This window comes from Helianthus annuus, chromosome 14 (genome assembly GCF_002127325.2).
Source record: "Helianthus annuus cultivar XRQ/B chromosome 14, HanXRQr2.0-SUNRISE, whole genome shotgun sequence".
Taxonomy (NCBI): domain Eukaryota; kingdom Viridiplantae; phylum Streptophyta; class Magnoliopsida; order Asterales; family Asteraceae; genus Helianthus; species Helianthus annuus.
The window spans coordinates 81,929,888-82,001,976 of record NC_035446.2 but is presented as its reverse complement, the minus strand read 5'-3'; the positions used below and the strand labels follow the sequence as shown (position 1 = coordinate 82,001,976).

The 72,089-nt window shown below is 38.4% G+C and overlaps 1 protein-coding gene across 1 annotated transcript; it reads left to right on the top strand.

Annotated features, from left to right (window-relative positions):
* Positions 1-43,375: 43,375 nt before the first annotated feature.
* On the top strand, positions 43,376-45,759 carry LOC110908576 (transcription factor FAMA). The gene is made up of 4 exons (XM_022153519.2): positions 43,376-43,649; positions 43,731-44,423; positions 44,700-45,143; positions 45,428-45,759. Exons 1-4 carry the CDS (start codon positions 43,623-43,625, stop codon positions 45,515-45,517), a joined length of 1,254 nt encoding a protein of 417 aa, XP_022009211.1. The 5' UTR covers positions 43,376-43,622; the 3' UTR covers positions 45,518-45,759.
* The last annotated feature ends 26,330 nt before the right edge of the window (positions 45,760-72,089 follow it).

Below are 72,089 nucleotides of genomic sequence, written 5' to 3'. Positions count from 1 at the left end.
CTTTCCTGCTGGCAACTTGACAAGCTTCCATACTCCAAGTTTTTCAAACTGGTTCAGCTCTTCGTGCATAGCATCTACCCAGCCAGGTTCCTGCAAAGCTATATCAATGGTTTTAGGTTCGATTTGAGAAAGATAACTAGAATATAAGCAAGTGTTAATGGTTCCTGATTGACTCCTGGTCAAAATTCCTGCATTTACAGGACCAATCACATTTTCGATTGGGTGATTGCGTTGAATGCTCGTCGGTATGGCCAAATCTGGTACAGTCTCCTCTGCAGTGGTGGTGTTGCTACACTCCCCCTCATCAGGTGCACTTGTAGTGTGAACTACAGGAGAAGTGACGGTACAATCCTCAAGAATTGGATCAGGAAACATTGCAGAGTCACTGGTTGATGCACCTTCAGGGGATTGATTGACCATCGGTGTCGGTGTAGGATGTTGCGTGAACACCATTCCCGGTGGATCAACAGTATGATGCTTCACATTTTCTTGCATCTGTGCTTCGTCCTCAGTATCTTCAAACGACAATGGTTGTTGGGGAACTGACTCACCTGCAACTGAAACATCACTTGACAAAATGTTAAATGATTTAAACAGAGCAGAATAATCATATAACCAATCTGGACCGACTCTAGCGTCCGTAGCATTCTCTTCAAGCCATTCGATGTTGCACGACTCAACAACTTTTCTAGTTACTTTGTTGTATACTCTATAAGCAGAGCCTTTAGCATATCCAACAAAGTAACATTCGTCACCTTTGACTTCAAACTTTCCATTTGAGTCCATTAGTAATAATACACATGGACAACCAAAAATACGAAAGTGTGAAACCGAAGGTTTACGTCCTTCCAGAATCTCATAAGGGGTTTTCATGTGACGTTTATTTACTAAAGCATGATTCTGGATATAACAAGCCGTGCTAACAGCTTCGGCCCAAAAGAAGCTAGGAAGCTTTGAATCAGCCAGCATGGTACGTGCTGCCTCAATTAGAGTACGATTCCTTCTTTCAGCCACTCCATTCTGTTGTGGAGTGCGGGGCGCACTGAACTGTCGATCAATTCCCTTTTCAATGCAGAACGTATCCAGAGCAACATTCTTGAATTCTGTCCCATTGTCTGATCGAATAACCTTCACCTTAGTACTCGCTTGATTTTCAGCCAATGTAATGAATTGTTTCACCAGTCCAGCAGTTTCGTTTTTGTGACTGAGAAAATACACCCAAGTGTAGCGAGAGTAATCATCGACGATTACCAGACAATAAGCTTTCTTCCCGATACTCAGCACATTCACTGGACCAAAAAGGTCCATGTGAAGTAGTTCGAGTACAGCTTTTGTCGAGGGTACTGGTTTAGTCTTGTGAGGTTTTCGATGAGCCTTTCCTTTCGCACAAGCAACACACTTTTCCACCAACATGAAATCCTTAATCGGAAGATCTCGTACCAATTGACCTTTAGCTAGACGATTCAGATTTTTCATATTCACGTGCCCAAGTCGACGGTGCCACAAAAGACCATCATGCTCTGAAATCTTCGAAAATAAACAAGTGATCTCTTCACACGGTTTCTTGTTCATATCAAGGACGTAAGCATTTCCTTTTCTTTCAGCTGTCATCAAGAACCAGTCTTCTGGAATAACAATCCCAGGCTTAAGAACATGACACCCTTTCTTCGTAAAATGAACTGAATTCCCTCTATCATAAATCTGCGAAATACTTAACAGATTGTGCTTCAGTTCTGGAACATAATTGACATTTTCAAAGCTGAGAACACCGTTTTGAACAGTTCCTTTCAAAGTGATTCTGCCAGATTCACCTCCCGCAAATGAGACATATCCACCATTAAATTCTTTAACATTCACAAGTTGGGATAAGTCTCCTGTCATGTGCCTGGAACAGCCACTATCCATGTACCAGAGGCGCACGGTAGTCCTCCACAGCTGTTCCTGCACGAGTAGCGGGATTAGTTAGATTTAGGAACCCAGCCCATAGTGGATCTGGGTTTTCCTTGAGCATCGAAATACGTTACCCTCTGCCAAACTAAATTGTCTTTATTTAAAAATTTTGATGAATTCGCATTGGCAGAATTTTTATGAAGTGTATGAGGCAAGTTGGAATGCACGGCTTTAGGTTTAGGTTTCCAATATTGTTTAGACCAGTTGTTAGCATAATTACCAAACGCCTTAAATCTGTTTTCTGAAAAATGATTTTGCCGGTTTTTATGTCTACGTTTGGCTGCATTCCAATCTTGATCAGAAGGCCTGACCCTACGATGGTCGTTCTTCATTGTCTTAGACCTATCAGTCTTCATTGACTTAGAAGGACCAAATCGATTTGGTTTGACTTTCTGATGTTGTGCGTGTTGAGTCTTAGACTGCACAGAGGAAGACAAAGAAACACAGTTTCTGGCAATGTGCCCGGCTATCCCACAATTGAAACAAATCTGTCGTTTCACTGTGGAAGATTTTTGATGATTCACAGTGGCTGCGGGTCTTTTGGGTCTTGAAGATGGAGCTTGCTTGTTCTGTTTTGATTGACTTGCTTGTGCCTTCCCTGAGCTTGTAGATACCTGAGAGTCAGAACTAGCACTGGCACAAGCATGAGAATCTGAAAAAGTAGAGTTTTCATTTTTTACTGTTTCATGAAAATCATTTTGATTAGGTGTTTCAGATGTTGACTTATGATTTTCTTCACAAGTATTTTCTTTCAAACTCTCATTTAAGAAAACTTCTTTCTCGTTTTGCAAATCATTTTGATTTTCAGTCTCGATCGAGGCTGAGACGTCATCAACAAATAATGACTCCTTTCTATCGTTGCCATCCAAAGAAGTTCCATCAGCTTCATCAGTAGAAATGTCCACTGAATTTGATTCACACGAAAAATCAGTGTGTGATTGGTTTTCTTGTGAAGCATTTTCAGTGGTTTCACTGAAAGTGTCCTGAGGAACATCGTTGGTCACACTATTTTCACCTTGAGAATCAGAAACATTAGAATCACAATTTTCAGCAGTTTCAAAACATTCATCATCACATGCATTTTTAAAAGGTTCATCACAAGCATTCACTGTTTTGCCCAAAACATCAGGCCCAAAAGAAGACGAAACATAACTATGAAAAGAGTTCAAAAACGCTTGTCCAAACACACAACCAGAATTAGTATTATCAAAAGAAGTTTTAGAAGAATCAGATTCTAAAACTTGTTCACTTCCAAACACATCTCCCCATATCACTTCAAGTACTTTATCTGCACATGACGAAGAACTGTTAGGATCAAAAGTACCCTTTGACACAAAACACGTTTCTGGTTTTACCTGTTTTTCAGCAGGTTTACCATTAATTGAGGACTTACTATTTTTGGAACCTTCAACATTCACTGAGGGCTTATTATTTTTGGGTCCGTATGTCATTTTGCTTTCATTCAGCATCTCCTCCTCGGTCATAGGTAAATATGTGTAATTGTTATTGTACGGAGGAGGAGTCTGATTATAACCCAATCCCGACCCTTTCTTCTTAGAGTAAGCCAATTGTTGATCACAGAGATTTTTAACTAATTTACTGGAGGAATCGAATTTTTTAATGTTTAACTGATTAACTTGATATTTATCCCTAACATTCTCCAGTTCCTTAGTTACCTCACACAGTTTTTCTTTAACTATGATGAGTTGGGCCGTGGCTACACTAACATCGTCTTTGAGTTGGACGATATCCTTACGCTGAGCTTCGATTTTTTCTTTGAAAAGTTTTTCATTTTTCGTTAAAGTGAAATTTTTGCGTTTAATTTCATTATAGTCTTCGATTAGCTCAGCGTTATGGATTCTATAGGCCTCAACTCGTTCCCTACATTCAGAAGTGCAGAAAACAGAAATTACCTCTTCTTTAGTGAGACCTTTGACAGGTGCTGACAGGATTTGAGTCATGAAGGCGAAGTTTTCAGCTGACGACTCCTCCTCCTGTGCTACCTTCACATCATCATTCACCGAATCGTTGCTGGCCATGAAAGCGATATTGCTTGAGTTGGCTTGATTTTCAGGAGCTGAGATGTTTAATCTTTCTATCTCTGAACTCCAGTCAAAAGGCGAATCAGGCTGAACCACCAAAGCTTGGGCCAATCCCATAGGTTGTGGGCTTCCACTGTTGACATTATCAGCAGGCACACCAGTTGTAGTCACAAGAGCTCTTTCTCGATTGGGCGTAACAGGAGCAGCAGGCTGAGCTGGAGTTTGTTCACCATTCACCTTGGGTTTCGTGCAATTTCTAGCTAAATGACCCTGTTCATGACAATTATAGCAACGAAACTCAAATGGCATCTTTGCGGGGCCCGAGAACGTAAGATTCTGCCATTTGTTTTTCCCTGTTTTCCTCACAAAGTTTTTAGCTCTAAAAGCCGCCATAGCCATCTGCCACGTGATATCCATTTCTTCCACATCTTCTGGAAGAATTTGATCCAAATCATCCATGGAAAACTTAGGAGGACCAAGGTTTCCCGAAGTAAAGGCATTCAAGCAATTTATGACTGAGGCTGCAATTTCAAGATTTTCTTTTGACTGTTTCGAGAAGAAGGCAACCATTTCATTGCTCGCCACAGAGGCAGAAGGTGCAGCAGATGCCTTTCCAGCACTTGTAGGGGAAGCTTGAGTAGAGGACCCTGAGTTGTAGACGTTTGCTGAAGTGGGAGCAGGTTTAGCAGCTGTAGCATTGCGAAACATTTGGAATCCTCCTTGAGACAGAAGAGCTGTGTTACTGTCACTGGATGTGGTTGGAGCTATTGAGAAACCGGCAGCCAGCATGCTGTTCTTGTAGTTAGTCTCTCTCTGCTTGTCATCCAATTCACAAGCTTTGATATGCGAGATCATCTCAGACAGGGTGCATCTTGCAAGATCTTTGGTCTTCTTGATCATAGCAACATGATGATCCCAACTCTTGGGCAAAGCATTGAGAAGTTGTCTGTTGGTGGAGGCGTTTGTGGTATGAATTTCTTCCATTTGCATTTGAGTCACCAGCTTGACAAACCTTTGGATCTGATTATCTACTGTTTCACCATAAATATGGTTGAAATTGTTGAAATTTTGTTGCAGCAAGTTCCTTCGACTTTCTTTCATATCTTCGTTACCTTCATACACTTCTACCAGAGAGTCCCACAGTTCCTTGGCAGATTTGCAGGTGCGAAAGCCCATAGCAATATTAGGACCCAAACCCATGGTCAGATAGGAAAGAGCTCTATCATCTTCTTCAACAATGAGCAGATCATCTTCAGTATATTGATCTCGAGGCTTCTTTATTTTAACATCAGGTTCTGTAGGGCTTTCCATCATGATCTCCCTAGGTCCTCTCAAGATGCTGCGCCATAGCTTGTAATCTTTAACTTTCAGATGCTGTTCAAAGCGCCACTTCCACTCGGGAAAGTCATTGGCATCAGTTAATCTAGGAATACGTGTTGTGGTTCCTAGCTTTGAATCCAGCTCTTGTTGTTGAGTTAGGGCAGACAATTCAGTGTTGTTGGTTGACATGGTTAATTAATCAGTTAATTAATTAATTTTATTAAGTCCAAAATCAACAGTCCAAATGTCCGTCACACAATGTCGTTGCGAGTCGAAACGGGGTTGCGAGTCAAAATTTCTGTTGATTGCGAGTCGTAATGAAGATGGTTGCGAGTCAAGTCAAAACTGTGGATGCGAGTCGTAACCGAAGTGGTTGCGAGTCGTAACAAGACAGGATGAGCCGAAACCACGGTTGCGAGTGAAAATCAAACAGCTGGTTGCGAGTCGTAACTAAGGCAGAATGAACCGAAACCAGCAGAGGTTGCGAGTCGTAACTGAAACGTGATGAGCCGCAACTGGGTGATTGCGAGTCGTAACCTGCAAAACAATAAGTGATAAGAACTGTTTACTCGCAATCCCGACTTTTCAGCAATTTCCAAAATTCAAAGATATTGTAATCTTTGAATCTGTTGAACCGATATCCCGAAATTTCAGCAAACACCAATACTGAAATCAACAAACCAAAATCAGTGATTTTTCCAATGAATTTGTCAATAATAGTCGATAAAAATCTGCAAACACACTTAACAAACCGGATCAGTAATATATGCAATTTCTTGAATCTGATTGATACCAAAACCGAGCCCTTGAATGGCTTCAATGGCTCTGATACCAATTGTAAAACCCGTGAGGATCTCAATGATATCAATCTAAACCTTGTGAGAGCGCGGAAATCAAACACAAGGTGATTCAAGAACTAATATTAAGATCAAATAACAAACAATAAATAAGAATCAAACCGAAACTTGCATTCACGATGAACGATGACTGATACAAATCTCGGATGGAACTCGGTTCCAATACCTTGTGTCGCCTGCCTTCTACTCGCTATCAACAACCCCTAATCAAGTGATTAGGGGTGTTTATATACAAAACACATTAGGGCCGAAAACACCCTAAGGCCCATGCGACACCTATTCTAGCCCAACCCACAATGTTTAACCCAAAACATAGATAACTAATTACATAATCAATCCCTAATATTGTTAACCTACATGAATAAACCTTCAGGTTCCAAGAGTAGCCGATGCTTTGAGTCGCAAGGAACGTACTAAGCTTCATTGTGTTCGTGTCCAATCTGTTATTCAAGCTCAATCTGATATCCAAGCCCGTATTTCTCAAGCTCAACAATCTTGTGTTTCACAAGGTTTGATGGATAAGGAATTTCCTTATCACATAACTCCTGCTCTAGAACTGAAGGACAATGGATCGTATTACTTCATGGACCGCTTGTGGGTCCCAAGCCAAGATAATCTTCGTACCCTGCTTATGGATGAAGCCCATAAGTCTCGTTATTCTATTCATCCTGGCTCAGATAAGATGTATAAGGATCTTCGTATTCAGTATTGGTGGCCTCGTATGAAGAAAGACATTGCCTTATACGTATCCAAATGCCTTACTTGTCTTAAGGTTAAAGCTGAACATCAGCGTCCTTCTGGTTTATTGGAACAACCAGAGATCCCAGTTTGGAAATGGGAAAACATTACTATGGATCTCATTACCAAACTCCCGCGCACAAAGAAAGGTCACGATGCCATCTGGGTAGTCGTTGATCGTCTTACCAAGTCAGCGCATTTCTTGCCAATCCGTGAGGATTTTTCGGCTGACAAACTTGCTCAAATCTACGTGGATGAAATTGTAGCTCGACATGGTGTTCCTTTGAACATCATTTCTGACAGAGATGCTCGTTTCACTTCTCATTTTTGGAGAACCATGCAATCTGCCATGGGGTCCCAACTTAATCTGAGCACAGCTTATCATCCGCAAACGGATGGTCAATCTGAAAGAACAATCCAGACACTGGAGGATATGCTTAGAGCTTGTGTGATCGATTTTGGTGGTAGTTGGGATTCACATCTTCCGTTGATTGAATTCTCCTACAACAACAGTTATCACTCCAGCATCAACATGGCTCCTTTCGAGGCTCTCTATGGTCGAAAATGTCGTTCACCAGTCTGCTGGAATGAGATTGGCGAGGCTCAACTTACTGGACCTGTCCTCATTTTAGAGACAACAGATAAGGTAAAGAAAGTTCGTGATAACCTTCAGACAGCTAGAAGCCGTCAAAAGAGTTACGCGGACCTAAAACGCAAGCCCTTGGATTTTCAAGTCGGTGATCGTGTATTACTTAAGGTCTCACCTTGGAAAGGTGTGATCAGATTTGGAAAGAAAGGAAAACTTGCACCTAGATACGTTGGACCATTCAAGATCATCGAAAGAATTGGTAAGGTAGCCTACAGACTTGAGTTACCTCCTGAACTTGGAAATATTCATCCAACCTTTCACGTGTCCAATCTCAAGAGGTGTTTAGCTGATAAGAACCTCCACATACCGCTTGACGAAATTCGTGTTGATAAAACACTGAAATTTGTTGAGAAACCGGTAGAAATCATGGAACGTGAAGTCAAGTGGCTTAAACGCAAGCGCATTCCTTTGGTCAAGGTTCGATGGGAATCTAAACGTGGACCCGAGTTTACTTGGGAACGCGAAGATCAAATGAAGGCAAAATATCCGCATCTGTTTCCACGAGTATCCTCTAAATAAATTTCGGGACGAAATTTCCACCAGTAGGGGAGACTGTAACATTTGTGCTTGTAATCATTGTGAACAGTTCAGTTATCAATAAAACAATGTTATTTGATCCCAATGTTTGTTTGGTTGTGTTTTACATTTTTCATGTTTTGACTTTTGACCGATTTCAAACTCTACATCGCTTTCTGGAAAGTTATACGCAAACTGGTGCGTAAACGTACTCAGTTTAATGCGACAAATACTCCGGAACATCAAACTATACTCAACATACCTTAAATAACCTATACATAACTTAGAAATAAGTTTTGAAGGCTTTGGTATGGCAAAAACAAGTTAATTCGCTTACAGGGACTAAACTTGACAAACTGTAAAAGTATGCCAATTTGAACTGTAACGAACATTCCGGAACATGTCCATAAGTTAAACATATCATAAATATCCTTTACATAGCTTAGAAATAGGCTTTGAGGGGTTTGGTATGCTAAAACAAACTTTTGGATCATTCAGGGACTAAAAGTGTCAAGAAGTGCACAAGTTTGCACTTTCGCGCATAACTTACGTTCTGAATACATCCGGACATCCAAAAATTTATGTAAGCATCCTTATATTATGCCTTAGTGTATGGCATGAGAAAAATCCATTCGTCGCGTATTTGGATCATTTTTCGCGCTTATGCGCATTCCGTCGTAATTAACCAAACATCGCGATCGTACGGCCAAGCGAACCAACATCCGACATATTTCTGAGCATGTTTCATGACCACAATGTTTAGGCATCATTTTAGGGCCTTAAAGTTGGCTTTACGGGCCTTAGAAGTGTCGGAAATGGCTTAAACATGCAACAGGGACCTAAACTGTAAATTCTGAAACTTGTTGTCTGATCTGCACCCTCAGGCGGCCCGCATTAGTTTGGCCTGCACCTTCACGCGGGCCGCATCAGACATGCAGATCAGATAAGATCGATTAGTCAGCAAATCTCAGCTGATTAAACCACAACCACATGTTTTCACTTGCCCTTTCAGCTCACTAAGGGTCATTTTCAGTAACCACAACTTTTCGACAAGTGTACGCACGAGATTCGATCACGTTTTTCAAGAAACGATCCTAACGGTTCGGGAAATACTATAAATACCCCACCCCCATTCTTGTAAAAACCCACAAAAATCTGATCTAAGCTCTAAGTTGGAACCTTTGTTTCATACCTGAGCTATTTTGATCTAGATTAGCATTCGGGGACCCTCCGTAAGTATTCTTTCGTTCTTTTATTCGCTTTTCGAGTCCGAAAGTCAACGTTTTGTTGACTTTCAGCATTGACCAGCCTATGGTCAACCCGAAGTTCATTAGAACTTCATAACGTGAGCGTGATCACGATGGTTATAGTCCGTAGTGACTATACCTACTGATTACCACGTTATCTAGGCTCAGTGACGAGTCGTAGTTTCGGCCAAAATGCGCATTCTTGCGTATTTTGTAACCAAACTACTCGTGAGCATCAAAGCCAGTTGTTTTGATGCCAAACCTGCTTTCTAAACTTAGTTAAGCATGTTCTAACATGCTTAACTCGTCACTTTTAGTATAGTGCTTATATAGGGTCGTAGGGTAAGCGATCTAAACCATCGCTTATACTTTCGAACCCGACCCAGTTGGTCGATCATTAGGATCCGACCAAACATATTAGGTGACCATAGTTGTAACCTTCCGAGGTTATACCTTGTGGTCACGATGTTAGGCGTTCCAAACGCGTTCTACGCGAACGACGCGTTAAGGTAGCATAAGCTACCTAAACGGGTCGTAATGGGTCGCAAGCACTTAGGTTAGGTTTCATTTTAGTATGTACGCTTTGTTAAACCATATTTCACGAGTCTCCATACTCGTTGGTTTACGAACCCACATACTATCCGATCCTTCCGATTTTGGTCCGGCATATTAATATAGCTACCTATTAGGTGCCGTTTGATATCCCGTGATCTCTAGCATTGTGTGATTATTACACAAGGAATTCAAAGCAATCTCAGGTGAGTACATTGAACCCCTCTTTTGCTGTTTTCCAAACTGTTTTGGGGTGAAACACATGTGCCTACCTGTTACTTTCATGCCTTTCATGTTTTCATATCATATGCTTATTATGTTCATTAGTACATTATAGTACATGATTTCATTACATTTTATGCTATGTATGTCCATTGTGTGCATACTTAGTACATCGTTTTACAATATATTTCATGCTATGTATGTCCATTGGGTGCATACTTAGTACATCGTTTTACAATACATTTCATGCTATGTATATCCATTGTGTGCATACTTAGTACATTGTTTTATATTACATTTCACACTAGGTATGTTCAATTGATTACATACTTAGTGCATTGTTTTCACATGCTTACATTTTGGTATGACATTTGGTTTGTTTAACATGGAACAATACATTCATTAACATTGATCACGCCGTTCGTTAGTAGGTAGTGGTACCATAGGAATTGACAACTCCCGTTCCTGAAATCCTAGGTTTGTTTGGATTGGAAGGAACGACCAAATTCGATATACATAACTTAGATAAACCATTAATTTGTTTAAGGGTTTATCGCCACAGTCTCAAGGCTTGGATGTATGCATATTTCTCAATACTGTACAAATGTTTATATCAGTAGAGCATGCATTGTTCCACGAAACATAACGTTGATTTAAACCATGTTTTACTTCAACACCTTGTTTTGTGCACTTTACATATGGTTGAGTTGATACACCTCGCTTACCATACAAGATATATTTTGGGTAAACATTACATTATCTACATTGAACATGAACATGTTGACATTGATATACATACTTGGTGGTTTACATTGAACATAGACATTTCGACATGGTTTACACAATAACACTTGACAGTTGATTTATACATGAACAATCTTACATGGTGGTTGGTTTTGGGTAAATGATTGGAGTAACGTGGCGTATGTAATATGATACAAACATGGTGGATACGCCTCTGGTACTTCCTATATATAAATGTTTGCATAATATTATGTATCGTAGCGTTATCTAAGTCATTTCAGTTTAGACACATTACATTTTACACAAATAACATACTCTTCACAAGACATTATTTTTACGAACAATTTATCTTATTCAACTCATTTTACTTGGTTACTCGTTTAACCTTACACTTATCTATACATAACATCTGATATTATCGTTTTTCAAATGGTTTACAAAGCAAGACAAATTACAAGGTTCATGACTGACTGTTATTAAACATTTCTTTAAACTCAAGTCATGAATCCCATTTTCACAAAACCTATGTATCTCACAGGCATTTTTATGCTGACGTACCTACTTTCACATGTGTTTTCAGGAGCTGTTCCATAGGATGATGATCATGACACTAGGGCGGACCTGTGCCTTAGAGACTAAAACTGAAGATAGACTTAGTTAATTATGTTATAAACTCTTTGTTTTCTTGTTTAAGACAATGTACTACTCTTGTTAAATAAATATAATGTAACTTTGATTTCGATGGTTATGAAACAATTAATTCTGTCCACAACACTCCCCGGCGTTTCCGTCGTGGTTGCACGTTACACGCGGTCGGGGTGTGACACCTTAACTCCTTCATTTCGGTTGGTGCTAACCTGTAAGGTGCTCTAGCAACAGGTGCTGCTCCAGGGATGATATCAATCCTGAATTCCACTTGCCTATCTGGTGGCAAACCAGGTAGATCTTCTGGAAAAACTTCTGGGTATTCAGAAATGACGGGGATGTCTTCTATCTTCGGTTTAGGCTCATCAATGATCACTTGTGCCATGTAGATGACACAACCCTTCTTTAAACATTTTGAAGCCTTAAGCATAGTCACTTGCTCAGGCAATCCTTACTGGGTATCTCCCCGAATGGTAAGCGATTCACCAAACGGAGTCTTTATCACCACTTGCTTTCTGTTGCAGACGATTTGGGCCTGGTTGTGAGATAACCAGTCCATACCCAATACTATGTCAAAACCGGCCAATTTAAAGGGAAGTAGAGATAGAGGAAAAGAGTGGTTCTTAATGGATATCACACATCCATCTAACACAGTGGAGACGGTTTCTATGGTGCCATCTGCTAACTCTACCTCATAGTTTATACTCAAGGTTTTGACGGGCATATTCAGCAATTTGCAAAATTTATGATCTACGAAAGACTTATCAGCGCCTGAATCAAAAAGTACTCTTGCAAAGATATCATTTACAAGGAAAGTACATGTGATCACGTTATCGTCTAGCACTGCTTCTTTCGCATCCATCCTGAAGACTCTTGCATTGGTCTTCTTGGCCTCTTCAGGCTTCTTGGCGTATTTAGGGCAGTTGGTTTTAATGTGCCCTTTCTCATTGCAACTGTAGCAAGTTGCATCCTTCAGCTTTTTGCAATCCAAGGTCTTGTGGTCCTTGGACTTGCATATGCCGCAAGCAAATGACTTCGACTGAGTCTGCGAGTTCGATTCGAGTCTGCACTTTCCAAAGTGTTGTTTCTTGCAAATCTTGCACTTGGGCTTCTCACCAGACTGATGCCCACCCTTCCTTGACTCAGACCCTCTCTTGTTGTCACCGTTCCCACGGTGCTTCTTGCTCGACCTTCGTGAAGTATCATCTTCACGTTTCCTCTTCTCAGCCTCTTTGTTCCTCAGCGATCTTTGTCTGACCGCATCCAGAGTGAGGGACAAAGATATGTCGGCTACAGATCTAAAGGTCGCTGACCGAGAGGCCTTCACGCTTGCCTTTATTTCGGGGGCTAAACCACCAATAAAACGAGCTATTCTCTTTGGTTCCGGGGTTACCAGATACGGAACCAACCGGGACATTGTGTTGAAGCTCGTGAGGTAAGCTTGACAGTCAAGGTTCGTCATAACCAATGATAGGAAGTCGGACTCGATCTTTTCAACCTCATGTTGAGGGCAGTAATTTTCCTTGATGAGAGAAATGAATTCCTCCCACGTCATGCTGTACAAAACAGCCTTCCCCGAGGCCTGAACCAGAGATCTCCACCATGCAAGGGCTTCACCCTTGAATGACTGCGAAACAATCTTCACCACATCTTTCTCTGCACAACCACTGATGTCCACCACAGTGTCCATCTCGTCTAACCAAGTCATACAATCTACCGCGCCCTTTTCCCCAATGAAATCTCGTGGTTTGCAAGATACGAAATACTTGTAGGTGCAACCCCTGGCGCGAGATGCATCAGTAAACACTTTTTCCTTAGGACTGACACTGTTTTCATTGGATGAGTGTTTATCATCGTCCTTTTTAGGCTTAGACGGTGGTTTGCTGTGAGATTTTGAGTGGGTTTTCGGCTTTGAGTGTGGTTTAGATATGGTTCTGCTCCGGGACTCGGTGTACTCTTCGTATTGTCGATCCAAGGCTGCCTTAACAGCACCGTCGACAAGAGCTTTTAATTTCGCGCCCGTTAGATGAATCTGGGCGTTATCATTTTCATCTTCTTTTGAATGACTATTCTCTTCATTTGGATCAGCCATTGTAACTTGAATCTACTACAGAAGATAATGACAAAGTTTTATTTAGGAGTTTATTATGGAATTGTCTTTTATGGCAATTTATTAACCACGGTAACCATAGACCATATCTGGTTAATTTGTTACTCACTTTTATTTAGGATTTGAATGTAACTTATCCTAATTACAAACAATATTGTTAGTGGCACAAAAGCCTAGTCACAAGGACGTTTTTATAATATAAGTCGGGATTACAGAGAATCGAGGCATGAAGGTTTCAACCGTAGTCCTTTTACCTTTTCTGACAGGGAGTCATAGACTACAACTGTCTTTTGTATTATATGACAATAAGTATGGCCCGTAGGCACTACATCACTAACATATGTTTAATAATTTTGGCCCGTAGGCACTACATCGCTAATGGATGTTTAATAAGTGATCATCTTCATTGATGATTTAACCCATGATTTACAAATCATTGATTTGGGCTTTGGAATCCTTAGAAGGATTCTCATATAAGAATGACGTGTGCGATTTTAACGAATCACATCTGCCAAGAACGTTAACATGTTTACAGCGGTTAACTGGAAGTCTGAATCCTTTAATTAGGTCTTATCATCTTGGCCGGGTCTTATAATGACATCTGGCTAGGTTTCACCATTAAGATTCTTTATTTAGGCAGATTAATTTAAAAAAAGAATGATTTTTGATTTATTTCATATATAATAACAAAAATGAAATTTATAACATAGCATTCCATTAATTATAATAATGATTACACGCTGCCCTAAACGGGACTTTTAAATAAATAAATGCCTACGCAGAGGTTTACAGAAAACAAGTCCACGCAGGGACCAAATACATAGATAGATGTCCGCGCAGGGACTAAAAGATAAGTCCACGCAGGGACTGAAAGTAATTGTCCGCGTAGGGACTAAGCACGATAAATGTCCACGCAGGGACTAAAATACTCTAAACAAATGTCCTCGCAGGGATTTTGCTTGTAATAGTAAATACTGTAATACACAAAGAGACTAATGATCTTGTTTCTTCCTTCCTTTTAATAGGTTTGCTAGGCCTTTAAGGAATCCACGATTACTCTTACGTTCTTGTTCGAAGTCTCGTTCCACACAGTTTAGACGGTGGAGGATTTCTTCTTGCTCCGGTGGAGAAATACGTGGCTGCTGCGACGGTTGCTGAACCGGAGGTCTAGGAGGTATTGGATACCCATGAGCTGAGTAATCTGGTCTCCAAGAAGTTCCATGGAGGGCATTGTAATTAGCCTCTACCACGTATGGATCGGCATCATAGTTGTAGTTGTAGTGCGTGTGAGTCGGCTGCTCAAACGGGTTGTACGCGGTGGAACCGCCGTACGCTGGTATCGGATTGTCATAGCCGAAAGGTGGCGGAGGTGGTGCAACTGGTGCAGAATTCACCTCTGCAGGGTGACCCGAAGGTTCCCCTAATTGTGGTTCTTCAGGCACTGGCGGAAAGTGACTCGCACTCGAGTGGCGAGGGGTGCTGAAATGGAATTCCCCTCCTCGGGTGGACATTCGCGCTCCTGATCTCCTACGCCTTGGCGGATCTGGAAGTACTGGTTGAACTGGTGGCGGTGGAGGCGGTGGCGTAACTGCCACGAACCGCGAATCCTCAGAAGGATCCTGTTGCTGCTGCTGGTCATTAGGCGAGAAATGATGAGAAGGTGTGAAGTACCAATCACATTGGTCAAACCTCGCCTGATAACTGTCGGGACCTTGATAGGGTGTTCCGTAAAATGATGACCAATCAGAGATCTCGATTGGATGATTGGGAGTACCTCTTGCAGGTTCTATGGGATCCGTGTCCTCGTCCATATCTACCGCATTATCTTCGGAGATATGGTCTTCCGGTCCTAATGGGTTATAACCTATTGGTTCTTGGACATAATCAGCCGGGTTAAATCGGCCTTGAAAGAAAGGAGTAGGATCGCCATAGGAACGGTGCGAAGCAGATCGCTGGAGAGGTATAAACGAAGGTTGAGGGTTACTGGGATCGTTTTCCGAATTTGGTCCAAAAGAGTGATGGTAAGAAGGTGTTGAACTGTGCGAGGTAGAATGTCATGCAGGTTCAAAGAGGTTTCTTCTACATCTCTGAGGTTCTTCACTCCTTGTACTGGAAGGAGCTCGCATGTTCGAAGGTCCGGCCTCGTGATCATTGTGAGTAGTGATCGCCCCTTTGCCTCTTCCTCCTCTTCCTCTTTTAATTGTTGGTGGCATATTTCCTGCTTTCAAAACTTTAAATCACAATAAACAATAAAAGACAAACTGGAATAACAAGTTCGAATTTGTCCTATGTTCTTGTCTAGACTCAAGTCTGTGCAATTGTGTTATTGAGATTAAACACATAAGGATAGCGTTTAATTCACTCAATGTTGGCTCTGATACCAACCTGTCACACCCCGATTTTCACGTGTCTCACCGGTGGGCCCGGTGGGGGATTACCGTGACTAGTTGGCAACAATATAGTCAAACCACACAATTATATGAATGCACAACAGAAGCATAAAGACAAATATATTTCAACATTGAATGTAATATCAAAGTATCACCATCGTTGAAATAAAATCCACAGGGGATCAATAATAAGATAAAAATAATTGTTCAACAGACGTAGGCATCTTAAGCTTGCGAGACTCTTTATTGATGCTAAGGAGAAATATCCAGCCAATTACGCTTAGTACCTGCATTTAGTCTTTTTGGGAAAATACGTCAGTTTACACTGGTAAATACATTCAACCGACATTTTTGTAAAATGTTTAATAAAATTGATTTGAATGCACAAGGCACAAACTCTTTATAACTTGGGATAATTTATAATTAAATCTTGTAAAGAATTACATGTTTACTATGCGTTCGGTCGCCCGGGTCGTGCCGGGTTAAAGATTAATAGACACACCACATAGCATAAAACCGTGGCGGGAAAACCAACGGCTATACCTTTATAATCATGGACATAATGCCGGGTGTACGCCTACACCCGGATGTCAAGGTCGTGGCCATTTCGTAAAATGATGCCAAGGATATCCGGGACATGGTCATTAAACTCCCAAAGGCGTAAAGCCAACAAAACAAACTTTTAAACGGGTTACATTGATAATACCCAACTACTAATGAGTTGGGGTCAATTGCCCAACCAAGCGGTATTTTAAATACCGTAACCCAAGCCCGTATAACGGAAAACAAGTTAAAAGTATTTACCTTTGCAAGTATAAATCCTTAATCAAATAAATTGCAGATAGCTTTTACTGGTCTCCTATTCTGGAATGAAGGTTTAAAATAACCTATTAGAATCCTAACGGGTCTTTAATTTAGCCTTAGCTTAGACCGGTCAGTTTCAAATGATAATTTACGGTTTAATCGCTCGAAAGGCGAAAACCGGGGATGGAACGTGATTTGGACCCAACAAGTTTGAAGACTTGTTTTATATGGGTATAATAACCACACTCTGGATTTTGGGTTCAAAACAATAAGGTTTGACCCGTTTCGGCTAGTGTATGTAAACTAGTTACATAAACCGAACCGTGCGCGCAAAAGGCGTAACGGGTAACCGTAAGAGTCCTACACTGGTTTCCTAAGTCAATATGCTTTAAATAGGTTGTGGTATCAGTAGGATACCTTCCATAATGCCCGTGACGAGTTTAAGTTCATATTATGCCCCGTAGGGGTATTTCGGTCTTTTTAAAGATTATAAAAGAGGTTTCTGAGTTCTACAGGAAATCTGAGTTTTCCGAACAGTTCATAAAGTTCAAAATACTCTACTTATTATTTAAAATCAGTAGCAACTGGAATCGGGTCAAAAGACCTTGTAGAACTCAAGTTATGTCCGAAAAGGGTATATTCGGTAATTACCGAACCGATGCCATAACCGAAGGTTATGAGCAGGCTAAAAATACTTAAAAATCTTTAAAAATCTCAAAATATTATTTTACATCAGTGTGTAAAGGGTTTGGTGTCGAAATCTGGGTTTCGATAGGCGTTATGCTAATTGCGCTATTTAATTACTAAAATTTCCGTAATTTGCGCTATTTAGCATAACTCCTATTCTGGACCTCGGATTGACGTGAAATTTTAGGGACATGCTTAGAAATCAGTAACTAAGGTTATGGTCCTTTCACATGTTCGAAATTCTCGTTTTAAATTAAAAAGGGCGTTACGGTCAACTTTCAAGCATTTAACGGAAATGTGTAAAAGACTCGGACAAACAACGAACCGGTCACAGAGAGTTTTACCATCATGTAACCTGGTCCTAAGAGAGTCCTAAGGCAAATCTAAATCATACTTTAACGGGTCAGAACTGAAGTCAAAGCAAAAGTCAAAGTTTTGCGACTTTTGGCTCCGAACCGGGTCAAAACAGTGAATGGTCGGATCAAACAAGCTTAGACTAGTTAATATACTTATTATCATGTTTTATGAGTGTTAAAACAGGTTACACACCATCTACATTACCGATTATGCATAAAATAGCATTTCTGTTGACTTTTTCTAAGCACGTTTGACTCGACATTCGGACTAGTTAGAGTGGGAATCATAGGGTGCCCTTTTAGGGGTTTAAAGCCCACATGATTACCAACATATAACTACATTTGATTCGACAAACCAATGGATCATTTGTGATTTATCGCAAAGTCAATCGTTAATTACGACGGATTGACTTTTAAGCTAAACTATGCAAAAACTAAGCCACAAAGGGTTGGGCATACTTACAGAAACTTGGTGCACGACCAGAGATGTTAGAAGAATGCTTGAGAGCTCCAGAGATGATCAAGAGAGCAGGTTTGAGGTGTGTTTCAATTGTGTGCAATGCATTGCCGTTTATAGTGAAATTTCATGCACAAGATCATTACAACTCATCCTATAATTGCTCATGGATGATCAGCAGGTGTCCCTGAGTGCTAGGGGACATGTAGGGGGCGCCCATGCTTCAATTAATGCATCCAAGATCGTTCACAAGCTCAAACAGTGAATCTGCCCATGTTTACTGCATCTGAGACTCTCACGCGGCCAACATTAGGATTCAGGCAACTTGGACGCGGGCCGCCTGAATCATCATGTCAGTAAACGAATCAGCATATGGCGCGCGACCCGCATTAAATCACTCATATCCTTAACGCGGCCCGCATTAGACTTGATTTTCAAGATTTTCAAATCTTTTGTAATCATTAACCTGACCTTTCGGTTTCGAAGGGGTAACTTTGCAATTTGGCCCTCGGTTAATTACGAATAAGGGCCTCGTGACTATTACCCGCATTGTTAAGTCCCTGGTTAGTTTAATTACTATCCGAAAAGCCTTAACTTTTATTGTTGACGCTTTTAACCCCTCACATACGAATTTGATCATAACTTTCTCGTTTCAAAACGGAACTTCGCGAAATTTACATCGTATATTCTAGTGAGCGTATTTTACTGTTACAAAGTCTCGAGTTCGTCAAATGGTCACTCAGAGGTATAAATTAAACATGTTAACACATTTAACCCCTGTAGTTTGTAATCTCTCACTTTCTTCCGCGTTTCGCTCCGTACGATCCATGATTTATTCGTTTGAAGGTACGAGCATCATTTAGGGTTACTATACAGTATATTTACCCCTCGTTGACATTTTTAACCCTCGAATTTACATACTTCCAAGGTTTGTCAACTTTAGTCCTTTATTTAGTATTTAATACCACGTGTAAACTCATGACACGTGTCAACACATTATTGGACACAAAATTTCGAGGTGTTACACATACATACATACATACATACATACATACATACATACATACATACATACATACATACATACACACACACACATACATACACACACATTATTATAATCATTTGAGAACTATTAATGTAATCGGAAACCATAAGAACTAATCTATGGTTGACTTTTCTAATTTTGTATTCAAAAGGGCATCATAATAAGAAGTTAAAAATGTTGTTTTTTAATTAGTGATTACTTTTAAACCAACTGCCTTTATGAATTTGAAAAATTATCTCGTTTCAAAATTAAGAAAACAACTTTTTATAACTTTCTATTATGCCCTATGGAATATAAAATTAAAAAGTCAACAAGATAAGTGGTTTAGATTGATTCTTATGGTTCTCGATTACATCTATAGTTCTCAAATGATCATAATCACATATGTCTATATGTATACACACATATAAGGATTATCTTTAGAACGTTAAATATTGCAAGAACTTTGATAAATAATAAAAAAAACTACTCAAAATCAAAATTTTAATGCAGCCTTCATTGATATGATATTTTCAATAGTGTTATGCTCGACTTATTTTGTTTATTTATTGTTGTGTTTAGGTAAACTCTATAACTATAGTAGTTCAAGCTAAGACAAGATGGTTTTCTTAGGGTACGGAGACTGATTTACATTGAGTTTTATCAATAAATATATTTATTAATTAAACACGTCCAAGCAAACAGTTAAAAGAGTTAAGTACAATTTGAGTTTCTGTTACGAGAACTTGGTTTAATGGTAAATTGGCATGTCATTCTTAGCGGAGACGTATGTTTAATTCTCGCTTGAGCCATTTTCAAGAGACATCTAGATAAAGGGATGTGAATTTTTTTATCGTTTAAAAAATAGTTTTATACCATCATCTTCTAAAGAGTTAAATGCAATTTGAGTCCCTTAGTTTTACATGGAAACACACATTGAGGCAGGGGTGATAATCAAATACGGGACTCAAATTACACTTAAGTCCTTAGTAGATAAGTACGAATAATTTAACAATCTATACTGTATAATAAATAATTGTTTTTAAGGATATGTGTATAAATAGATTAATTAATCCTTACAATTATTATCTACAAATTTTTTAGTTCAAATTTTTTGTCAGTTAAATTGTTTAATCATATTAAACTGAAAACAATTTTATAGCTATTTAGGATCCAATTAAAAAACGCCCAATCACATATTTACATATCCAATAATAGTAATAATAATAACAACAAAAATAATAAATATCAAAGAAAAACGATTAGAAGACTGACTTGATGTTGGCTCAACACAAGCACACCCCTGATGCATCTTTTGACACCATAACACATATAGAAGTTGTATATTGACATGCCGCCCAACAAAGCAGCACGTACAACTTATATATAAGATTTGTATATGCAAATGTGAGTCTACATTGTGTGTCAAGATATCCATTTAGGTGTATGGTAGGACCCTTGATGTTTTAAGAGGGAGTCACAATAAATAAGGCTAGAGGATATGGTGATGGTCCTCCAACGGAGGATGATCAGCCACGTAGGCGCCACGTCATAGTTCTCCCAAGGATGATCCATCCCACAAAACTAGGGGGTATGGAAGTATGATCCTAGTCATAGTCCTCCCCACCACTGTTATGTTTTTTTTTATTTTTTTTTTAATCTTTTATTTTTTTTAACATTTAACAAATAAACTACCAAAATATTTTCATTAATATTAGAAAACATTATATAAACTTAAAAAAAAAACATACACTACAAACAACAATTATATTATTTTTTATTTTTAATTTAAAAAAAAAAAACTAAACCTAAACAAAAAAAGTAAAATAAAAAAAATAAAATATTCTCCAATTGGTATCTTTTCTCTCCCTCAAAAGAAGCAAAAAAGTAAAATAAAAAAATTAAACAATTGACATCTTCTCTCTCCCTCTCACAGTATCACTCGTCTTCTCCAACACCCCCTCTCTCTCTCTAAAACCTAAAACCAGACACACACTCTCTCTAAAATGCAAAACATTGTAATTGTTTTTTTTTTATTTTAAACGGTTACATTTGAAGGGGCCCACCAAATTTGGATCGTCGCCACCGGCAAGAACTCGACGGTGAGGACGGGACGGGGAGGGCCCGGGATGGTTTGCTGGCCGTCGCCGGAGCTCGACGGGGTGGGGACAAACCCCATACCCCCTAGCCTAATAGAATGGGGTAAGTTTAACTCTTTACTTCATGAAATTCTAGAAAAAATAGATTTAAAAGAGGGGTAGATTTAACTATTTACTTCATAAAATTCTAGAAAAGATAGATTTAATGATAAGTAATAGCCCTTGTGCCGTTTCAAACAAAAGGGAGCAGGAAAACGTTTCCGAACATTTACCTTTATATATATTTATTATTCTTTTAAATTATTATTTCAGAATACTAAAGAGAAGTTTTTTAGACCTGAATGTAACTTTAAAGAGAAGTTTTCTAGACGTGAATGTAACTTTATCAAGACACGTGTTTTGAAAAAATAAGTGATCTAAATCAATAGATGACTATCATGGTATTAAAAACGCAAATCGATTGTTTTAACATCCAGGCTCTTTTAGCAAGCTACGAAAAGATTCCTAACACAAAATTACAAACTTCCAACCTCCCGAGAATAAAACCAGGATCACCTAATAGCATTCGCAATGAATTCTTTATCTCTGTATATAATTACATTAAAAATCATTATTTTTTTCTTTCACTTTTTCAATTAAGTAATATTTTTATACATTTATCATTACATTTTCACTCCACTCCACTCACAACTTTTAAAAATTTTAAATAATTTATAAAGGGTGAACAGTTTTCTCGTACATTTACAAATGAACAGTAATATTTTCTTTCTCATTCACTTACAACTACTTAAAACCACTCAATACCATTCCTTATGATATAATTATCTCACTCACATGCAAATCATTGTGAATGCTCTAAGTTGCCTTTGAAGCATAACTCTTATATGAGTTTCACCTTCACATGTGTGTTTTAGATCTGAGAAGATTAGGGTTTAGTAGTAGCAAGCTAGGAACTTAACTATAATCACATTTTGTTATTCATAAATGGAAATCTTGTTTATGTTTGAATAGATTTCATTATATTTGTTCCATGAATTTTACCTTTTTAAAACCGATGGAACCATTAGCGATCATACCTTGACCAATTATTAGACCTCGTTTCTCATCACCAGAAAACACAATTTATCCTTATTGTAAGGTTTGGAATCATGAAGTAGATTGCCTATCATATATCTGGAGCGACCATTATTACCATACCAAATGTTTTTGATTGTCCTCATTGGTTGTCCCCACACAAAATAAGATACTTAAATTAAAATGGGTGGACCCAGACCCAGGCCATTGTAGTACTAGCTATTCCTTATGCGTCCATGTAAGTAACCTCTTTTGAAATAAGATCCCTTGCTTCATCAACCCAATATTTTGAAAGACCATGGGTTCAATTGGTCTGGATTTGACCTTCCAAACTTGTTTAAAACTTTATTTTGGCACATTCTTTTCATTAGAAGCTGATATTATAACAACATTCTTTTTCTAAAACCTTTTGTTTTCTTTTCTTTGAAGCTTTGGATATTTTGTCAGATTTATGGTGTTTGATAGAAACTGAATGTTCAATTTAGTAGTTTGTTTCACATGTTGTTTGGCTCCTTAAACCAAAGCATTTTGTATAGACTTGAGGACTATCTGTTTCTCTCCTTGATTTGATTCATTCTGTTTGTTGACTTTAGACTTTTGAGACCTTGATGCATCAGACATAGAAGAATCAATTTTTTTTTTTTGGTTTTGGCATGGCTTTAGTCTGAGGCACAACTTTCTATTTCCTATTCCAAGCCTTTTGACTATGTAAACTTTCATTGGATTTAACATTCCAATAATATTGTCTTGCTATATGACCCTTGCTCCCACAATTAAAACACACTTTGTTCCTGTAAGATGATCTACCAAACATGTAAGAAGTATCCTCTGTTGAAGTAGATTGTCATGAGAATGAAGGCGATTTCTTTTAAAACTTTCTGAAACCAGATTTTGTTACCTTTTTTAAATCATTTTTGTTTCTTTTCAAATATATGTCCAATATCGCATCTGAGGAGTTTGGACCTATTCCGGAACAAACATAAAAATTTTGTTGTTTCATTGTAACATTCTTCAAAAAATTCGGTATTTTAAACTTTAAGTTCTAATGTTTCATCATTTAAAACCCACTTGATAAAATTGATTCTTTGAATTTTCTTTTGAAACCTTAGTCTTGGTAAAGTTGTTTGTTTGAAATGAGTTTATTGTCTTGATAAAGTTCCAAGTTTTGAACATATATCAATTTTGATTTAGATTTTGTGTTTGAAGCCGAAGGACCTTCAACACTTTTTTTGTCCAAAACTTTTCAAAGTCTATGCATCAATATCTACTCTTGTTTTACCTTCATTGAAAGCAACTTCATTCTCATTTGTCACAATAACATTGACTATATTGTTATTAAAACCATTTTTGTAACAAGCAACATTTTAAAACAAAACACAACCATCATTCACAATTTTCGCATCACATTCTTCCTCATTCCAGTTGACACATACTATTTCTACACAAGAAAGAAAATTATCAGATTAATTACAATTACTTAAAGGATCAATTGAATATGAGTTGGATGGTTTAAAAGTGATGTCTGTTTCAAAATGAGGAACATGTCCATACCCATATGGTGGAGGAACTTAGTGATAACCTATTCCCTCATTGGACTTCTTTTTTATCTTGAATATCATCAAGGATGTTTATAATTTTGGAAGATTCTTGAAATTTTGAAAACTTTTGGTTACTTTTGTTGGATAATCTTGACGGGTCCGGTTCGGGTCAGCAGAAAAGGTGCGAATCTAGTTAAAACGGGTTGCAGATTTTTATTTATTTAATCACATGTTTGTTTGTGTTTTAGTGGGTCAAAGTCATGGGTTTGTTTCCTGGCTTCTAGGGATATTATTTTGTTCACGTTGTAGTAGGTTATTCCTTTTCTTTAGGATCAAGTTTGTTTAGTTCTCTATTTAATGTACGTATTTGATCAATGAATGAACAGATGAGAGTTCCATAAAATAATCTTCATGTTAGATTGTGAGTTTGTTATTTGGAGTTCCACCCAACAACTTTCTTCTAAACCAGCTCTTATTTGCACGAATGCAGCCTTGAGGTTGCAAATCCGTTTATCATAACTTTCTTGTAGATAAGTTAATTCAGAAATTGTTGCTTTCAAATCATGAATGTCAAGATTGTTTTCTTCAAGTTTTTCTTTAGCAACCTTTTCTTGTTTATTAAACTCTTCATTAGTTATTTAAAGCAAATTCAACTCATCAACCAACTTCTTGTTGTGATTCTTGTATCGTTTAACTCTATCAACACAAGCTTTAGAGCAATGATCTTTTTTGTACATCCGTTAGCATATCTGAGACTTATGCCATAAGAGCACGATTAAGAACCGGTAATCAACATGATCACTCTAGTCATAAGTTCCTAGCAACTGTGAAACCAAGGCTCTTATTTTTCCAGCTCCAGTTGGTTTTGATAGCCTTGAGTAGTTTTAGTAGTAGCAACATGAGTATTCTTGAATTCTCTAGATCATTTGCTATCGGTGCGCCACATTCTCGTGAAAACTGGCCCAATCGATTGCAGTAATAGCATTGACTTTTGGTTTCATCAAATCCGTTTCTAGAATTTGGAGTGTTTAAAAAATTGTTGGGACCTCTTTGAATAAAGTTATTTGTCTTGTAAGTAACTAGTGCCATCTGCCACTGGATGTCCATCTCCTCAACATCATTAGGGTTTATTAGCTTAATATCATATATCACAAGTTTTTGAGGAGATGTGGTAAACAAATGCTACAAATACTTCATAGTTACTTAGCAACGTGGTAAACAAAGCCATGTTTTCTTCAGAAATTTTAACATCCCTTCAACTTTGACCTTGCACAAGTTGAACTTCTTGTACTGATGGAGTTGGGGAACAAAACATGTTTGACTTGAAGCTAGAGGAGCTGGATTATAGAAACCAAAATATCCAAAATTGTCATCAGCATCAGAAACTAACAAAGCATTGTTCTTGGGCTTCGAAGAAAACTTTGCAGCATTCTCACAATTGACATCTCTTTGTTTGACTTCAAGATCAAAAGCCTCAATGACATTTATCAACTCTTCTAACTCCATTTTTTTAGTATTTCCATCTTCTTGATTACCTTATAATTGGTGCTCCAACTACTTGGTAAAGATAACAACTTCTTATTTGATTTCAACTGGACTTAGACCTACCTATACGAACATAGACATTATATTTATCAGTTTAGTGAACCTATTTATCTGAACATCCACTGCTTCTCCCTTTACATAATTGAACCTACCAAACTTATGTTTCAAAAGATCCATTATACTTTCTTGCAAATTTATATGCGCAAAACGCAAGATATAAATTATATCAAATAAAGTATAAAATCAATCTTTTTATGTACTAATGTTGGAAAAGTATGTTTCTTTGTATACTTTTGATTTTCAGGATTAAAAGTGCTTAAATGTACAAAAGGGACAAATTAACGGCAAAAATTAACATAAATACAAAAGAAGAGAAGTTGGCATGCCATGCCTACCCTCGAAGCTTCACCCCAAGACCAAAACAACGAATCAGAAGACAAGCATCGGGCCGTGCCACCAAGGCATAGGGACATGCCCCATTCCAGAGTCCATGAAGAAAAAGACAAACATAAGCAGACAAGAGACACGGGGCCGTGGTCAACTCCCAAATATGCAAAATCTCCCAAAGTACAACAAGTACAAGACCACGGGGATGTGCCCTCTGATACATGGGCCGTGTGTGCATACGGATTGACACAACTCATTAAACGAAGACAAAGAAGACAAGGACACGGGGCCATGCCCCTGGGGCACAAGGCCGTGTGAAAGGTCTATTTCCAGCTAAATAGAGGTGTTTGGTTAACTTACAACTCATCCCTTGGCAGCCCTCTCTCTCATTGCACCATCACTTCACCACCACTCCAACACCATCGTCCACCACATCCGTTCGAGTTTAGAGGTGTGTAGTAGTCTCAGGATCCAAGATTGATTGTAAGAGTTCTTGTCAAACAATGGCCATGCTTGGCTAATCTCTTACATCACTTTGTGAAGACAAATCTTCTATGTATTACTCTTGATTTCCAGGCTTTGGTTAACTTTTTATTTAGGTATGTATTAATGATTTCAATAGCTATTTTTTAAAATTGAAAGTGAACTTTATTCTATCATCTCTTCATGTTTTGTTGATTCACTCATTCGTGTCTTTACAGTCTATATAAAGCACGTTAACTGCCTGAGATCAATATGGGGGGAGTAAGAATGGCTTGAATCCCTTATAAATAAACTACTATTAAAACTTTAAACCGGCCTCGCGGGACTGTATCTCTGCTGACTCAGATCAATGTGGCCGAGGGTAGCGTTGTCATATCTGAGAAGATTGGCCAAGTTACCGATTTGAGACATGTTGTATTTTGAAAAAGTTTGACTTTTCAAATTTTAAAGAATAGCCAATTGCGTTGGAACCGCACTTTATGCACCAGATTGCGTTTCAACGAACTAATAAAGTTTGTAGTCGACCCAACTTTTCCCTTCAGATAGTGCATACAAAAAAGAACCTAGAAAGATTGTGTGTGATACTTTTAAATTAGACAAAGTAACAACACACAATGTAGGTTCTAAACTATTTTATGCGCTAAACTATGAACGTAAACTAAGGATTGCGCAAGCGTAAACCTGATGTTCACGCAAGTAAATGAAACGTGAATAACTATGTAATCTCCTATTTGAGTGTGCGCAAACTATGATGCGAGTGTGCCAACCACCTTTGGGCGTATTCAGACTCATGAACTTAGCGGGAACAACTTCAATATAAATCGAACCTCCGAATCACTGAAAGGCCATTCTACTTCAATTTGAACAGATTCCACCAGTAAAAAGCTGTTAAACAGTAATACGAACATTTCAAAACCTTTAAAACAAGTATGAAGTAACATGATATCAACCGTACACCATTAAACACCATTTTTTATTGATGTTTTTGCTTCAACTTCGCTCGAAATCACGTGTAACTCAATCATGATACTTGGAATCCTCACCGAAATCAATGCAAATGATTTGATGCCAATTGTTAGAACCTAACTTGCATCTTGTACTAAATCTAATTTGAAAACAATATCCAAATGGAGGAATACAATCATATACGATGTCACCAAATGCAATACACAGTAATCACACAAAGCAGGTAATTAAGTCTAGGTTGTGTTGATTAAGTAGTCTCTGAGTAATAATGAAAGCCCAAAATTACAAAATACTCACCAGACCACCTATTTAAAACACAAAAATCGAACATAATAAGCCCCAAATGATTGTGCACAAGTAAAGTCTCATGTCACATGTAAAGTACTACTTTGCCCATGGCTTACACAAGATTACGTCTAAACACCTTTACACAAAAACCTAAGTTTGGTACATGTGCTTTTTATTTCCTTGCATAGCAGTTTAGTACATGTTAGTTTCATCAAATAAGCTTAAAAATATTTTTGAACACATGAGGTGCATAATCTTTTGTCTTGTTTGTTTTTAATTGTGATGTGTGAGGACCGTTTTCCATCAACATATAGCTCAGGTAATATCTATAACCTAGTCAAACTGTGCGGATTCTATTTTCATTAGGCAACAATACAAGATTAGTTAATTTTTAACGTTTTCATTAATTGGTCAAACATTTACAACCAGAAAACAATCTGACAGGGCTTCACCGTCAGTTACTGTAACACCTCGTGTTTTCGAAAGTCAAAGTCAAAGTCAAGATTGACTTCTTTGACGGTAGATAGTCTATTTTATGTTTACGTTAGTTGTATTATGTGGAGTAATTAAGTGCAATCGAATTAATCGAAGTTTATTTATCGATGCGAACCGCTTTATGACTGTGAATAATAGGAAGTAACAATGCGATATAGTCAATTAATCAGTAATCGAACTGATCTAATCATCATCGAACTCGAGACTCGAATAACGCGAATTTTGGTGTTAATATACGTGTGTGTGTGCCTTATGTGTTACTTGTGCATGTTTATTTATGTTATATGTGGTGATCAATCGAATCGCAATCGAAACTCAATCGAACTCAATCGAAATCGAATCATGATAATTGGTGGAGAAGAGATAGCGCGAGATATAGACGATTGTATGTTAGATATAGTGGTTGGGATTAAAAGTAATTTGAATAGGAAACTCTATCGTACTCGCATCGTCCTCAATCGAAATCGAAATATCAAGAATCGTCGCATCGAACACTCGAATCGTGCAGCTGATCGATCAGCCAACCAGCCAATCGAACGGCCAGCCGATCGGACTGCTGTCCGATCGGACAGGCTGTCCGATCATGCTGCCTGACCGATCGGCCAACCCTTTCCTCTTATGGCATCCCATAAATACCCGTTGTCATTGTCATCCTTTCCACTTTTGGAAACCTCTGTCCGACCAGCTCGTGCTCCCCTCTTTTTCTCAGATTCCTCCCGATTCTGGTAAGATTTCATCCTAAATCTTGTACTTTCTTGATCTACACGCACTCCTGCACCTTTCTATCTTTCAAATCTTGATTTCTAACCGTGAAATCATTAAGATTCAAGTGTTCTAGGATGATGTCATCATGGTGTTCTTGAAGAACTTCATGTTTTGGCCTCAATCCACCAAGAATAACTTGGATCTAGCCGATTTCCATAGAAACAAACAAAGATCTGTTATAGATCTAAACTTTTACACGGTGAAAAGGATTGAAAGATGGTTTTTCAACTTTCTTTCAACTCTTTTACACTCAATGCCTTCAAACCGATAGAAACGGAGCTTGTGCCGATTTGCTAATCATTCCTGTGGTTGCATGACTCAAGAACCAGATTCTATCCACGAGGTTCATCGATTTCGGGTTTAACGTTAAACTCCGTTCCGAACAGTTCACCGGCCGGATTTGGTGATTCCTGTCCGATCAGGAGGAACAAGTAAGAACGAGGGTTCTATGGTTCAACTCGTTGTCAAAGCACCTCGATATAACGATAAAACAATCAGAACCGCCAAGTGTTAGACGAATAGGTTGATCAGGTCAGGATGCTGACCGATCGGACTGCTGTCCGAACGGACAGCCAGCCGATCGGACCGTCGGCCGATCGACTGACCAGCCAATCGGCTAACACATAGCCCCACACTTAATCAATTTTTGAAGACTAGTATTAAACGAACAGCTGTTCGATCGGACTACCGTCCGATCGGATTACTCTTCGGATCATGAGATACTATACTTCAACACTTAGTCGATTTTCAACGTGTTCAATGCACTAGGAGTGCCACCCGATCGAACAATCGTCCGATCAGGTGACACCCTGCTGAGAACTTGTCTTGCTAGAAGTACCTAACCGATCGGGCTGCTGGCCGATCGAACAACCGTCCGATCGACCTGAAAGGTAAAGATACTTCAATGTTTTCAAATGCTACAATGAAAACTTCAAAAGTCAAACCATCATACACAAACACATCCTTCTCAAGGGAAGAAACAATCTACTCGAACAGCCATCCGATCGGCCTACCGACCGACCGGACAGCTGTCTGAACGGACTGTCAGCCGATCGGTCTACCGTCCGATCGACCAGCTGTCCGACCCTCCAACACTTGTTTTCCGTTTTACGCGTTGCTTATCGTTATACTATCGAACTATTCAGGCTAACCCTACCCTCAAGTGCTCCCTTCAATCCATCAATCGCTGTGAGTATACTCGAACCCTTTTGCTTTAGCACTTTTGGGTGTTACATACGTTACTTATTCTAAATCACAATCGAACACACTACTCAATTACCTTAAACGCTAACCGTTACCGCATGTATTACGTGACTAAATGAATGCTTGTTGTTATGTTTACACGTAGAATGTTGTCTACCTGCCTTAACGACGATAGTAGTATAGTTTGGGCTCAGCACCCGTTCACACGGGGGTTGTTAAGGACAATTACTTGCATGTATACGGTGGTAATCATGTATTGCGAACTGCCTCGGGCAGTCAACTCGCAGTCATTGGTATCGATAGATCCATGTCGATATTAACATGCTTCGTTTTCCTCTGTGTACGTGCTGGTTATGCGTAAACTATTTCGAACTCTATTATGCTATTATCAAACTTGTATGCTCACCTTTACATTTTATGTATCGACTTTATTTTAACGTATGTGATAGGTGTTTAAGATGCTTATCTGCTAGGAAGGCGAAGCTAGAATAAAAGTCTAGAGCATAGTTGTCTGTAGATCTTGCAGCTTGAGTCTTTAGACATAGTTAAACAATATTTATATTTAAATCTGAGTTGTCGGAACAGAATATTTGCCTGGATCTTATCTGTAATAATTTGTTTGCTATTTGAGGTACGGTATGGGACGTATTATATAAATTGAATAGTAATGATAATTGTTATGGAAACTTCTAGACAATCTATTTTGCTCAGTGTCATGCCCCGATGATTCCGCCATCGGTTGGGGTGTGACAGATTGGTATCAGAGCCATAACTATAGGGAATTAGGCAGGACTCGACCTAGTCCGGGTCGATGTCTTAGAGACCTAGATTATAGTTAGGAACCAACAGACCAAGCTTAAGTGCTATATATCCTGCTATTTCTCGCCTACACTACACCATCACCGCACTCGAACTTTCAAAAATGAGAAGGCAATTTAGCCAAGATTAGGTGTGAAAACCGCAAACTCTCGACTAAATTGCCTGATCAATGCTATTTTTATCAACTTATCAATGATTTCTTCATTCTTTTCAATAACGAACGCTTGTTCAACGGGAGAATTATACCAAATCAGGAGTGAAATCCATATTTTGATGAATAATCTCCTCTATTTTACTAAAATCAAAGGGAAGTTGTCAAGACAGGGGTGAAACCCTAACCTTGACGACTCTTCCATAGATTTTACCAAAACTCTCACCAAAGCCTCGACGGACTCCAACGACCTGAACTCACAAGTATGGCTCAAGGGATGCACGCCGAATGCCCAAGAATCGAGGCAGAGGCTGATTCCGAAAGTCGGAAGGTGATGACAAGTTTTTGAGAATAGTCGAAACGCTTTGGATAGTCAATGTCTAATAGCCACAGACGATCTATTTCTGGATTTTATGTGTTTTGATTCTGAGCCCGCAACTGCTGACTCTGATGACTCGTTTATGTGTTTATATGAGTTGACTGTTTATGTGTTAATTTTGATATTTACTCAATTTTGCTCTCACTCCGATCGACACACACAACCCGCATTGCTCTCATATCTCAAAATGCTAACAGGTCGCTACAATCTAAACGACATTATGCTGTACGCTATACTATACAATTCGATATATTATACGCAATCGACTCGCGAGCTTTGAATGATAGGTTTCTGTATTCTGACGGCCTCTGTGATTGAATACGTATGTGTTTCTGTGTCTCTGTGTTTCTGTGCTTCTGTGCCCTACGTGCTTACATGCTTATGTGCTTCTGTGATTACATGAAACTGTGGTTATGTGTCTATGTGTTTATGTGATACGTGTTTCGACGTGTTCCTAAGCTTTAGTGAGTAGTAGACGTGTGAGGTGAGATTCGATTTTGAGGTGTCTGAGACCTACGATGATGTCTGTTGCAGACCATGTCGTCATCTGGACACCGAACCCCGCTTACTCGCCAAGAAAAGAGAGACAGACGCCTTGCTGCTATCATCGCCAAACAAGTAGCAAAAGCTGTGAGCGATGTCTATGAAAACGTCAGCAAATCATCTGAAGAGTCGAGAACTGAAGCTCCCAAAGATGCTACCAAGATTGTTTTCAGCTTTAAACAGTTCAAGGCATGCGGACCAAAGGAATTCACCAGAGAAGATGGCCCAACAACTATGTTTCAATGGTTTGATTCCATCAAAGTCACTCTGCGCCAAAGCGGCTGTCCAGAAAATCTCCGTACCCTAAACGCAACCGGCGTCTTCCAGTCCCGAGCTCTAGACTGGTGGATGGCCGAGCGAAACAAACGCGGAAATGATGAAGCTTATGAGCTGACTTGGAAAGAGCTGAAAGCCATTATGATGGACGAATTCTGCCCTCCCCATGAATGCCAAAAGCTGGAGTACGAGTTTTGGAACATTAAGTAGAAGGATGGAGATAACGCAGCCTTGACTGCTCGCTTTAAATAGCTCAGCATCATCTGTCCCGATCAAGTTAAGACGTCAGACATGGCCATCAAGAAGTACATTCGAGCTCTACCCGATTGTGTTGCCGACTTTGTTCACGCCGCGAAGACATCATCAATTGAAGAGACTTACTTGCTCGCCGCCGAGATCAACGACAAGCGAGTAAAAGCTGGTTTCTGGGATAAGCCCTCCAAGTCTCTGCATCAAGCCACCACTGCACCGACCGCCGAAACCGCCAATGCTCAACCATCCAAGTCATCACGCCGCAAGAGGAAGCACAACAACAACAGCTCCATCAACAAGAACTGTGCGGTCACTACCACTGCTGCTCCCCTGCAAGCCGTACCGGCTCAGCAACAGTCTCACCATCGACCAGCACCAGTTACTCAAGCGCCGCCAGTGAAGCGTGCTTACACAGGTCCCCACCCGCTCTGCCCGACATGCTCATATCATCATCCAGTGGGTCTTGCCTGTCGCTTCTGCGCTCATTGCAACTTATACGGTCATTTCACTGCCAACTGTCGCTATGGTCCCCGTAACACCGCAGCTCCTGCCACTGCTCATCAAGCTCTACTCCCAGCCCTGCAAGGCCAACAAGCGGCTCAGGCACCCGCGATCAATGCTCGAGTCTGCTTTGCATGTGGTGATCCCAACCATTTTGCAAACATGTGCCCGAACAGGGTTGTGAAGCAAGAGCCCCAGCAGCAGCAACAAGCAGCACGCGCCAGAACCTTCAACATCAATGCTCGTCAAGCCTAGGCTGACAACAACGTGGTTAATGGTACGTTCCTTGTGAATGGTATTTATGCATCGTGTTTGTTTGATACTGGAGCCGATAACTGCTTTGTGTCATTTGAATTCGAGAAGCTCCTTAGTCGTAAACGCTCTTATCTCCCCTCGTCATTCGAAGTTGAAGTCGCTACTGGAAGAACTGTCGCCGTTAACTCTGTTCTTCTGATTGTACCCTCGTGCTCAACAATCACATCTTCCCAATCGACCTTATTCCAATGCAACTCGGAAGTTTTGACGTCATAGTTGGCATGGACTTTCTTCAAGAAAACCATGCTGAAGTTGTGTGCTTCGACAAGATGATTCGATTCTCCCTTGCGAATGGTGATTTATTGTGTGTCTATGGCGAAACTGCTTCGAAAGGTCTCAAGCTCATGTCGTGTGTCCAAGCTAGCAAGTACCTCCGCAAGGAATATAGAGCTTTCTTGGCCAACATTGTAGTAGCGGAGAAGGAAAAGAAAAGGAAGGCAAAAGTTAAAGACGTTCCCGTGGTCCGTGAATTTCCTCAGGTGTTCCCTGATGATCTTCCTGGACTACCGCCAAGTCGTGATATCGACTTCCGTATCGACCTCATTCCTGGAGCTAACCCCGTAGCCAAAGCCCCTTATCGACTCGCGCCATCCGAAATGCGGGAACTCTCGAACCAACTCCAGGAATTACTTGAAAAAGGTTTTATTCGCCCGAGCACCTCTCCTTGGGGCGCACCAGTCCTCTTCGTTAAAAAGAAGGATGGTTTGTTCAGGATGTGCATCGACTACCAGGAATTGAATAAGTTAACCATCAAGAACCGTTATCCCCTACCTCGCATCGACGATTTGTTTGATCAACTGCAAGGTGCTACGTGTTTCTCGAAGATCGATCTACGCTCAGGCTATCACCAGCTACGCATTCAGGAAGAAGATATACCCAAAACTGCTTTTCGCACTCGTTACGGCCACTATGAGTTCGTTGTTATGCCTTTTGGTTTAACCAACGCACCCGCGGTTTTCATGGATCTGATGAATCGCGTGTGTAAGCCGTATCTTGACCGTTTCGTCATCGTATTCATCGAAGATGTCTTGATCTATTCCAAATCAAAAGCCGAACATGCGCAACATCTACGTTTGGTTCTCGAGTTACTCCAGGGGAACCAACTCTACGCCAAGTTCTCCAAGTGCGAATTTTGGTTAGAAGAGGTTCAGTTTCTGGGTCACATCGTGGATAGTCAAGGTATCCATGTCGATCCTACGAAGATTGAAGCAGATAAGAGGTGGGTTACGCCAAAGAACCCATCTGAAGTCCGTTCTTTTCTATGATTAGCGGGCATTAGCGACGATTTATCGAAGGATTCTTTAAGATCGCTGTGCCGCTTACCGCTCTTACGCATAAAGACAGGTCTTTTGTTTGGGGGACTGAACAAGAGTCTGCTTTCCAAACCCTCAAGCACAAGCTTTGCAATGCTCCTGTTCTCACGTTGCCCGATGGGAATGACGGTTTCATTGTCTATTGTGATGCTTCTAACCTTGGTCTTGGTTATGTTCTCATGCAACGAGACAGGGTTATAGCTTACGCTTCTCGACAGCTCAGGATCCACGAGAAGAACTATACAACCCATGATCTCGAGCTAGGCGCGCTTGTTTTTGCATTCAAGATTTGGCGACACTACCTGTATGGTACCAAGTGTACGATCTTCACCGATCACAGGAGTTTACAACACATCTTTGATCAGAAAGAACTTAATACGCGTCAACGCCGATGGGTAGAACTCCTCAACGATTACGACTGTGAGATTCGTTATCACCCAGGCAAGGCAAATGTCGTTGCCGACGCGCTCAGCAGACGGAGCTATTTGCTCAGCATTCGTAATACCCAAGCCCAACACGATCTCGAAACCCTCATCCGCGAAGCCCAACATGCTTGCTTTAATGAACGCACCTTGAAGAAGGAGAGAATCTATCACGATGGAGCTCAGCTTGTAAGCAAATCGAATGGGATCTTCTATTTTCTAGATCGAATTTGGATCCCTAAGCGGACCGAATTACGAAAGATTCTAATGGACGAAGCCCACAAATCTCGGTATTCTATTCATCCCGGTGCCGATAAAATGTACCAGGATCTTCGCTACAAGTACTGGTGGCCGGGCATGAAAAGGGATATCGCTCTCTATGTCAGAAGATGCCTGACTTGTGCAAGGGTCAAGGCGGAACATCAAAGGCTCTCTGGCTTACTCGAACAACCCCCAATTCCTATATGGAAGTGGGAGAGTATAGCTATGGATTTCATAACCAAGCTTCCACCCACGTCATCAGGTTACGACAACATCTGGGTTATCGTTGACCGTTTGACCAAATCAGCCCACTTTTTGCCAATACGGGAAGACTACAAGGTAGAACGATTAGCCCGAATCTACACCGACGAGATCATTTGTTATAATGGTACGCCTCGTGACATTATTTCTGACCGTGATGCTCGTTTTACCTCGCGATTGTGGGAAATGTTTCAAGCAGCTCTCGGCATGTCGCTTAACTTAAGTACCGCATTCCATCCTCAAACCGACGGACAGACTGAAAGAACGATCCGTACTCTTGAAGACATGCTCCGTGCGTGTGTCATAGACTTCGATGGTAATTGGAATAAATACCTGCCGCTAGTCGAATTCTCGTACAATAACAGTTATCATACCAGCATCCAGATGGCACCATTCGAGGCCCTATATGGAAGAAGATGTCGATCGCCTATTGTGTGGCACGAGATCGGTCACTCGCAATTAACCGGTCCTGAGCTATTACAAGAAACGACTGACAAGTCCTCCAAATTCGAGACAACTTGTTGAAAGCTCGAAGTAGACAGAAAAGGTACGCCAATAGAAGACGCAAGCCCCTGGAATTTGACGTTGGCGACTACGTACTCCTAAAGGTATCACCTTGGAAGGGTGTGGTCAGATTCGGCAAGAAAGGGAAACTAGCGCCTCGATATGTTGGACCTTTTAAGATTCTGGAAAGGATCAGAAAAGTCGCCTACAGACTCGAACTACCGGAGGAACTTAGTAACGTCCACCCGACTTTCCATGTGTCAAACCTCCGAAAATGCCTGGTGGAGCCTGATCTGATTGTACCTCTCGACGACCTTCAAATAAACGAAACGCTACACTTCTTGGAGAAGCCTGTCGAAATCATAGATCGCCAAACCAAGTAACTCAGACGCTCGCGCATTCCTATTGTGAAAGTCCGATGGGAAGGCAAACGAGGCGCATAGTTTACTTGGGCACTCGAAAGCGACATGAAGGCGAAGTACCCGCAGTTGTTTAAGTGAAAGTCTAGAGAGAGAAAGTAGCAAAAGGTGATTCACGGTGTTGTGCAGCTTTCAGCCTAATTTTGGGACGAAATTCCCTAAACAAGGGGAGGTTGTAACACCCCGTGTTTTCGAAAGTCAAAGTCAAAGTCAAGATTGACTTCTTTGACGGTAGATAGTCTATTTTATGTTTACGTTAGTTATATTATGTGGAGTAATTAAGTGCAATCGAATTAATCGAAGTTTATTTATCGATGCGAACCGCTTTACGACTGTGAATAATAGGAAGTAACAATACGATAAAGTCAATTAATCAGTAATCGAACTAATCTAATCATCATCAAACTCGAGACTCGAATTACGCGAATTTTGGTGTTAATATACGTGTGTGTGTGCCTTATGTGTTACTTGTGCATGTTTATTTATGTTATATGTGGTGATCAATCGAATCGCAATCGAAACTCAATCGAACTCAATCGAAATCGAATCATGATAATTGGTGGAGAAAAGATAGCGCGAGATATAGATAATTGTATGTTAGATATAGTGGTTGGGATTAAAAGTAATTTGAATAGGAAACTCTATCGTACTCGCATCGTCCTCAATCGAAATAGAAATATCAAGAATCGTCGCATCGAACACTCGAATCGTGCAGCTGATCGATCAGGCTTCCAGCCTATCAAACGGCCAGCCGATCGGACTGCGGTCCGATCGGACAGGCTGTCCGATAATGCTGACCGACCGATCGGCCAACCCTTTCCACTTATGGCATGCTATAAATACCCCTTGTCATTGTCATCCTTTCCACTTTTGGAAACCTCTGTCTGACCAGCTCGTGCTCCCCTTTTTTTCTCAGATTCCTCCCGATTCCGGTAAGATTTCATCCTAAATCTTGTACTTTCTTGATCTACACGCACTCCTGCACCTTTCTATCTTTCAAATCTTGATTTCTAACCGTGAAATCATCAAGATTCAAGTGTTCTAGGATGATGTCATCATGGTGTTCTTGAAGAACTTCATGTTTTGGCCTCAATCCACCAAGAATAACTTGGATCTAGCCATTTCCACAGAAACAAACAAAGATCTGTTATAGATCTAAACTTTTACACGATGAAAAGGATTGAAAGATGGTTTTCCAACTTTCTTTCAACTCTTTTACACTCAATGCCTTCAAACCGATAGAAACGAAGCTTGTGCCAATTTGCTAATCATTCCGGTGGTTGCATGACTCAAGAACCGGATTCTATCCACGAGGTTCACCGATTTTGTGTTAAACGTTAAACTCCGTTCCGAACAGTTCACCGGCCGGATTTGGGTGATTCCTGTCCGATCAGGAGGAACTAGTAAGAACGAGGGTTCTATGGTTCAACTCGTTGTCAAAGCACCTCGATATAACGACAAAACAATCAGAACCGCCAAGTGTTAGACGAACAGGCTGATCAGGTCAGGATGTTGACTGATCGGACTGCTGTCCAAACGGACAGCCAGCCGATCGGACCGTCGGCCGATCGACTGACCAGCTGATCGGCTAACACATGGCCCCACACTTAATCAATTTTTTAAGACTAGTATTGAACGAACAGGTGTTCGATCAAACTTTAGATCATGAGATACTATACTTCAACACTTAGTCGATTTTCAACGTGTTCAATGCACTAGGAGTGCCACCCGATCGAACAGCCGTCCGATCAGGTGACACCCTGCTGAGAATTTGTCTTGCTAGAAGTACCTAACCGATCGGGCTGCCGGCCGATCGAACAACCGTCCGATCGACCGACCTGAAAGGTAAAGATACTTCAATGTTTTCAAATGCTACAATGAAAACTTCAAAAGTCAAACCATCATACACAAACACATCCTTCTCAAAGGAAGAAACAATCCACTCGAACAGCCATCCGACCGGTCTACCGACCGACCGGACAGCTGTCTGAACGGACTGTAAGCCGAACGGTCAGCCGTCCGATCGGACTACCGTCCGATCGACCAGCTGTCCGACCTTCCAACACTTGTTTTCCGTTTTACGCGTTGCTTATCGTTATACTATCAAACTATTCAGGCTAACCCTACTCTCAAATGCTCCCTTCAATCCATCAATCGCTGTGAGTATACTCGAACCCTTTTTGCTTTAGCACTTTTGGGTGTTACATACGTCACTTATTCTAAATCACAATCGAACACACTACTCAATTACCTTAAACGCTAACCGTTACCGCATGTATTACGTGACTAAATGAATGCTTGTTGTTATGTTTACACGTGGAATACTGTCTACCTTCCTTAACGACGATAGTACTATAGTTTGGACTCAGCACCCGTTCACACGGGGGTTGTTAAGGACAATTACTTGCATGGATTACGGTGGTAATCATGTATTGCGAACTGCCTCGGGCAGTCAACCCGCAGTCATTGGTATCGATAGATCCATGTCGATAATTAACATGCTTCGTTTTCCTATGTGTACATGCTGGTTATACGTAAACTATTTTGAACTCTATTATGCTATTATCAAACTTTTATGCTCACATTTACATTTTATCTATTGACTTTATTTTAACGTATGTGACAGGTGTTTAAGATGCTTATCTGCTAGGAAGGCGAAGCTAGAATAAAAGTCTAGAGCATAGTTGTCTATAGATCTTGCAGCTTGAGTCTCTAGACATAGTTAAACAATATTTATATTTAAATCTTAGTTGTCAGAACAGAATATTTGCCTGGATCTTATCTGTAATAATTTGTTTGCTATTTGAGGTACGGTATGGGACGTATTATATAAATTGAATAGTAATGATAATTGTTATGGAAACTTCTGGACAATCTGTTTCGCTCAGTGCCATGCCCCGATGATTCCGCCATCGGTTGGGGTGTGACAGTTACGCAAAATCCCTTACTAATACTCAGTCCACATGGCTATTTATACACGTGATCTACCTTCGTACGGACTAAAGGACACTTTCGTACGAATGTGACTTACATCTGTGCGAATGAACTACTTTTGCACGGATGTAATACTTCTGTATGAAAGTAACGTACAACTTAAAATGTGAATAATCTAACATTTTTCCTACTACATGACACGACACGATGACGTAGTCAGCAGATATTGTGCATCAACAAACTCCACCTTGGATGTTGCTGCAGTCTCGATCGGTCTTCAAAACTTCATAACTTCAAAAACTTTATCGTCTAAAGAAATACTTTCTTGGTCGTTGACATTTTAGCTTAGCATAAGACATCGGAGTCCGATCTGTAGCAATCGGCTTGTTCATGAATTGAAATCTTCTAATCGATACTTTCTTCATGATCGCCTCAATCCTTTCTTCATTCATAACATCTTTCAAAATACCTTTCTTTCTATCTCTCTCCATTTCGTTTCCCACATCTTTCTAGAATTAATCTCGTATGCATAACAGATTCTGATGACATTTTGATACTACATAGCTTGTACTTTGTCTTGCACTTCATAACATATCTTGTTGTAGTACAAGCATTCAATATCTTTCTCTGATAGATTCACTAGCCACATTGGATCTAGAATCCTTATCACTCTCCAAATACCTTCAGATTTCACTACAATCACCGCTTCACCTGTCTCTCGATCACACTCCCACCATTTAAAATCAACATGAAAATCTTGTTCCAGCTTCATCAATGGCATGCTTTTATGGCTCAAGGACGTTTAACTATCAAAGTCACATAAGGAATTTGTGAAACAGGATCAATCTTTATAATCTTCTTTGGATAATGAGGTTTCCAGTTCAGAAAGTTTTTATGTGCTTCAAATCTGATAAGCCTCCACAACTTTTGATCTTCTGGTTTCATCTAGAAATTGATGCACTTTGTTTGACATAACTCCTACACGTCCCACCACGGCATAATTTTAATATTAGATAAATATCGGAAGTATTGAATTCTGAATTCTTGTTTAATTCCAAACACGTTCAGCTCTGGAATCCAGCCCCAACAAATAATATCTCCAAGTGATACATCTTGATTTCTTGTGAAAAATGCCAAAGGTCTTCTGAACTTTCTTTCTTTTTGGCATCAGTTTAAACCAAGTCTTCCAAGCTTTTCTAATTTCATCTTTGCTTAGCCTCGGAGACACACCATCTTTGGTCATTTCTTCTATCTTTCTTTTCCATAAATGTTGAGTTTCTTCATCAAACATTTCTTGGAATGTTGGGAAATCATCAGTTCCTTGACCACCATGACCAAAATATTTTGCAATCTCATCATCTGAATCATCTTCCATGACAACATTATTGTAATCATCAGCCTCTAGTATATATTTAAACATGTAGTCATCAGGCTTTGCGATATTTGCGATATTAATACTGTTCAATTCTTCCTTGAAATCAAACTCGAATGAGTTTTTGTCAATACCCATCATCAGCTAAATTTTGGTTTCGGCCTAAATTTTGCGAGTTAACACGCCGTAACATTCGTGTGTTGTTCAAACTTTTGAGACAATTTTTAATCCGTTTAATACTCTTGTCGGAACGCACGGGTCATGGATCGACTTAATTATTGTTTTCTATCTTTTATGTTTCGGTCTAATTTTTGTGAGTAATACGCCACAACGTGTGTGTGGTTCATGTTTTTACGCCTATTTTTTCATTTAATAGCACCGTCGCAATGCACAGATCCGAGATATGATCAACGTAATTATTGTTTTCTGTCTTTTACGTTTCGGGTGCATGGATAAACTTTTGTACGTCTACTTTTCGTTCGATTTTATTTTTTTGTTTCACATGAGCTTTTTCGGTGTTAGTATTCGTTGACGGTGGTGTGACATTGGTGCTATTTAACACCGTTTTACGTCCCAGTCACAATACAGGGAGCTTAATACTAGTTGAATTTATTTACCAATGTGGGATTAGATCGCACTAGCAAAAATGATTTTAGGATATTTTATGATTGGTTTCAAATGGAATCTTTAAAAAAAGACATCATTCTAATATCATGTACTAGATAGGATGATCAGTACTAGTAGCTAGCAACCCAAGAGAAATAACCAAACTTTTATTGTATGGTTAAAAGTGGAGCTGACAAATCGTGTTTTATCGTGTTTAACAGATCACTGATGACGCATATAACACAAGTATTAAATATGAATACAACTCGTTTAACTACTTGATATCTCATGTCTCTAACACATTTTTATGTTTTATGTAAAAAAGAAAAAGAAATGAGGGATCCTAAACTCATAATTTTATTTATTTTTAAAAAAAGTAAAAAATCATATTGTGTATTTTTTCAGTAAACGGGTGTAATCGTATCTTATACAGATATCTATTGTCAACCCTAATTAAAAGTTATAAATGAAGTATTTAAACCATGTGATCAAAATATAGAAATAGAATGATTATAATTCAACTTAATAAATTTGAATGTTATACAGTTTCATTTGATATCATCAACCCATACATATTTTGTCCATATCTTTGCAAAAACTATTCCTTTGAAGCCTATGGCCTACGCATATCTAGCAAAAACTATTCCTTTTGAGTCTCCTATGATATCTTTTGATTTTTGTCAGTAAATGTAATTGTAACAAGAAAATATACAAATATACCATTCAAATTGTTAAACGAAAATTTGAAATTTCAAATGTTAAAAAGGCGAGCGTCTTAATGAATTAAGCGTGTCATGAAAAGAGAAGGTGATGGTGGTATGAGCGTTGGTTGCTTGTGATCACATTAATTAAAAAGATGGTGAAAATTTGGGAGGTGATCTTGTGAGGTGTTTATTAATCCATCCACAGGCTCCAATTCTCTCTCTCTCTTTATATATATATATATATATATATATATATAGGGGAAGGTTCTATGCAGAACACTAAATATTGCGAGAACACGCAGAACAAAATGAATCACTTATTTTTTCAATTCTAAAAACCTAAAAAGTAAATGAAAATGTTATAAATGTAACATTTATTGTTTCTCATACTAGAATTTAAAACAAAATATGAAAAATCTTGAGTTTTTAAATAACCTACACACATGTAGGTTATATGTAGGCTACATTACATACATATATGTAGACTATGTGTAGGGAAAAAATATATGATTTTTTATGTATATATAATACACATATGAATGTAGGAAACATAAAATTTAAGAAAGATGAACATTACATCCAAAAATTTAGTGATTTAGAGTTGTTCTTTTTATTCTCGCAATAATTAGTGTTCTGTAATGATCCTTATCCTATATATATATATATATATATATATATATATATATATATATATATATATAATAAACCTAACACAAAATAATGTTAAATTTGCCGTAGTTTCTTGAAGTGTGCATTGGATACAAATTTAAAAATACATGTTAAAATAATGCATGTTATTTTTAAGCAAGAGAATTACAAATTCGACTTCACAAATACAAAGGTGTATTTTTATCACTCTTTTATAATTAAAATTTAAAAACCTAGCATATATTTAAATAAAAGGACATAGAAAGCAAGTTTACAAACACATATCAGTTTACTATAACAATGATCATTAGCTAGCTCATTAGTATATAAGAAAGTGAAATGAAGAAAAGAATAATAAAAATAGTAAGGTATCAATTTCTGTAAGGTTATCTACTAAAGAGCATAATACAGTTTAATACTAATTTTTTTCATCCAATGGTTAATATAATTACTAGACACTTTTAAAGGACTGGGTTTTTTTATTTATTTTTATTTTTATGCATGTATATTAAAGTCAAAGCCATCCCTAGCAGACCAACTAGGGCACGTCAAGTTATAAAGATAAACCTCGCATCAACCTTCATCATGATGCATATACATACATATATATACACACACATGCCGACCTTCTTTGTCCATATGTTCATGGTGTAACCCCACTCTCCTTTCTCCATGATTTACTAATTGATTACTGAATTCTGGACCCATTTGCTGCAAATTACAAGAAACTTTTGTCTTTTAGGGTTCAACTTCTATAGTCAAAAGTCTTTCTTGTTTGTTATATATATGGAGAAAGATGATAACAACTACTCGGTATGGTCATATGAAACCTTAAGTATATAACTATCTTTTTCCCTCACCATGTTGTTTTACACTGAATTCCAACTCTTGCAGGGAGGCTTTCTTGGGGTTGACTTTAATGGTGATTATGAACATGAACATGAACATCACCATGATAGTGACCACCTTCATCAGCTTCAGCAGCAGCATCAGCAGCAGTTCATGTTGAAAAACACATATGAGAATGGAAACCAAATGGTGGATTACTTGCTCAACAATCCATTACAGCACCTACCAAATTCGGGTGGTTTTGGTAGCTCGAATTCGTTAGACAAGTTGAGCTTTGCAGATGTGATGCAGTTTGCAGATCTTGGACCAAAGTTGGCTTTGAATCAAAACAAAGCATCCCATGATCAAGATCAAGATCAAGAAACCAGGATAGATCCGGTTTACTTCTTAAAGTTCCCGGTTTTGAACGAAAGGGTGCAAGAAGATCATCAATCGCTATTAGCTCCGCTTGGAGATGACGAAGAGCATCAGATTGTGATTGAAGGAGGTGAAAGAGAGGAAGAGGCTAGGGTTTCGGAAGGAGGCCCGGATCGACTTCAATATATGAGTGAAGATGTTCATAAAACCCTAGTTGGGGAAGGGAAGAACAAGAGAAAAAGACCAAGAACTGTAAAGACTAGTGAAGAAGTTGAGAGCCAACGAATGACTCATATCGCCGTTGAAAGAAACCGAAGAAAGCAGATGAACGAACATTTACGGGTTCTACGGTCTCTCATGCCCGGCTCTTATGTTCAACGGGTACGAATTTATTGATTTATCGTAAGAATGGTACTTTGTAGAGATAATATTTTAGCTAGGGTTTATTGTTACAAATAAACCCTAACGGGCTCTTATGTTGAACGGGTACAAATTTCTTGATTTATGTATGATTCTGGATTGTTACATATAAATTCTAACTAGTGTTTTAACTATAATGATATATAGATGATTAAAATTAATGCTAACTAAAATATTCTATCTAATACTTTATATCTTTAAGAAACTAGTTTTAGTGATAGGTGTATGTACTTGTAGGGTGATCAAGCATCAATTATCGGTGGGGCAATCGAGTTCGTGAGGGAGTTAGAGCAACTCCTGCAATGTCTCGAGTCGCAAAAAAGGCGAAGACTATATGGTGAGACTCCAAGGGTGGTTGGAGATTCATCTGCTCTACCAGTCATGCCACAAGCCAACCAAAGCCCGCCGGTAGCAATGTTTTACCCACAACCGCCTGATGATCAGATGAAGCTGGTGGAATACGACGATGGTCTGAAGGAGGAGACTGCGGAGAGCAAGTCGTGTTTGGCTGATGTTGAAGTGAGATTATTAGGGTTTGATGCAATGATCAAGATTTTGTGTAGGAGAAGACCTGGCCAGCTTATTAAAATCATTGCTGCACTTGAAGACTTACAGTTCAATATCCTGCATACCAACATCACCACCATTGAACAAACTGTGCTCTATTCATTCAATGTTAAGGTACCACTATTTCTTTATGGTTTTCAATACTGGCAGAACCACGGGGTCAAGAGGGTCTGTTGATGCTAATTCACGGGAATGTGTTAGACATATACAATCCAAGTTTTATTTATTTACAACAACATGACTTTGGGTCAAGAGGGTCAGTTGATGCTAATTCACGGGAATTTGTTAGACATACAAAATCCAAGTTTTATTTATTTACAACATGACTTTTACCCTTTAAAAAGTTCTGATTCCGTCACTAATAGTTTTCACATCTAAACCTTTTTCCATTCGTGTAGGTTGCTAGTGAAGCCAGGTTTTCAGCCGAAGAAATCGCGAATTCTGTACAACAAATCATAAGTTTTGTGCATGCAAATACAAGTACTTGATGCAGAAACTTTCATGGTCATCAGTATCAGCTATTCTGATAACTATGTACGTCGGGATGGCATATTTCTAAGGCGTTTTTTTCTTATGTTTCAGATTATTTAGTGGCAATAATATTTAATGTACGAGGTCTCTACATCACATATTAAAGCATAGGGTATACTATTATTGTAAGGATATATACTCCAAACTCTATCTTGGAATATAATCTTATATTGAAATATATATGAAGTATCTTAGTGAACGTTAACATCAGTCAGTTTATCCATCAAGATTATAACTGAAAACTTCCACCAGTGGATGTATTTTATTCATCATGTAGTATGCATATGGAGATATTAGAACAAAAATATGTTAAAAACTCTCATGGGATGGGAGGCTTTGATGGTGTGCGGAGAGGACCTCCGCACAAGGCCCGCGATTTCGAGGGACATGCGATTTAAAAAAAAATCCGATACGTATATGTTATTTTTTTTTAAATTGTAAACACATACCACTTCCAATATAGGCCCATTTACAATTTTCTTTTATGATTTAGAATTTAGGCCACTTGGAATTAGGTTTATTGAACCCAATACTATTTTGATTTTTTTTAAATAATAACAAAACATAACGGAAGGGCACATTTTTCAAGCTTTAACAGGGTATGTGAATTCTCAGAGACGCCTCTGAAAACTCATAATTCATTTGGAATCGTTGATTTGAATGTCATACACACGATGACAATGTAAGCCGTCTTTGTTTCTCTTTCTCACTACTTCCGATTATATTTTATGTATAATTGTATTATGCGGATATCAGATATCAAGATTCTCTCCCTAGCTACTAAATATGTATTTGATAATACAATGCGTTAATCTTAACTCATAAATTAACTATTTTGAAAAAAAAATTAGATCCGCAACTGGTTCCTTCCTCACTTGTTTTACACACTTTTATTAACCGCTCTTTCCTTAGGAAGACTATCATCTCATAGTTAACTGACTAGTTATATCATCACGTTCGTTTAAATCATAAAAAATCCATTTGCATCGTACTAGGCTTCCTGTTTATAAAAGGTTAGCCTTTCACATAAAGACATAAAAACAATTTGTTATTTAGTCGACATAATTGTTTATTTTGAATCTTTCCATGGTATACTTGTTGCAATAAAATTAGATACTTTGTTGAGAAATGTCAACGGGGATGTTTGGTTCTATGCAAAGGTACAAGTTTGACTTGGAAGAGGCTAGACTTGTCAGAATTATTAAACTTGGACGTATTACGTTACCCTCTCCATTTCCAAACATCAGAACCCGACCTTGTGCCTTGTCGGATTGTCCTAAGCGAAAATAATTTCGGGATGCATGCATATGGTTTTGTTACTTAAAAACAAGATTTTTCCAATATTTGTTACACCGACATTAAAAGAATTTTTTTTTTACTTTTATATATTCTAAAATAAGAGTGAGTCCAGTTATATAAACAAAAGGGAACTCCTTTGTTAAATTGTATGGATAAAAACAGTATGAGACTATGAGAGTTTGTTCATCATTAGAGCTAGTGATATTTAAAATTGATAAATAAATTTTCATTCTTTTATAATCCAGATATGTGTTGATAAACTAATGTTAATATTCTTGGTTTCATATGTTTTATGTTTTTTTAGATACATTATAAAATATAACTACCCCCCCCCCCCCCCCGTGTTGTTGTGGGTCAGAGGACGTCACTCTATGGTAAATGATAAAAACGGTAAGTTAAATACGACATACAATCAACAATGATGACCAAAAATCTGATGAACGACACAAAGTAAGTTGCACAATTGAGTGGTGTATGTTCAGATACCCAACCAATTTACACAAAAAAAAATCACAAAGCACAACATTAAACACAAAAGAACCAACTATCATGATGCAAATCACCCCAATATAGGGCTGTAAACGAACCGAACGAATACGAATAAGGCCATGTTCGTGTTCGTTCGTTAAGGAAATTAACATGTTCGCGAACTGTTTACGAACGCATACCGAACATAAGTTTATGTTCGTGTTTGTTATTTAAGGAAATTCAATTGTTCACGAACAGTTCGTGAACACTGGTCTCGAACACAAACGAACGCAAGCAAATTAAAATGAACGCAAACGAACATTTAACTTGAAAATAAAAAAAAATGAAAATATTGTTATTATTAAACATTGGATATAAGTAGTTAAATACAACCATCAAATGATTAATCAAAACACAAGAAGTTTACCACACCATCAAACGATGAATACAATTTAACTAACTTAGACATAATTATCCCCAATATGTTTAGATAAAATATTTATTATTTATTATTTTTTAATATAATCAAACGAACATATTACCGAACGTTCACGAACGCATTCGAACGAACGAGACCTATGTTCGTGTTCGTTCGCTAAGCTAACCGAACAAAATTTTTTGTTCATGTTCGTTCGGTAAGCTAATCGAACGAACATAAACGAACTTCCTGCCGAACGGTTCACGAACTGTTCTCTGAACGTTCGGTTCGTTTACAGCCCTACCCCAATGCATATAGAGCTTACAAATCAACAACATCTATATTGTTTATATATTACCAAATACATTACTCAAATTTTTGTTCACATCAACGTTACTTAGCATTTTGTGGATCAACGTTATCCACATTAAGTTGCTACGTACTCCACATGTCATGTTATTCCTCTGTTTCTCTAAAGTTTTTCTGTATCACATCAACATTCTTTAGTCGTTATATCATCTTTTCAACACACTCCATAATGTTTAATTGCCTCTCAACTTTTCTATTTTCAACTCAGCTACATGTTTTGAATCCACTATTTCCCAAGTTTAATAATTTTCTGGTGAACTTTTTCTTTTTTCCTTCAATTATGAGCAATAAAGAAAACGAGGCAACATCCGAAAGTAACCTTTATGATGATACAAATTGAGCTTGAATACTATTATTGGAAAATATAAACAGTGAAGAACTGTCACTTAAACAAGCAATGTAGAAACTAATACCTTTATAAAAGTTCTTAGTCATCTATTCTTTTTGTTTCATAACAAATGCCATATGCAAATAATTTTTCCTTATCTCAATGATAATTTTGCCATGTCTACTACAAATGTTGCAACGTGTTATGAGAAAAGCACAAACTTACAAAAGAAGCAAGACACGGTGTTATGAGTAAAGCACAAGACACACAATGTTATGAGAAAAGCACAAACTTACCAAAGAAGCAAGACACAATATATTATGACTCGCAAGATTAAACCATAGGCTAGCAATATTTGAAATGTAAATCACAACCTCATTGGAAAAGCAAAACCAAATAGCATTCCAAAGGTAACACTTCAGAATTTATCCATGCTGCAACAAAGCTTGCCACGTGTTATGACTAAAACGTTAGCACACTTGATACATACATGCTTCTCAGAAACCAAACTATGGGTGTGTGCTAATCTTCATCAAACATACACGCGGGTCTCTCGGATGAAGCCACAACCATCTTCATAGAAACCTAAACCGCACTAAACAACCCACACATAGCATATCCGTTCATCCATAACAGAAAGTCAGACAGCTATTCAACAAAATCATCACATGGATAACAACATCAGACTTTGGTGCATAAAAACGGTCCTCGGATAAGACTATTCTCATCGTCATCAAACCTACGAAGCCCAAGAAATATAAAGGGTGGTCATGTAACATATGCTAAACAATCTTGTATTAACAAAACATAGACAACCTACGAAAATCTAGTATCTAACCATCTTCACTGTCAATATTGTCACAAAATAACCATTGAACAAAACCATTGCAACCCAAAAAATTGTCACACCCCTTTCTAAGGCGGAAGCACGAGGTGTGATCCTGAAGGGTTCTCGTTGCATACGAATGGTAAACATACTACATGATCATAAAATAACTCCAATAGACGATTGTCATTACATATTCAAAACATAAGTTAAGTTTAGAGTTTACATCACAAAGTAAAATATTGTCTGAAAAGTTTACAACTTTATTTAAAACACAGACATCAAGGTTTTGATCCTTATATCACCACCCGGGATGGGATATAATAACCAAATTCCACAAAATAAGCATATGAGTCTTGACATGACATGACTAAAACATAGACGACATCCAGGAGCAAGAGTAAGACCGCACGCACATCCACTTTAGTTACCTGAAATACATGTAAGTTTTGGAAAATCGTCAACATAATGTTGGTATGAATTCATGCAGTTTTGTGTAAAACAGTTAAGCATTCGATTCGCTGTAGAAAACATGGTATGTAATTGTACTGAAATAAGTGCTTCTGTAAATGTAAGGAATACGAGATCGCTAATGCTAGCTAGGCTATTAACATGTGTAAAGACATAGGAAGCATCCAAACCATAGGCATTTTTACTTGTCGATTCACGACTAGAGACACAAAAGCACTTCTTGGTAAAAGAGTTGCCAAGAGTGTGGTTGGCTGAAACCCATTAGATCTAACCTTTTGTTCCGCGGTCTTGGTATGTAATTGATTAATGGTGCTTATGGCACCCTATACGTCACATTATCTATAGTATCATTCCTTAGTTTTTGTAATCAACATACCACAGTACATGTATTTTCCCCAAGTTTAGAAAACAAGTAAAAGTTTAAAGTGGGGACATGAACTCACAGTTTTGCGTATCGTGCGTCATAAACTTCACCGGGTTTGCTTAGAGCGTCGTGTAAACTTCCCCACGTACTATGTTTTCTTAGATGTTTAGGTCGTGTAACGACTATTAGTCTTAGTTGCTTATAAAGACTTATTTTGGAATCATTGGTATATTTTGAGTTACATCCTTGATGTATTATATAATTCAAGGTATAATTTTTAGTTAAAATATTAATATTTTAACTTAAATTATATTTATCCAATTATTTGGAATATTGTTAAAGTAATATATTTTCAACTTGGGTTAATATATTCTACACGTATATTTTCCCAAGCATAGGAATACTTGTATTTGTGTATATTCATACTTGTGTATTTTGCCAAAAATTGATGGTGTATTCCGGTATGTATTTATATGAATGGGGGTATGTATTTTCTTGTATTTATTAAGCATTTTATACTTAAACTTGTGATTATTTTTCCGGAACATTATTTTTAGAGAACTAGAAATCACCACTTTATATTCTCAAAATATACATATTTTGAGAGGATTTTTATAGAAAAATATCTATAAATTTATTTGGCAAAAATAAGTATATTTCCATATAAATCTCCAGAATAATATATATTTTTAAGATTAGCTTTAGAAAATATATTTTTCTAGTTTTCACCCAAAATAATATATTTTTATCTTGTTTAAGAAAATATATATTTTTCTCCATCCAAAATAATATATTTTCTATTTGACAAAAATATGATATATTTTGTAATACTTGTAAGAATTCATATTTTGCCATTCCCTTGGTTTCAAAAAAATACCGTTCGTCACATTTGTTAAGTTACGGATTTATTTCCGGAATATATTACTTATAGTCCATAAGTCCATTCGTCCGATTGTCCGATATTCGGGTATAATTCATATATGTGTTTTCTTGGAATTTTGGTAGTATTTTGTATTCCAACTTTTAGTGTATTTGTGTGTTATATTATTTTCAAGTTCCAAAAATAATATAACTACTACACATAATATACAAGTAACACACATATTGTGACATCTAAATATATTTTCCTAAATATATACTTAGTCACTTTTATTTATCAAAAATCAACTTCCAATGTTTGTAATCTTTGTAATAAAAATTATGGCAAACTTTTATATGAAAACCATGTTCAAAATTTACTTATAAACACTTGTTTAAAAATATTTTTCTAAGTGTTTAATTTCTACAAAAATTTTGCTATAGTTTCCCCTTAAAAATGGAGGTTTTCATGCTTTCAAAGCATATCATTTTCTTTTAAAATCATCATCAATCATCAACAATTTAATCAAGACTTACCATAAGCCAAGATCATGTAAATTACACTACATCATGAACTTGAAATTTTGTAAAAACTTGTAGTAACTTACCATGTTATTTTGTAGGTTTAGTTGCCCTTTAAAACATGGTTAGTTGTTTGTAAATCACTTTCTTGAAAGATTTAGTCATTTACAACTTGTAAGATGATTTTTCCAAAAATAATTCTTTTGTATTTTTCTTGTTACAAACATGTTTCTAGTCTTGTTTTAACACTAAAAACATATTTACTTCCTTTAAAATCATGATCATGTTAATCTTGTAAATAACTTTGGTTTCTTGAGAAAATTATTTTTAATCATCCTTTTACAAGACTTTTAACATGTATTAATCATCATCATACTCTAAAACAACTTCATTTCCAAGTTCATGATTCACATAAAGGATGATCATTATGATTTCTTTAAGATCCATCCTTATACTTGCTAGATCATGTGTTTAATCATCATCTAGCAAGCCTTTTTATGGTGATCTACACCTAAACACAAGAAATCAACAAACAAAGTCCATACATACACTTAATCAACTTAGATTTCATGTTATTTAGCTTTATGTTAGTGATCATCTTCTTATTTCTTTGTGATTTCTTAGTTTAACCACTTACATAAAACTTTAACCATTATGATTAGAAGTAAATACAAGATCAAGAAGCTTACTACTAGCTCTAATGGCTAGGGAAGTGGCACAAGAATGATGATGATGTTTATGGAAGAAAATGAGTGGTTAAAGGCTCCACAAAGAGGTCCTTCATGTTCCTATACTTCAAGCTTACTTAGATAGGCTCCTTACACCTTGTAGTGGCCTTGAAATGGTTGTAGGATGATCAAAATCAAAAGTGTGTGGTTGTGTGAGTGAGGCCGAGAGCAAGGAAGGGAAGAAGAGGGTGTTTGGAGTGTTAGAAGATGGTGAATGATGTTATGATATTATTTTATGGCTTTCATAAAATTCTCACAATCTTTCTGGTATATATGTTGGAATATTCTCCAACAATGGATCAAAAATAATCAAATAAAATCACTTGTGGGACCCTTGTCCCTAACTGTCCAAGATGGGGTGGGGGGGGGGAGGGGGTATTAGTTTCATTTCAATGGTAAGTTTCATGATTTAGTTGGAAAGTAATGGTGTTAGTTAGGTATTTTATGTGATTAGTGTTTATGAGATGTGATATGATGTTTGGTGACCATAACTAGCTTCGTAACACTAAAACAATATTTCTAGTGAAAATTTGGTGTTTCGGGTAGTGTCCGGTTGTTCCTTTCGTTACGGTTCGTTAAAGTGCTAAATTGCGCAGTTTCACTAAGTATGAAGCACCTTTTGTGACAGTTTCAATTCCCGACACTTTGTAAATTATTCTGGACACTAATTCATAAATTCTGCATGATATTTTGGTGTTAAAATCTGAAGTATAGTTGAATTATGGCTGAATTGTGCAGAATTCTGCATTTAAAGTGAGTTTCGGGTGCTTTTTAATGCATAGATTAGCTTCCGGGAAGTCTATGAGTTAACCCTTGTATCCATACTTGGGTTTTAATGTATTTTTATTGTTAGACCTACTCCTAGACCCTAATTCTATTGTCTGACTGCTTTCTACTGAAATGCTGACATAGAGTGTCTTACCGGTGAGTTTACTAGTCTTTCTGGCGCAACGCTTAAAGTAATGCACAAAGCAATTTTTGAAGTATAAAACGTGCATGAATCACATGTATAGCATGTAATCAGAAAATGTTGACATTTAAGCACATAATTGCAGATATTAGATAATAATTATGTCACACCCCTTTCTAAGGCGGAAACACGAGGTGTGATCATGAGAGTTTTTCATTGCATACTGATGTGCGTGAAGTGTGTTATATTTTTGATGAGTATTTAAGCCCCTTTTTACACTTTTAGCCAAGTTTTAAATTTATAAAACACGATATTCACTAACACTAAACACACATATGGGCAAGTGCACCCATCGTGGACGTAGTATAGTGTTGGTAAGATACCGAGGTCGTCCAAGGACACAAGAGCTTTTAATACCGGTTTATCCTCAACGTCTAATCAAATCAAAAAGTTAGAAAAATGTTTTAAACTAAGAAAAATAAAAACTAACTAAATGCTGAAAATAAAAATAAAATAAAAACAGATAGACAAGATGAATCACTTGGATCCGACACGTGTATTAGTATAACCTTTGATTATTTTTGCACTTTTGCACTTGTTTAAGAGATTATCTTAGTTATTGTAGTAGGTCCCTCTTTTGAAGGCGACGTTACCCTCAACCCAGTAGTTTGAGTCAGCAAGGATACAATCCTAAAGGGTCGGATTATTGAAAGATAATGAATTAAGTTATTAATGCAAATTGTGGTAGGCCCCGCTTTTGGCGGTGACGTTACCCTCGGCTAAGTAGTCTGAGTCAGCAAGGACACAGTCCTAAATAGCCGGGTTATAGTATTAATAGTAGTTAACTTATGAGGGGGTCAAAGAGTTTGGATCCCCGCCATCCAATACCTATGGGCATTGAAGGAGATCCTACTAAATTTGACCCAGGTCCCAAGCAGGACCTCTAAACGCTGAACAAGGGCAAGACCCTTACCAAACCGTTCCCTTAACCCCCGACCAGGTAGCCAACATACCTCCATATAGACCGTGGAGATATGAATGGTGAAAATCTTTTATTTTATATAGACAGTAAAATAATGCCAAGACACCACGGACATACGATAAGGAAAGATCACCTTCAACATAAGTAACTAGTTATTAAAGTCATTAATACAAAACCAAATAAAAAGTGCAAAAGATTAAAAATAAAAAGTATTATACTAAACACTTGTCTTCACCAAGTGATGTAAGAGACTTAGGCAAACATGGCCTTGATTGTCAAGAACTCTTACGATCAATCTTGGATCCCGAGACGACTCACACACTCTACAATGGACAATGGATGATGGTGGTGGATGATGGTGTTATGGTGGTGGTGGGTGGTGGATGAAGTGTGAGAGAGGTGGTGTGCCAAGGGATGAGAGAGAATGAAACCAAGCTCCTCTATTTATAGGCTGAACAGAAGGCTGGACACGGCCCCGTGTCCGCTGGACACGGCCCCGTGTCCGCTGGACACGGCCCCGTGTCCGCTGGACACGGCCCCGTGCCCGTCTGACATTCTCTCTCTTCATTAATTGTAATTCGCAATTACAATTAATGCGCCTGCTGTACTTTCACCACGCCCCCGTGCCCGCTGGACACGGCCCCGTGGTGGGCAATGGAAGCTTCTACTGGTTTGTCTTTTCTGCTGCTTCCTGGGCACGCCCCCGTGTTCGCTGGACACGGGGCGTGTTCAGACTCTGTTTCTTCTCCTTTGCTTTGGGAGGTACCGTTGAGGGTCCGGGCAGTCTACTTTTGTTCCTTTTCTTGTATTTATGGTAGAATTAGTTGTCTTTTTGCTTCTTTTGTGATTTTGAGCTCATTTAATCCTGAAGATACAAAAGGAAGACAAAAACACTATTTTTCCAACATTAGTACTCAAAAAGGGTTAGTTTTATGCCTTAATTGATGTGATTTATATGTTTCATTTTACACACATCAAATACCCCCACACTTGAACTTTTGCTTGTCCTCAAGCAAAACTCTTTAAATGTGGCTTACACTCCAAAATGGAATAGGTAGAAGAGAAGTTTTTAGCTTGTCCTAGAGTGTCGGGAATCCAAGGTCTTTGTAAGTTTTATTTTTATTTATTTACAATCCTATTCGTTATGATTTATTTTGAACGTTTCATAAGATAAATTACTTATTTGGGCATAGCATGCCTTATTAAAATTCCATTTATATACAAGTTCACATACCTCACGGGAGATCACTCAACACTCGGCCGAAGGTGTATATTTTAGTGAATCACTCGAGAGCGGCATGGAATTTACGCCTTCCATAGGCTTGCCAAGCAATCAATCCTCCTCCTTTTTAACTTTGTAAATATCAAGAGGACTTTTTGGGGTAAAGGGTTAGGCTTGGGTTAAAGGTGGGTGGTTGGTTAGTGGTTAGTAAAAAGGGCAAAAATCGTAACAAGCGTCCGTTTTCGTGAAATACCTTGTTTTTAGTGACTTTTTATTTTTTTGAAGTATTTCTCCAAACAAGCTTTTATATAGCTTTTGTTTGTTTTTGACTTCATCACTATATTTTTTTTTTGATCGTCACATAAAAAGGTGAGTTTACGAAAAAGCGAGCTTGTTACTAAAATAAAGGGTGAAAAATAAAAAGGTTTTTGGTGGGTAAAAAGGGTTTTGGGGTAATGAAATGAAAGGTTTAGGCTCAAAGGGGCTATCTAGGGGGATTTTGGGTAGGTAATAAAAAAAATGAAAAATAATGGTTTTGAAAGAAAAATGGTTAATCCTAATGCCTCCATCATTTACTTACTTGGGTTTAAGTTGGTAAGGACCGGGAATGTATCGTCGTGGCAAGTTCTAGATTTGTAAGAACCAAGCGGCTATTCACACAAGAAACGAAAAATGAGCATTTAATCTAAATATGTATATTTTTGTGCTCAATAAAGGCTCAAAACTCACTTTTGTGGGAATGGGTTTTTAATGTGACCAAGTATATATAATCAAATTTTTAACTAGACTTGTTATGCCGTTTCATAATTTTCTTATGTTGGTTCTTTTTTTATCACGACGCTATCGGTTGTAAACTTGTAAAAATATAACCTTTTTAGAACTTGTTATTCCCAACTTAAACTAAGACAAGTAAATAAAAAAATTGAAAAAGTTTTTGAAAAAAATTTGGGGTGTTTAGCGGTTCCAATAGAGTTTTGTGTAAGGCTTGTGTTTAGGATTTTGCAAAATTTCAAGGTTTTAGCATCCCCCCCACACTTAAATTACACATTGTCCTCAATGTGTCCAAAAATAAAGTTTTTGGTTGATTAGAATGTGTAAAAGTGGGTTTAAAAGCAAAGTTTTGTGTTACTGGCATCCTGGACACGGCCCCGTGTTGACCGGGCACGGCCCCGTGGTCAAGTGCCAGTAACAAAAATTAGAGAATTGAAACAGAAGCCTGGACACGGGGGCGTGTCCGCTGAACACGGCCCGTGTCCAGTTACCTGAACTGGGTTATTTTCTGCAGGGGGCTCAGCACGGGGCCGTGTTGGTTGGGCACGGCCCGTGTTGAGCCTTCTGTGATGGAGATTTTTGTCGGGTTGCTCTGTTCTTCTTGCATGGTTCCATTTTTCTCGTTCCCTTTTTCATCCATTACCACCATGAGTGTGTTTTATTCTGCAAAAACTAAAAGATTAAACTAAACTAAGGATAGTTCCGCGGAATGCCTCCGTGGTGCGCCACGTTTATAAGGGTCCTTGGCTAGACCCGAGTCGAGGTTATATTTCTTCTGAGTGAACACGGGGGCGTGTTGACCGGGCACGGCCCCGTGTCGGCAGGCTGTTTTATGGAGTTTTGTCTCTTACTAAGGAGTTAATTTATATCGGGTGGCTCTTGACTTGTTGGAACAACCCCAAAGTGCCTAAGATACCTTAATTGTCCTATACTAAGGCGAGAACGCAAGAGGTTATCGGTGAGGGTAATTCCTATTTTCATTCTAGGTGGACAAGTCCAACCCTTTTCCGGGCTCTTGTTAAAGAAGGTGTATGCCGAATCGCTCAGGTCTATGTATGCACCGAACGAAGTCGATGGGGAGTCCTTCACGGCACAATCGGCACAGGGACGACTATCGTCCACGTCTTTTCTAGGTAAGAAGGTATTTTCGGGAGCAACGAGGTTGTCGGAATGCGGTTCCAACATTTCCTCATGGTCATCATCTTGGGATGGATCTAAAAAATCCTTCCTAAGTTCTTTTGACCAATTGAGAAGTAGTTCTTCTAGTTGAAATAACTCGTCAAGGAGCATTTCTCCTAGAATATCTGGCTGGGCGCATTCGAGGGAGAAATAGTGCTTATTTTTACTTTCGCCCCTCTTAAGGTTATAAGGAATCGGTGGGTCTATATAGTGGGGCCTATAAGTGAGAAAATAACATTTTAATTCCTCATGTTCGCCTCCACATATTCGACACCACAAACCATAAGAGTGCCGAAAGTAAAAAGAATTACTATCACTCATGTTTGTGTCAGAAATTACCAACCGCCGGGATCTAACGGTTCTGTTTTCAGCAACTGAATCTTGGGCTCGGGGGCGTGTTGAGTGGACACGGCCCCGTGTTCAGCCTACTGTCTGACTTAAAACAGGATTGCCAGTTCCAATGATTGAGCACGGGGCGTGTTCAGCGGGCACGGCCCCGTGTTGAGCTCTGTAGAAGCTGAAAAACTAAGAAAAAAATCCTAAAAATTAAAGAAAAATAAAAATATGATTAGGCCGCTGATTCCTAACTTTCTTAAAATCCTTGTGTCCCCGGCAACGGCGCCAAAAACTTGATGTGCGTGAAGTGTGTTATATTTTTGATGAGTATTTAAGCCCCTTTTTACACTTTTAGCCAATTTTTAAATTTATAAAACACGATATTCACTAACACTAAACACACATATGGGCAAGTGCACCCATCGTGGACGTAGTATAGTGTTGGTAAGATACCGAGGTCGTCCAAGGACACAAGAGCTTTTAATACCGGTTTATCCTCAACGTCTAATCAAATCAAAAAGTTAGAAAAATGTTTTAAACTAAGAAAAATAAAAACTAACTAAATGCTGAAAATAAAAATAAAATAAAAACAGATAGACAAGATGAATCACTTGGATCCGACACGTGTATTAGTATAACCTTTGATTATTTTTGCACTTTTGCACTTGTTTAAGAGATTATCTTAGTTATTGTAGTAGGCCCCTCTTTTGAAGGCGACGTTACCCTCAACCCAGTAGTTTGAGTCAGCAAGGATACAATCCTAAAGGGTCGGATTATTGAAAGATAACGAATTAAGTTATTAATGCAAATTGTGGTAGGCCCCGCTTTTGGCGGTGACGTTACCCTCGGCTAAGTAGTCTGAGTCAGCAAGGATACAGTCCTAAATAGCCGGGTTATAGTATTAATAGTAGTTAACTTATGAGGGGGTCAAAGAGTTTGGATCCCCGCCATCCAATACCTATGGGCATTGAAGGAGATCCTACTAAATTTGACCCAGGTCCCAAGCAGGACCTCTAAACGCTGAACAAGGGCAAGACCCTTACCAAACCGTTCCCTTAACCCCCGACCAGGTAGCCAACATACCTCCATATAGACCGTTGAGATATGAATGGTGAAAATCTTTTATTTTATATAGACAGTAAAATAATGCCAAGACACCACGGACAAACGATAAGGAAAGATCACCTTCAACATAAGTAACTAGTTATTAAAGTCATTAATACAAAACCAAATAAAAAGTGCAAAAGATTAAAAATAAAAAGTATTATACTAAACACTTGTCTTCACCAAGTGATGTAAGAGACTTAGGCAAACATGGCCTTGATTGTCAAGAACTCTTACGATCAATCTTGGATCCCGAGACGACTCACACACTCTACGATGGACAATGGATGATGGTGGTGGATGATGGTGTTATGGTGTTGGTGGGTGGTGGATGAAGTGTGAGAGAGGTGGTGTGCCAAGGGATGAGAGAGAATGAAACCAAGCCCCTCTATTTATAGGCTGAACAGAAGGCTGGACACGGCCCCGTGTCCGCTGGACACGGCCCCGTGCCCGTCTGACATTCTCTCTCTTCATTAATTGTAATTCGCAATTACAATTAATGCGCCTGCTATACTTTCACCACGCCCCCGTGCCCGCTGGACACGGCCCCGTGGTGGGCAATGGAAGCTTCTACTGGTTTGTCTTTTCTGCTGCTTCCTAGGCACGCCCCCGTGTTCGCTGGACACGGGGCGTGTTCAGACTCTGTTTCTTCTCCTTTGCTTTGGGAGGTACCGTTGAGGGTCCGGGCAGTCTACTTTTGTTCCTTTTCTTGTATTTATGGTAGAATTAGTTGTCTTTTTGCTTCTTTTGTGATTTTGAGCTCATTTAATCCTGAAAATACAAAAGGAAGACAAAAACACTATTTTTCCAACATTAGTACTCAAAAAGGGTTAGTTTTATGCCTTAACTGATGTGATTTATATGTTGCATTTTACACACATCACATACGATTGGTAAACATACTACATGCTCGTAAAAATAACTTCAAATGACACATTACATAACTGAAATCATAGTTTTAGTGTTTACATCAAAAGACAGCATATTGTCTGAAAGTTTACAACTTTATTTAAGGATAAACATAAACAACGTCCAGGAGCATGAGTAAGACCGCGCGCACATCAACTTTAGTTACCTGAAATACATGTGAGTTTTTGGAAAAACGTCAACATAATGTTGGTGTGAATTCATGCAGTTCTTGTATTGAACGTTTGTATACTTTGTATGAAAAAAAAAAACATGGTATGTATCTTTTATAAATCAAGTATTTCTGTATGTATCAAGTTGTTAATGGGTTGCAAGGCCATTAACATGTGACACGACATAGGAAGCATCCAAAACATAGGCATTTTTCTAGTTGTCGATTCACGACTGAGACACAAAAGCACTACTCGGTACTAGTTTTCACCAAGAGTGTGGCTGCCTGAAAACCCATTAGATCTAACCTTTTATTCTGCGGTCTTAGTATGTACACGATTAACGGTGCTTATGGTACCCAATTCGTGACACGATTTCTCGTATCATTCCTCAATTCTTGTATCCATCATACCATTTGTAAACATTGTAACATTTGTAACATGTATTTCACCCCCGAAGTTATAAAACTGAAAACAGTTAAAAGAAAAAGGGGAGCATGAACTCACAACTTTGCGTTCCTGCGTCGTAAACTTCACCGGATTTGCTTATTTAGCGCCGTGACCTAAACGTGTTTTATTAACGTTAGTCACTAGACTTGTATCGCACAAGTACAAGTCACCATCTTTTATGTATTTGTTCTTGTGTTAAAAATAATTTATATTTTTAACTATGTGTCTTACTTATATTATTTTTTCAAAAATAAATATAAGTATCTTGTATTTTTCACCCGAATTATGTATTTTGTCCAAAACTTCATTTCATGATCATAACTTGTCCAAGTTATTTATTCTATCAAGTAATATATTTTCATAAATATATTTTCTTGTATTTGTCTAAGCATGTTGTATGTGTATTTTCATATTTTCACTTCTTAGGAGTTTTTAGTGTATTTTCAAGTCCTAATACACTATTACATGTAATACATTCTACATACACTTAGCACAAAATTTGGTGATCAATAAATATAAATATATATATATATATATATATATATATATATATATATATATATATATATATATATATATATATATATATATATTTCTCAAAAATATATATACTTAATATCAATTTTACTCTTGAAGAAATCATCATTTCTTATCACAAACATTAGGGAAACCTTGTTAAATATTTTTAGATACATTTTTAGGGAATAAGTTTCTCAAAAACTCATATTTTTCTGAGTGTCAAAATTTATACAAATTTTAGCATAGTTTCCCCTAAAAATGGAGGTTTCCCATGTTTTCAAAACATGTGTTTATTTTATTTTAAATCATCATCAAGCATCAACAACTCATTCAACACTTAATGAGTGTCAAAATCAAGTAAATTTCACTATATCATGAACTTGAAGTTTTTGTAAAAACTTGTAGTAACTTACCATGTTATTTAGTAAGTTTGGTTACCCTTAAAAACATGGTTGTTTGCTTGTAAATCTCATTCTTGAAGGATTTAGTCATTTACAACTTGTAAGATGATTTTTCTAAAAAAACTTCTTTTGTATTTTTCTTGTTACACACATGTTTCTAGTCTTGCTTCAACACTAAAAACATAGTTAGTTTATTTGGAAACCATGACTTTGTAAATCTCATAAATAAACTTGGTTTCTTGAGGAAATCATCTATTCACAAGATTTGTATTTTGTTTAAATCATTTTTACATATGAAAATCAGTTTCTTCATTCAAGTTCATGAAGACATAAAGTATGATGATCTTGTTTTCACAAGATCACCACTTTAACTCACTAGATCATGTGTTTAATCACAATCTAGTAGTTTCCATATGATGTCTAACATCACTAACACTAATAATCAATCAACAAGAAGCAAATCAACACAATCAACATATATTCTTACGTATTTAAGCTTATGTTAAAGATTCATGTTCATATCCTTTAGTGTTCTTGTGTTTAACAATATATACCATCTTTTAACCATCAAGCTATGAAGAAATAAGAGATTTTGAGGGCTCACCACTAGCAACAAGGCTAGGGAAGATTACTAGAACTTGAAGACCACAAAAGTGTTGGATAAAAGCAAACGAAGAAGGTCCTTCAAGATCCACAAGCTTCCAACTTCCTTAATCACATTCTAGCACCTTTAAATGAATTTGGAATTGGGTGATCAAAGTTGAATGAAGGTGGTGATGTGGGTGGTAGTTCCGGCCGAGTTTGGAGAGGAGGAAGAAGGAGAGTTGGTGTGTGAAATGATGGGGAGCTTATGGTCCATCTTATAACATGTTAAACCTTTATCCAATGGATCCTATGTTCCTTTAGTACATAGCATAATCTTGGATAAATCTTAGGAAGATTAAGTGAATTATATAAGATCAAGTAAGGATCTTAGTGGGGGCCCACATGTGACCGTCCACATGTAATGGGGGGGGGGTTAAATGTAATTTCATGGGTAGTTAAGTTAAATGGTTGGATTTCAAGTGTAGTGTTTAGGTGTTAAACATATATGGTGTTATATAGTGTGTTAGGGTGTTCAGTGATCATAACTAGCTCAAAATATTTAAACAATGTTTCTAGTAGTATTTTGAAATTCCGGGTAATGTCTGGTTGTTCGGTTAAATACCGGTTCGTTAAAGTGCTAAATTGCACCGTTTAGTGTCCTTTATGTCCCTTTTTGTGATACTTTCAACTCCCGACACTTAGGAAAGTATTCTGGATCAATTTGTCATATTTTTACATGCTACAATCTTGTTACAATGCTGAATTTTGCTGAAATATGTAAAATTCAGCATTTAAAGTGTGTTTCGGGTGCTTTTTAGTGCGTATTTTAGCTTCCGGAAAGTCTATATGCTAACCCTTGTATGTACTCTTGGGTTTTAATGTATTCTTGACGTTGGACCTACACCTAGGCCCCAATTCTATTGTCTGACTGCTTTCTGCAGGATTGTTGACACAATGTGTCTTACCGGTGAGTTTACTAGTATTTCTGACGCAACGCTGTTCATTAATGCATAAAGCAATATCTTGTAGTATAAAACGTGCATGAATTCACTTGTATAGTATGAAATCAGACATTGTTGACATTTAAGCACATAATTGCAGTCATTAAATAATAATTAAAGTGTACGGAAATTACCGGTTTGGTTCCAGTTGTCACAGTCTCCCCCCGTTAAAAGAATTTCGTCCCGAAATTCAGGCTGATCTATCTCTCGCATGAGTTTTCTTAAACAGGTGGGGGTACTTTTCTTTAAACTGGTCTTCACGTTCCCACGTGTACCCGGGTCCGTGCTTTGAGTTCCAACGTACTTTGACAAGTTTGACAGTGCTCCTCCTGGTCTTGTTGACTTTCCAGTCTTCAACCACAACGGGTTGTTCTGTAAATCAGAGGGTGTCATCAATATGCACTTCATCCGTAGGGATGATCACGTTTTCTTGTGTTGGACTCTTCTTGAGGTTGGATACATGGAACGTATCATGTACTCCATTAAGTTCTTCCGGTAATTCCAACTTGTATGCCACGGTACCAATTCTTTCCAAGATTTTGAATGGTCCGATGTATCGTGGATTCAGCTTTCTACGTTTTCCAAATCTTACTACGCCCTTCCAAGGTGAGACCTTTAACAAAACTTTGTCTCCCACCTCGAATTCTAATGGTTTTCTTCTAGGATCCGCGTAGCTCTTTTGTCGATCTCGAGCCGCCTTAATGCGCTCTCGGATCTGCATAATCTTGTCGGTTGTCTCTTGTACCAATTCAGGACCAACCATACGTTTATCTCCAGCGTCTGCCCAACATATTGGCGAGCGACACTTGCGGCCATACAGAGCTTCGAACGGTGCGACTTTTATGCTTGTATGATAACTGTTATTGCAGGAAAACTCAACTAAAGGTAGATGAGTATCCCAGCTGCCGCCTAGGTCCATAACACATGCGCGAAGCATATCTTCCAGCGTTTGTATAGTCCGTTCGCTCTGACCGTCTGTTTGCGGATGGAAGGCCGTGCTTAGATCTAGCTGAGATCCAAAGGCTTCCTGAAAGGATTGCCAGATTCTTGAGACAAAGCGTCCATCTCTGTCTGAAATAATCGAGATAGGCACTCCATGACGTGCCACGAATTCTTTTAGGTATATCTCAGCAAGCTTTCCAGTGCTATCCTTCTCTCGAATTGGTAGGAAATGCGCAGATTTCGTTAACCAATCAACTATCACCCATATCATATCGTGCCCTCTAGGGGTCCTGGGTAATTTCGTTATGAAGTCCATCGAGATTTGCTCCCACTTCCACACGGGTATCTCTGGTTGTTGCAGTAGGCCGGACAGTTTCTGATATTCAGCCTTAACCTTAGCACATGTTAGGCATTTTCCAACATAAACAGCAACGTCGCTCTTGAGTTTCGGCCACCAATAATAATCCTTTAAGTCTTGATACATTTTGTCTGATCCTGGATGGATCGAGTATCTCGATTTGTGCGCTTCATCAAGGATGAATTCTCGAATACCGCCATAGAGCGGAACCCAAATACGCTTCTTAAAGTATAAGGTTCCCTCTTCATTTGGCACCATATATTTCAACATACCCCGGAGGTATTCAGCTTTACGGTTTTCTCCCTTAAGAGCCTCTTTTTGTGCGTCATGAATGCGTGTAGTGAGGTTCGTCCGAATAGTCATTTTCAATGCTCGAACACTTAGGGTCTTAACCCTTTCTTTTCGGCTCAACGCGTCCGCTACAACGTTTGCCTTTCCAGGATGGTACTTAATCTCACAGTCATAATCGTTTAGTAGCTCGACCCATCGTCGCTGACGCATGTTTAGTTCCTTCTGATCAAATATGTGTTGTAGACTTTTGTGATTTGTGAAGATTGTACATCGAGTACCCTATAAATAGTGTCGCCAGATCTTCAAGGCGAATACCACCGCGCCTAGTTCCAAGTCGTGCGTGGTATAATTCCTTTCATGTACCTTCAATTGTCTTGAAGCGTAAGCGATGACTTTTTGGCGCTGCATAAGCACGCAACCCAAACCTTGTCGTGAAGCGTCGCAGTATACCACGAAGTCTTCAGTGCCTTCGGGTAAGGATAGTATTGGTGCATCGCATAGCTTATTTTTAAGTAGCTGGAAGGCTTCTTCCTGCTTGTCACCCCAGTCGTACTTCTTATCTTTCTGTGCAAGGGTCGTTAGCGGTTGAGCTATCTTGGAGAAATTTTTGATAAACCGTCGGTAATAACCTGCTAAGCCCAAAAATTGTCGAACTTCAGTTGGGGTTTTGGGGGCTTCCCAATTCTTTATTGCTTCAATCTTGGATGGGTCTACATGAATGCCCTTCTCGTTCACAACATGACCAAGAAATTGTACTTCGCGAATCCAGAATTCGCATTTCGAAAACTTTGCATAAAGTTTCTCTTTCTTTAGTAGTTCCAAAATGGTTCTGAGGTGTTGCTCGTGCTCTTCTTTCGTTCGTGAGTAAATCAGGATATCATTGATAGATACATTCACGAATTTATCGAGATATGGTTTGCATACGCGGTTCATCAGATCCATAAATACCGCCGGCGCGTTCGTCAGTCCGAATGGCATCACAAGGAACTCGTAATGCCCATAGCGTGTTCTGAATGCAGTTTTTTGTACACTTTCCTCTTGTATCCTTAACTGATGGTATCCAGATCAAAGATCGATCTTGGAATAGTAGCTTGATCCTTGCAACTGATCAAATAAGTCATCAATCCTCGGTAATGGGTACCGATTCTTGATTGTGAGCTTGTTCAGTTCTCTGTAATCGATACACATCCGCATGGTTCCATCCTTCTTCTTTACGAACAATACTGGAGCTCCCCAAGGCGAGAAGCTTGGCCTTATGAATCCTTTATCCAACAACTCCTGGAGTTGTGTAGATAATTCTTGCATTTCGGATGGTGCAAGCCGATAGGGTGCCTTGGCTACAGGAGCACCAAGTCTATACGGAATTCGACTTGTCATTGCGGAGGTAGTCCTGGCAAATATTTGGGAAAAACATCAGGGAATTCCTTCACCACAGGAATGTCTTCGAGTTTCGGTTCCACAGCCTTCTTGTCTACAACATGTGCCAGGAAAGCGACGTATCCTTTCCTTAAGCACTTCTGTGCTTTCATACAACTGATGATTCGCAGAGGCGCGTCTCGTTTTTCTCCATGCACAATGAGAGTTTCATCATTCGCCAAAGGGATGCGAATGATTTTCTTATGACAAATAACTTCAGCTTTGTTCTTGGACAACCAGTCCATTCCGACCACTACATCGAAGCTACCCAATTGAATAGGTAAGAGATCGATGCTAAATCTTCGTTCACCAAGTTCTAATGTGCAGCCTCTAACAACTTCGCCCGATTCAACAAGTTTACCATTGGCTAGCTCTATAGAATAAGGAATATCTAATCTACTAGATTCTATTCCAAGCATGCGTTTAAATTCCACAGACATGAAACTATAGTCGGCACCAGTGTCAAATAATATGGATGCAAAGTGATTGTTAACGAGAAACGTACCGGTGACCAGATTAGGGTCCTCGCATGCGTTCCTTGCTCCAATTACGAATGCTCGAGCCTGAGCATTGTTTCCTTTTGGGCAGTCCTTCATGAAATGATCCTTGCTTCCACAACTGAAGCATCCTTGGTTCTGCCCATTTCTGTTGCCATTCCTTTTACCAGCACCATTGTCATTTCCACCATTTCTATTACCGGCACCGTTGCGGTTTCCATTCCCGTTCTTTCCTTTCCCCAACAATCCTCAGTGTGGTGACCCAGCTTTCCAAGCTTATCGCATTTTGGAATGCGACAAACCCCTTCGTGATGACGCTTGCAATTGTTGCAAATGGGCAGAGTGCCCAGGTATCTTTTGGCAGGAGCGGCATTCATGATTGCAAGAGTTTTCGCCTCCTGAGGCGGGTTAGTGTCACGCTTCTTGTTGTTGAAACCCTTGTTGTTGCTGCGGGTTGCTTGGTTCAGATTCGAATGCTTCCTTTTCTTGTCACTGGACGATTCAGCATGCGTCTCGGTCTTCTCAGAAGGGTTCAGCGATAACTTCTTCATTCGGATAGCATCTTCAGTAAGGCTGACAGCCAGAGTTACAACCTCAGTGATTGTTGTAGGTTTGGCCGAGGTTACCATGCTGCAAAATTCTAAGGCCAATCCCCAAATGTAGCGTTCAACGCGCTTAAATTCAGGAGTCACCATATAGGGGATCACCCTCGACAGATCGTGGAACCTTCGGGTATAACCAGTAATGTCAGCACCTTCCATGGTCAAATGCTAGAATTCAGTCTCCAACCTTTGGAGTTCAGCACGAGAGCAATACTTCTCTCTCATTTTCTCCTTCAGCTCATCCCAAGACATGCCATAAGCGGTATCATCACCCAGAGTTTAGACTTGCAAATTCCACCAAGTCAGAACTTCATCGACAAACAACCCAGTAGTAAAAGTGACTTGTTGATCCGCGGTACACTTGATCATGCGGATAGTGGCATCAGTCCTTTCCGTCCAGCGTACAAACGCCACTGCACCTCTAGTGCCGTCATAGTTCAGCGGTTTGCAGTCGAGAAACGGCTTGAAAGTGCAGCCCTGAGCTGCGTTTCCTCCAGATGAATCTCCATTCCCATTACATCTTGCATTGCTTGGTCCTCCACTGTCTTCAGTGCGGTTCGCCTCGTACTGGGCGATAGCTGCGGAGATCCTTTCTTCCAGTAGGGTGTTCAGCTCTTCAGCAGTTCTTTGCAGTGGGGGAGGAGGAGGTTGATCACGAGCGTTCACAGCTCTTCTGGGTGCCATGTTCTGACAGAACACATCACATTAGGGTTAGACATTTGTTTGATATCGTCATACGAGACAATAGTAGTATATATATACACAGGCATATACCACATAAGTGACATCAAACAATCCGCCAAATGCATAAATCAATTCATACAGCAACAAGCATAACCTTTTCTTACACTACATTACTTCACATTGGCGGTTCTTGTCTTTATACCCTACATTACTACTCACATAGAGTATTTAATAGTCTGGGGGAAAGATGTTCACGTTTGACCTTTTCTTACACTGAGGGAATCTATACGTGACAAGACTTGTTGTGGTTTATGTGCACTGAATTCCATAATTATGTATGCATCCATAATTACGTAACTCCTTGCACAGTCCGCACAGTTCGTTTCATCCTCGTATCACTTCCTTCAGATAGGTCACTGTTTTCAGGTAAAGTCACGTATGCTTGTGGTATTCTACTTCTAGTATATGTATATATCAATTATCACACATAATTGCAAGTAATTCTTAATCACAGACGAGTGCTACTCCAATACACTCTTAATTCTCGTAGTGTCTTTTCTTGACTCTTTGCAAACAGGTTCAGGTAGTGGATGTCGCGGAAAGTTTTATGCAATGAAAACTTTTGAAAAATTGTTTTCGTGCAAGGATCCTAGAGATTGTAGACTAGACTCGAGAAGGAATCCGGGTTCACTACAATCGCAGCTCTGATACCAATCTGTCACACTCCTTTCTAAGGCAGAAACACGAGGTATGATCATGAGAGGTTTTCATTGAATACGATTGGTAAACATACTACATGCTCGTAAAAATAACTTCAAATGCCAAACATTACATAACTGAAATCATAGTTTTAGTGTTTACATCAAAAGACAGCATATTGTCTGAAAGTTTACAACTTTATTTAAGGATAAACATAAACAACGTCCAGGAGCATGAGTAAGACCGCGCGCACATCAACTTTAGTTACCTGAAATACATGTGAGTTTTTGGAAAAACGTCAACATAATGTTGGTGTGAATTCATGCAGTTCTTGTATTGAACGTTTGTATACTTTGTATGAAAAAAAACATGGTATGTATCTTGTATAAATCAAGTATTTCTGTATGTATCAAGTTGTTAATGGGTTGCAAGGCCATTAACATGTGACATGACATAGGAAGCATCCAAACGATAGGCATTTTTCTAGTTTTCGATTCACGACTGAGACACAAAAGCACTACTCGGTACTAGTTTTCACCAAGAGTGTGGCTGCCTGAAAACCCATTAGATCTAACCTTTTGTTCTGCGGTCTTAGTATGTACATGATTAATGGTGCTTATGGTACCCTATTCGTGACACGATTTCTCGTATCATTCCTAAATTCTTGTATCCATCATACCATTTGTAAACATTGTAATATTTGTAACATGTATTTCACCCCCGAAGTTATAAAACTGAAAACAGTTAAAAGAAAAGGGGGAGCATCAACTCACAACTTTGCGTTCCTGCGTCGTAAACTTCACCGGATTTGCTTATTTAGCGTCGTGACCTAAACGTGTTTTATTAACGTTAGTCACTAGACTTGTATCGCACAAGTACAAGTCACCATCTTTTATGTATTTGTTCTTGTGTTAAAAATAATTTATATTTTTAACTATGTGTCTTACTTATATTATTTTCTCAAAAATAAATATAAGTATCTTGTATTCTTCACCCGAATTATGTATTTTGTCCAAAACTTCATTTTATGATCATAACTTGTCCATGTTTATTCTATCAAGTAATATATTTTCATAAATATATTTTCTTGTATTTGTCTAAGCATGTTGTATGTGTATTTTCGTATTTTCACTTCTTAGGAGTTTTTAGGGTATTTTCAAGTCCTAATACACTATTACATGTAATACATCCTACATACACTTAGCACAAAATTTGGTGATCAATAAATATATATATTTTTCTCAAAAATATACATACTTAATATCAATTTTACTCTTGAAGAAATCATCATTTCTTATCACAAACATTAGGGAAACCTTGGTAAATATTTTTAGATACATTTTTAGGGAATAAGTTTCTCAAAAACTCATATTTTCCTAACTGTCAAAATTTATTAAAATTTTGGCATAGTTTCCCCTAAAAATGGAGGTTTTCCATGTTTTCAAAACATGTGTTTATTTTCTTTTAAATCATCATCAAGCATCAACAACTCATTCAACACTTAACGAGTGTCAAAATCAAGTAAATTTCACTATATCATGAACTTGAAGTTTTTGTAAAAACTTGTAGTAACTTACCATGTTATTTAGTAGGTTTGGTTACCCTTAAAAACATGGTTGTTTGTTTGTAAATCTCATTCTTGAAGGATTTAGTCATTTACAACTTGTAAGATGATTTTTCTAAAAATACTTCTTTTGTATTTTTCTTGTTACACACATGTTTCTAGTCTTGCTTCAACACTAAAAACATGGTTAGTTTATTTGGAAACCATGACTTTGTAAATCTCATAAATTGTTAGGTCCAGAGTTTTACGCTTATCTTTATTAAGTTTATTTGGTTTTAATTATGTCTTGGGCTTGGGCTAGGCCATGTGGGCCAATGGGGTAGAGGCTCCTATAAGTAGTCTTATCTAGAATATTGTAGTAGAGCTCTCCATTTGTAAATCATGTAGCTCCAAATAGAGAGCCTTGTACTAGACAATCCTAGGGATTGTGTGCAAAGTTCTCGAAGATCGTACCAGACAGTCTTCGAGATTGTGTGCGATCTAAGCAGCGACACTTTGATTTGTAATGAATATTTTCTTTTTGTTCTTGTCGGTTTGATCTTACTTTCCGCATTCAATCGAACCGTCGAGTGTTATCACGGGTTTTTTTTTTAACTTGGTTTCTTGAGGAAATCATTTGGAAATCATCTATTCACAAGATTTGTATTTTGTTTAAATCATTTTTACATATGAAAATCACTTTCTTCATTCAAGTTCATGAATACATAAAGTATGATGATCTTGGTCTTTCACAAGATCACCACTTTAACTCACTAGATCATGTGTTTAATCACAATCTAGTAGTTTCCATATGATGTCTAACATCACTAACACTAATAATCAATCAACAAGAAGCAAATCAACACAATCAACATATATTCTTACGTATTTAAGCTTATGTTAAATATTCATGTTCATATCCTTTAGTGTTCTTGTGTTTAACAATATATATCATCTTTTAACCATCAAGCTATGAAGAAATAAGAGATTATGAGGGCTCGCCACTAGCAACAAGGCTAGGGAAGATTACTAGAACTTGAAGATGACAAAAATGTTGGATAAAAGCAAACGAAGAAGGTCCTTCAAGATCCACAAGCTTCCAACTTCCTTAATCACCTTCTAGCACCTTTAAATGAACTTGGAATTGGGTGATCAAAGTTGAATGAAGGTGGTAATGTGGGTGGTAGTTTCGGCCGAGTTTGGAGAGGAGGAAGAAGGAGAGTTGGTGTGTGAAATGATGGGGAGCTTATGGTCCATCTTATAACATGTTAAACCTTTATCCAATGGATCCTATGTTCCTTTAGTACATAGCATAATCTTGGATAAATCTTAGGAAGATTAAGTGAATCATATAAGATCAAGTAAGGATCTTAGTGGGGGCCCACATGTGACCGTCCACATGTAATGGGGGGGGGGTTAAATGTAATTTCATGGGTAGTTAAGTTAAATGGTTGGATTTCAAGTGTAGTGTTTAGGTGTTAAACATATATGGTGTTATATAGTGTGTTAGGGTGTTCAGTGATCATAACTAGCTCAAAAAATATTAAAACAATGCTTCTAGTAATATTGCACCGTTTAGTGTCCTTTATGTCCCCTTTTGTGATACCTTCAACTCCCGACACTTAGGAAAGTATTCTGGATCAATTTGTCATATTTTTACATGCTACAATCTTGTTACAATGCCGAATTTTGATGAAATATGTAAAATTCAGCATTTAAAGTGTGTTTCGGGTGCTTTTTAGTGTGTATTTTAGCTTCCGGAAAGTCTATATGCTAACCCTTGTATGTACTCTTGGGTTTTAATGTATTCTTGACGTTGGACCTACACCTAGGCCCCAATTCTATTGTCTGACTGCTTTCTGCAGGATTGTTGACACAATGTGTCTTACCGGTGAGTTTACTAGTATTTCTGACGCAACGCTGTTCATTAATGCGTAAAGCAATATCTTGTAGTATAAAACGTGCATGAATTCAATTGTATAGTATGAAATCAGACATTGTTGACATTTAAGCACATAATTGCAGTCATTAAATAACAATTAAAGCATACGGAAATTACCGGTTTGGTGCCAGTTGTCACAAATTAACACCGTACGGAAATTACCGGTTTTGTGCCAGTTGTCACAAAAATGAACGACAAGCAAAATGATTCTCAGATAAAAACATGTTGCTTATCGTCACCGAACCAAACAAACCAAGAAAAGCATGTCGCAGAAGTATAACAAAGTAAATCTGACTACGTATAAACATAAATTAAACCATTAATCTAAAAGCGAGAAATGAATTAAATCTGGCAAACAAACCCACTAA

Coding starts and splice junctions, on each gene's coding strand:
- LOC110908576 (XM_022153519.2), top strand. CDS start 43,623: ATGGAGAAAGATGATAACAACTACTCG. Junction 44,424..44,699: donor CCGGCTCTTATGTTCAACGG/GTACGAATTTAT, acceptor ATGTACTTGTAG/GGTGATCAAGCATCAATTAT. Junction 45,144..45,427: donor TCTATTCATTCAATGTTAAG/GTACCACTATTT, acceptor CCATTCGTGTAG/GTTGCTAGTGAAGCCAGGTT.